This window comes from Neopelma chrysocephalum, unplaced genomic scaffold (assembly GCF_003984885.1).
Source record: "Neopelma chrysocephalum unplaced genomic scaffold, ASM398488v2 Primary Assembly neopelma1_138, whole genome shotgun sequence".
NCBI classification, from domain to species: Eukaryota; Metazoa; Chordata; class Aves; order Passeriformes; family Pipridae; genus Neopelma; species Neopelma chrysocephalum.
Genome location: NW_020897800.1, coordinates 6630269 through 6702075, shown reverse-complemented (window position 1 = coordinate 6702075; position 71807 = coordinate 6630269). Strand labels below are relative to the sequence as shown.

The following is a 71807-nucleotide window of genomic DNA, read 5'->3' as shown; positions in this document are numbered from 1 at the left end:
GTCAATAAACACCCAATGGTTGTGATAAAAGGGGAAAACAACCCAACTATTTGTTCTCTCGTGCCTATTCATGAAGCAATTCCAATTATTTAATGGACTAAATGAGCCTGAAAGCCACAAGGAGGACCTGGGAGAAAGAAAACTTGCCAGCTGGGTGCATTTGGTGGGTCACTCCCACGTTTTTGCAGGAGGGGCATCACCGGCACTCAGGGCTTGGCTGCACCATCCCTCCTCTGCTCCCCAGGGGCAGGAGACTGGAAAAGGGGGAAGTTCTGATTTTCTAATTCTGCTTTCTGCAGATTCCCCTCTTAGTGGAATTGGATGGATGGTCTCGAGGCACAGGGCAGAGCCCCTTTCCTAGAGGCCACTTCTCGTTCAGGAGATCAGTTTTTTGGGAAGCCAATGTGCACCCTCTCTGATGAGAGACGTGAGTGGGGAGGTTCCCCCTGATGTGCAGGGACAGACCCTGCCCCATCCTGTGCCAGGGGCTGCCAGGCACCAGCACAGCCCCAGCCTGCTCTCCTGCTCCCCACTGCTTGCTCTCAAATCCCTTTTTCCAAAATGATTATCGGACCTTTTTCCTCCTGCTTTGGCCTGGCTGGGTCACCTCTGTCGACTGTGTGTCCTCGTGCTCGTCTCTGCTCCCGAGCAGTTGGACACGGGCTGTGCCAGTGGGGCGGTGTGGGATGGGGGAGAAGGGTCTGGACATGCAGGATGAGGCTCCACTTGAGACCCAAGATGGTGGGGAAAATTCAGCCGAAGCACTCAGTTTCCTGTACAGTCTCTTTATTATAATGTAATTATTACTACTATTAATATTACTTTTATTATTACTGTTGTTGTCTTGGACTGAAATACCCATGTTGGGATTTTATTTTTGTGCCCCCTTGTTTTCCCAACAGAAAAAATATATCTGCATGTTTGAGGGGAATTCATGAACTAAGCAAGCCACGGGGAGAAAACACCTAAAATTTCAGAGTAAGGTGGAGCAGTTGGACGGGAAAGAGCCTGGGAAGGACCTGGGAGACAGGTGATACAAAGGTGCTCAGGCTGGAGGCTTTGAACTTGGGTGAGAGACATCAGGGAGAAACACAAATAGTGAGGGACAGAAAGTAAATGAGAAACACTTTTCCTGCTCCCTTGTTCACCCATAAAACCAGAGAAGCAAAGCAATGTACACCACGTGTGCCAAGGGAAAGGGGAGGAAAGGAAAGCCAACAGCATTGCTGGCTCAGAGAGATCTCCAAGGAAAAAACAAACGACCTTTTGTGCTGTCTAGGGAGAGACTCTTCCATCATCTTTACAAATTTCCACCTTGGGCAACAGCTAAATGGCCTTGCATATCTACCATCAAGACACTAAGAGCCCTGCTGTAAATCTAAACCTCAAACTATCATTATTTGCTGGGGAAAATGGATGGTTTGCTTTGCACATGAAAAAAGAGCAGAGCTCCTGAAAGGGGAGACCCTCTTGGGCTGAGCACCCTCCCCGGCTGCATTTCGGGCTCGCTCCTACTTGTTGGAAGGATGAGTGATTCTTGCATGTTCAGCTTGCAGAAATATCCATGGAAATGTGCTATTTTCTTGTCTCTTAAGGCTGATATTATCTGTTGCTTGCAAGAGCGAGTCAGGTTGGGAAACACTGCCAGGTGGTCAAGTCTCAGCCACTCATTTGCAAAATGGGGTTAAGGAATAAACATTGAAGATTCTTGGGGTCCCAGAAATGACAATAGTTGGGGTTAAACACACTGATACAGTCAGGAAAAGTGCCCAGAGCTTTTGTCTTCCTTGTCTTGCCCATGAAGGACACAGAGCCCAGGTAGGGGCAGAAGCCACTCCCAGTGTTGGCTCTGGGGCAGCTGCAATGAGATTTAATTCCTCCCCTCTCATCACAGTTTCCTTTGCCCGGTGCCTGTGAGCCCTCAGGGACAGCAGGGGATGAGGGGAAACATCAGTTTCTTAACAAATTCTTGTGTCATCCTCTTGACAGCACCTTTAAGCGCTGAGTGACACTCAGGAATGATGTGGCTTAACCTCAAGAGTTCAAGCAAGGGAGCATTTCCCCCTGCCAAGGAGCAGCAGTAATCCCTGGAGAAGAAATCCATCCCAGCCCTCCCCTCCCTGCCAGCAGCCACCCAGTGCTTCACCCACGTGGCAGGGACACATCCAAGGCACCCTGTTCCCTCCAGGAGCTGTGTTATCTTCAGGATACCACAGCACTTTGGAAGAGCATCAGGGTGGTTGGTCTTGATAAGCTTAAAAGTCTTTTCCAGCCTCAGTGGTTCCGTGATTTTGTATTTGAGAAGGAAGGGGTATCACATATTCCCCAAAATTACCACCTTTCCATGATTGACCATAGACACTCTCTGTGGTGGGGGGAGGTTCCACCGAGATAAAGAGATAAGAGCCATGATGCTCCTGATAACAGAAAAAGTTTCCAGACAAAACACAGACTGTACCACCGTAGAGAAAGTAGAGCTATAGTGATGTAAGTACTCAGAGTAAAGTTTGTGATAATGTTATATTAATGTGTAGTAGAGAGATTTTGATTGTATTTTAGTTTGTTGAAGATTGCATATTGATTAGAATTTTTCAAATTGTTGTGATATGTTTAGATTTCGCAGGAGTGGGGGGTGGAGTGTTGTGGTGGGGGGAAACAGGTTCCCCCTCCCCTGGAGCTAAGAAAAGTGGTGACCCCTGAGGGGGTGGTGACCCTTTGGGGTCGAGCCAATGAACGCTCCTGCAGAATATAAACATATCACTAAAAGCGGAAGAGAAGGGTTGTAGTTGGAGTTGTAGTAGTTGTTGGAGAAGAAGTAGCCATGTTGTGAGCCACGAGGAAGGGGCTCGGAGCCCCTTCGGGGGGCCACAGCCCCCCAGCCCCCGGTTGGGGGGCTACAGGGACTTGGAACAGTGTAAGACTGGGCTAAGTATCTGTAGCTGAGTTTTTTCCTCCACCATTGACAGCAGAAGCGGCAGCAAGAACAGCACTGACCGAGAGAAGCGGTGGCAGAGAGCCAGCAGTAGATAAGGAGCAGCAAACAGACATTGCAGCCAGCCAAAGAAGACACTGAGTTGTCTGAAGAGAAAGAGAGCAGCAGCAGAGAGAGAACCAAGTTCTACAGAGAGAGAATTTGGGTTAAGGACTTCAACCAATCCCCCAAACTCCTTTGAGACCCCTCCTAGGAGGAGGGAGATGGACTCTTGCTTGAGAAGAGTCTCAGGGTGCTACAGCACTGCTGAAAGAGGAGCTGAGAAGCTCAGGGCTTCCCAGAGCTGGACCGGGATGGCTGAAGGAATCCGGGGGAGGCCTTCACCCCTCGCTGCTGCTGCCAAGCAACAACCTGAGATCAGAGCACAGGAGCTCTGATAGAACTCTTGAGGCAAAGGCCTTCAACTGAAAGCTGCCCAAGACATTCTGACTCAGGGCTGAATCCCCTGAGGAAGGGACCTTCATGGGATGTCTTACACCCCATGATATGACGTGGTGAGGTGAGTCTTGTCCCTGCTACGCAGCCCACGGAAGACCCTCGTTTGGAGACAAAGGGCCGAGGGGCTTGGATATCCCCTCGTGGGTACTGGCAGAGATCCAGCTACAGCTGCTGCATGGAAGACAGAGAGAAACTGCTGCCTTAGAGGGACTGCTGCTCTGAGAGAGGAAAGGATCTTTCCCTTCTTCCCTCCTGGACTCTTATTTGGAAGGGAGAAGAGATTTGATCCATTGTAAATACTGTATGTCATGGTAGAGATAGTTAAGATTGTATATGATGTATTATACTATTTATTTGTTGTACAGTCTTGTAATATATTCCCTTCCCCCCATTTTGAGTCTCGTGTGGGGTCTGGAAAACCCATCTCACACTGGGTTGAGATGTGGGAGGGGGGCTAGAACTAGGGAATTGGATTTTGGGGCTCTCAAACCATGACACTCTCTTAACCAGCTGCAAATGGAAAAGGAGAGGGGTTAATGCAGAGCATGGGGAAGGTGAGCCCAAGTGGAGAAGACTTTGGAGCATCATCATTCCCATGGGATGCAGGCTGTGCAAACAGGGTGCCCAGCACAGCAATGGGAAGCTGGATGCCAAGGTTTTCCCCCAGCACTCCCTTTCCACACTTGTTATCTGGAGACAAATAAAAAGCCACCGTTTTAAATCCCAGGGATTAAAGGTTTAACATGATCAAGAAGAAGAAACCTGGAGAGCATTAATTAATGTTTATATGTGGTTTCTACCTTCTCTTTCCTTTTTTTTTCATGCTTTGTCTGCCTCAAAAGATAATAGGTGGAAACAGCTTCTCCTGCCAAGGCCAGGCTTCACTGGCTGAGACTCTTCTTTCTCCTCTCTGAAACATTTCAATACGTGGCCTCGTGATTCATGTGGCTTTCCCAGTGTTTATCTGCAATTACAGCTCCCATTGTTCCCCAGCACTGGACTTTCTTACAGGCTGTGTTCTCCACACGATGATCCCAGCCTGGGAAACCCTTGGCGTCGCTGCCTCCACCACTGGAGCATCACTTCTCCTTCCTCTCCAAAATGAACTTCCCATCGATGTGACATTAAGAGCTGCAAATTCCCACCCTCAGTAGGTTTTCAGGAGCTGCTCTGTGTGTGCCCCTGACCTTTTTTGCTCATATCTCTGGGTCAAAGCTGTTCTTTGTTCATGGGATGAGCCCCTGGCAGGGAGGGCAGAAGATGACACACCTAATCCCCAGCCAGATGCTCAGAGGGTAGAAATGGCTCCCCTCTGATTTATGTCAGCTGGAAATACAACTCAGCTACATCCCTAGGTTTCTGTATGGTATCTGTATAACATCTCACTATGCTGCACTTGAATCCAAGAATTGTAGCTAAGCAAAAATTTCAGACTACTACAACAGGCTGTTCCCTTCTCCTGCCCCGATGAAATACAAATCACCAAATTATTTAATTAAAAAAACCCCAACAAACAAACCACAAAACAAACAAAAAAACCCCCCAGATTTCATTCCCTTTCAGGTATTTATCTAAGTTTCTGAAGTTTTTTTAACCACATTATACCTTTTCCTAATATCCAACCTAAACCTCCCCTGACACAACTTCAGGCCATGCCCTCGGATCCTGTTCTTGGTCCCCACAAAGAAGAGATCAAGAAACTTCATAAAACCATCTGTGTTTTGGTTGTAAACTCCAGGCCTTGGATGCTGGGAATGCTGAAAAGTGGGTGCTGCAAGATAATGAAATGATAAATTAATCTCTGGGGTTTTTTTAGGAAATATCAACAGAAACAGCCGGGGGAGAGATACAAAACCCAATCTAACAAGATGCCCTGTTCTCTGCATTTTCCGTCATTCCAGTCTGTCCCACCTACAGATGTCTGTCCATTCCCTCTTTCCCTCCTGCCATCCCTCTGCCTCCCCAGAGGCTGATGCCCAGTGCCTGGGACGGGGCTGGAGCTGCAGGACCCTGCGGGTCTGTGCCATCCACACCTCAGCCACCACTGATCCATGTGCAGTGACACCATGTCACAGACCCCAAATGCTGCTCTCCTGGGATTTCCCATCGCTCCCTCTCTCTATAAAGCAAGGTGGCCGGGCCAGGCCTGTGGGAACACGGCTGCTGCCAAGGCAGGATTAAGCCTTGCTGCACTGCAGGATTCCAGGCACTGCCCAGCGAGCAATTCTGCAGGAAAGAGGAATCCTGGAGCCCCCACTGTGTGTACTGAATGACCACAGACCCAGCCCAGAGCATCCATCAGCTCTTGGGGGTTATTCCATCCTTTTCCTAAAGAGTCGTGGTGATCCAGCAGCGCCAGGCTGGGAGGTAACGTAACACCACGAGGGGTAACCAGTGTGATCCCCTCTTTTCATCCCCCTTAGAACAAAAGCATAGAATTAATTTTAACTAGAGGAAGTCTCTTAAGAAGAGAAATTTACCCTGGATATCAAGTGTTTCCAATAATGGCAAATCCCCCACAGCCCGGGCACTGTTCCGTGCTCGATTATTCGCGCTGGTAAAACGTCTCCCCCCCCCGTCTCCTCCATCCATCCTCTCCATTAGAGAAAATCCAGCAGATTTAGAAATGAGACCTGTGTCATTTCAGCCTCTATATCAGTTTTTAATGCAGAAGAGAAAAAATGTTAATTACACAAAACCTTCCCCAAGGATTTGATTCTCCAGAAGCTGAAATTGCAGCTCTTTGCTTCCGACTGGAGCCCAAGAGCTGCTGAGCTCACTGCCAATGTAGAGCCCTGCATGGAGGAACTTGGCACAGCCCAGCCCTATGAATAGAAGGTTCTGTAGTGCCCCAGCCACGTTAATGCTGTGTCCATTCAAAAGCCCTGAGCCTGACACGAGGGAATATTTCCAAGGGGGATTGTAACAGTGAGTTGTTATTAAGCATTAAGCAACTGCAGCATTTTCTCTGCTCATTCCCCAGGTTAAAAACAAAGGCTCAACACAACATCCCCACTCACAGCCTGTTCAGAGCACCTATTTTTACTGCAACATCTGTTAATACACCAAAGCACCCAGAACTCCTGAAAAAAAATCTGGATAAAAATAGATTTTTGTTAGTTATAAACACCAGCAATTACAGAGATGATGGGTTTGATTCTGCTCTTACCTAGTGACAGCACGAGGACCAAGTGAGAGAAGGAGGGCAGGACTGTGACCCAAAGGCACATGAGGGTACCCAGGGCATGTCCTTGCCCCCATCCTCCATGGGCAAGGGGTGATCAGCACAGAAGGGAGGAGGAAGGATGTGCTTGAGAGCCTGATGAGGCTGCAGGACTCCTGCCACACGATGCTCCTGACACCCAAGAGACAAAGTGTAATTTATGTGGATAATGATCCCTTGGGTCATGACAGCCAGGAGTAAGGAGTGTTGGGAAGGCAGATCCAATGTCACATCCCGGGGTTGACCCAGCTGGCAGAGGGCAGGAAAAGGAAGAAAGATTGCTCTGCATCTGTCTGAGCCCTTGGCACCCACTGCTGACATGGGTTGGACAAATTGGACTCTTCTCTTTGGACACCTATTTTTCTAATTTACTCCATATTCTCCACTTCCATGGAATCCCAGACTGGTTTGGGTTGCAAGAGACCTTAAAGCTCATCTTGTTCCAACCCCTGCCATGGGCAGGGACACCTTCCCCTAGACTGCTCTCTGTTGTGGGTGGTCTTCAGCTAAAAACAAAGTAGTCAAACCCTAAGGCATTTGATTTTGCTAAAAATATCCAGAGATCATTAATTTCCATGCAAATCAAGCCCTAGTGGCTTCAGATGTTACTGAGACTGCAGCAATCTAAATTAAGGAAAGGATCTTAACCTCTTGGTACAGTCAGAGGTGTTTCCAGAGAGTGATTCACTTCTGCAGGAGACAGGATAAATTGTGTCTTTCTCTGCACTGGCCAGGTGGAAGGAGATAGTCAGCTCAGACTGAGCAGCAAACTTCTAGATGGTCTAAGTCAGGTGAGATGAAGCCCATCCAAAGGGAGAAGTGTTTCCATCTGCTGTTGTGTAGCTTTGCCTGACAGATTCTCAAAATGAGAATGAAAATATCTTAATCTAAGAAAATATAAGTGGTAACAAAGTTGATTTCCTCACCTCTGAGTTGTCAGTCCTGAAAGGGCTCATTTTTTACATACCATAAAAGCTACAAAACTTTGACAAATTGATCCAGCTGTCAACTGAAACTGGAGGAGAATGTTAGAGAAGAAGCAGCAAAATTGTGTAAATCATAATAACTTCCACCGAGAAATCATGGCAGCATTTCCATGAAATCCAGGTGAAATCCACTGCTATTGGCTCCTTTGGCTCAGGAACATGACTCATATGGTGATGTGGTCATAAGAGTTACAGCAACACATGAGTGGAGCCCAAAATACATTGTCAGACCCAAACTAGGCAGCAAAGCTGATCGTGGCTTCCCTGGAGATGGCTGTGAAGATCCAATTTCAGACAGTCAGGGCTGGTGACTTCAACCTGACCCTCTCTAAGGCTGATGAACAGCCCCACAAGGAGCTCTTGGGGGGTTTGCACACCCAGTTTATTGATGTCCAGCTTTGGGTGCCTTCCCCAACTCACCCCCAACAGCAAGTTCCACATGACTGTGGGGTTTCGTGATCCAACTTGTATCAGTGAGAGTTCGGAAGGATGCCGAGATTGAAACCAAAACACTGTTGAAAGCTCAACAAAGACCAATATTTATTAGCAAGAGGTGGCCAACAAAACGAAAACCTGAGAGGAAGGAGTAGGAAAATAAGCCCTCAGTACGACTCCCCCTCTCAACAGGTGTTGCTTACGAATTTCTCTTACTCACCCAGAATGCCCGGAATTGCCCAGAGCAGGAGCTGCAGTGTCAGCAGGCTCATGGGACGGTGGCGGCCCCGCAAAGGGCAACGTTGGCCTTTGACATGAAGCTTGCATCCCCCCAGCATGAGCCATCTGCTTTTTATACAATTAACTGGGGACTTCTACCTGGGCAGGTGTGGCCAGCACCGCCCAGCCAGAGGCCTTCAGTCCCTCCCCCTGTCATGCCAGTGGCATCTCCTCTGCACACACCGGGGTACCTTGGAACTCCCCCCACACTTGCGCACGAAAGGTCAGGGGTCTTTTCTAAATGAGTCTGGGGACTTACTTCATCCTCCTCCTCTTCACTTTCTCCTTCAAATGCCCTTGAAAGGCAATCAGCCAATCATAAAACAGCAATTAATTTCAGTTTATACAAGTTCTGGTTTATCAGTGCTTGTTTTCTCATAACTTGGCAGGAAAAGACCAAACTTTCACAAGTGGATGGGCCAAACACAGACCAAAAGTATCAACATCTTTGTTGATAACATTAAGCCCTGATACACAACTCCAGACCTGAATTGCTCCCATTCCTACCTCTCACCTCCTCCTGCACCTGACTGGACTAGAATTACAGGTGATAAAATATTACCAGAAAGTCTGTTGTAATATTTCCCCATGCACCAAAAGCATGTAAATTTAGAAGAATTTATGAGCAACTCTGGCCAAAGCCTTTTGAAGGCATTGCAATAGACTTCTGATGAGCAGCTGAACTCATGTCCATGCTCACTGCTGTCAGACAGGACCCCTGGGCTCTGCACTCCTGCCACTCTTGTCTTTGTTATTTGGGGATTTGTGCTTCAGCTCTTTGTGCTTTTAGTTTCCACATCTGTAAAATGGGCACTTAACTTAGAAGTTCTGCATTAACTAATGTTGCTAAAGCATTAAAATCATGGCCATGGAGTTCTTGTTGTCTTGATTTCACACTGTGAGGGAAGTAAAATCAAAGCTCATTGCTACAGAAGAGAAGCCTTTGTGTCTCATCTTCCTCCATGAGATTGAGTTTCTAAGGTATGTTAAGAAACGAGACCCCAGAGGGGTTAGTGGTGTCCATTTAAATCTCTCAAATACCTACACGCAAATATACCAAGTGCACAAGGATTAAGTCTGAATCTGAGTGGATTAGTCAAAAAGATTCCACAGTAACATGGAACTGCTGGAGGAAAATATATAAAATTGTCGTTTTTGTCAACTTTACAATACAACTTGATCCCCCATGTATAATGAGCTGTAAGCCTGGCAATATCTCGGGATCAGGTGAAGAGAAAACTTTCACTTGGGAAAAAAACAGAGGAATTCAGAGGGTCAGAGCATCAGAGACATGAGAGATGGGAAACCTGAGGCCACCTTGCTCCCTCACTCAACACCCCGCAGTCCCCACCGGCTGCGCTCCTGGAGCTCGTCCAGTCCTGCTGCAAACCTACAGTCACACACACACATATAAATATATGTTTACACACTCCCGAGGTATTAAAGACAACTATGAAAGATTAGGATGTGAAGGACGTGATTAAACATATGAAATAACATGAACAAACAGACAACCTTGCTCCCTGGTTTGAAGGTTATACACGTTATGATGCTAAAAAAAGGAGGAGACAATTCCCTTGCAAGAAGAACATCGAAAATAAAGCAGGTGCAGCTTCCTGCAGCACTTCCCTGGCTTATGAGGTGGTTCAGCTGAAAGAGGGCAGACAAAACCACTTGTTATAACTGTACTGGTCTAGGCGCTGACCTGTAGAAGTCACTATCAGGCTCCATGGATGGAAGAAGTTTCTGAGGGAAAAATCATCTCTGACATAGAATCACAAAATCCCAGAATGGTTTGGGTTGGAGGAGACCTTAAAGATCATCCAATTCCACCCCCTGCCATGGGCAGGGACACCTTCCACTAGCCCAGGTTGTTCCAAGCCCCGTCCAGCCTGGCCTTGGACACTTCCAGGGATGGGGCAGCCACAGCTTCTCTGGGCAACCTGTGCCAGGGCCTCCCCACCCTCACAGGGAGGAATTCCCTTGAATCTGTCAGCAAAAGACAGGATGCACCACTCGACCCTTCTGGCAGCTGTGGGGCAGGAATATTAAAGGACAGCAAGATTTTTTCAAGGTTATCAAGGAGAAAAGGTCAGACCTGCTCCCAGGCTCTCATATCCAGGATTGCATTTGATCCCCAGAACTCTCCCTGCTTTCTTCCTAAAAATCCTCCCTGCCTGGGCCTGGTTGTCAGTGGCTGCATGACTGGTCACAGCTTATTCATAGCCTTAATTAGCAGGTGTGTGAGTGCCTGTACAGCCACATTTTCAGATCTCTGGGCTCTTGCAAGCTGTCAGAAAAAAAAAAAGGCATTATTTTAGGAAAAATGGCACTGCAAACCAGTGACATTCAGTTTGACGTGTGAGGATAAATTAAGGATGAGAATTCATTAAAGAAAACTCCTTCATCACATTCCTGTGTTCAAGGAGAAACACAGCTGAGTTTCAGTTGATCTTGGCTTCTTCATTGACCTGGAGCAGTAAATTTTCCCCCCTTTTAGTGTTTAAATAGTTTGTCAGTGAATGATCCCATTCATAAAGTGCTGGCGATGACAGTTCTGCAAAGCTAAATGGCACTTAACTGTGCACCCAATAAATCTGCAACAAAAATAAACACAGAGGGCGAGAGGGAAAAAAAGATTAACAATGGCAGGGAGCTAAAAAGGAAAATTCAAAAAAAATCGCTGGCAGGTATGAAAGGACATTGTCATTAAAAGTGTTTGGAGTGTATTGAGCAGCATTGCTCCCATTTCCCACCCCTGTTTGCCTGACCTTTGAATTCTCAGAAGAAGAAGGGCTGGGCTGATGTCTGGGAACTCTGGTTTTGGTCAGACAAATGTGCTGTGGGCACTGCCATCTGTCCCTGTCTCTGGGCAGGTTCCTCATCCACTGGCACCTCCTGAATTAGCCAAAGGACTCATGGAAAGCAAAATTTGCATTTATGAAATGGTAACCCCGATTCCATACAGGAAAAATGAAGGCAAATCCTCAAATTGATGAAAGCAAGAATCAGACTGAGGAGGGAAATTAGGGCAGAAAATCTGGAACTACTACAATCCAGTAAGAAACAAATCTCATGTCACAAACAAGATCCTTATCACAGAACCACAAACTCCAAGAGCAAAAGCTTTAATAAACTAACCCAGCACTGAAAAAATGCCACCTGTATTTAAGAACTGGGAAGAAAATTTGACATAACAGACTTGAATAGCCTCAGAAAATAAAGCAACCCCAAACATAGAGGAGATACAGGGAAATGGGATAATGTGGGAAGATGTTTGCTGTGGATAATCTCTCTCTTCAATAGGATGATGGATTTTCTGGACAAAGCAAGGGCCGTCCACCAGCAATTTGTGTAGACTCTCTAATTCTGTAAAGGGAATTAATAACTTCACTGACAAAAGCAGGGGATTGTGTGAGAGGGTCCAGAGATCTCAGGAAAACGTGTTCAGAGTGGGCTCAAGGAAGTTTATTAACAGAGTTGGTCGGGATCCTGACTGAGACTAATTTTATATAAGTATTTAATTAAAACCATGGGCAGTAAAAGCAGCGTTGAGCCATCAAAGTTTGCTGATGACAAAAAGCTAAGTCAGATTGCCATTCCCCAAAGGAATTGTACAACCTGCAGGGAAACAGGAGATGGAGGACGGGAGCACAGGAACGAGGGAGGACATGGAAGGAGCAGACCACGAGGGTGGTAATCACTGAATGATTAAATGAGGTCTCTGGCTACCAAAATCAGGTGGCCCACCTTCAAAAAAACAGCAATTTGAACTCCAAAATGAGCCAGATAAGATATCTGGGGTGGAGGCTACACTGCTGTGAGACCTTTGCTGCAGCAACGTGGGTAATTTTCATCACTTGTGTTCAAGAAAGATAAATCCAGCCTGGAACAGAAGCAGCAAGAGGATATGAGAGTGATCCTGGGAAGGAGTTTATCTCATGGGACAAGCCTCCAGGAGCCTGGCAGGATAAAGGCTGCTCTGAGATCTGATCCCCAGCTTTAAATACCCAGGGAGAGAAGCAGCAGAGAGGGAGAACTGCTTGTGCTGGTGGACAATGCCAGGGAAAAAATAAAATGCAGTGAAATGGGACATAGAGAAGAGTAGATAGAAAATGTAATGAAGGGCTGCCACAGGAATTGGGCTCTGCAACAGCTTTCCAAGAGGAGTAGAAACCTGAAAAACCCCTCAATTTGTTTTTAAACAGAGACTGAAATATTTATGAAAGAGAAAGGATGAACAAACACAACAACCTGACCGTATAATCCCAACAGACCCTGCTAATCCTGACTTTTATCTCCTGCCATGGTACAGGATCCCAGCTTGAAAGCCCCCCAGCACTAACACAGAGAACCTTGTTGCACAGGGAAAAGGGGAATATTTGTGTTATATTTCACAAGTATCCTTTTCCCAGTCTGATGATGTTGTAACTACTCTGAGTTTAATCAAAGTGAGCAGTGAGAAAGAACAAGCAGGAAATAAACCTGATAAAAATAGGATCCCCCAAAGAGGACACACAGCTCTGAGAAGCACTTGGAACACCAGTGGTTTGGCAACACTCCCCTGTTTACCTGCTCCAGGTTTATTGCCCACAACTAGAAATCAGTTTCTTTGCTAACAGCAGGTCTTGAAAAAGAGAGAAAATCTAGAAAGTTTTGTTTTTCTGGAAGGAAAAAAGCATCCTGCCTTTGATGGATGTGCAGTAAGTCTTGATTTAGGGGAACCACAGCTGGGGGAGACACGTGTGACACCCTCCAAAGGGCTCTGCACCTCCAGAGAGCTGCTTGGAAGTCAGGATTTCTCCTGGGTGTCTCAAAGTCAGAGTCTGAAGCCTCATCTTGGCCCTTGTCCCACACAAACTGCCCACAGTGCTGAGGAAATCAGGGAAAGCTCCCTCTCTGCTGCCTCGGGCTCCCCACAGATCTCTGCCTGAGCAGATGGGCTGTGTCCAAAAGGTCAACGTGCTTGGCCTAATCCAGCCCAGGGCTGGGAGCCAGGGAGCAGAGCACTCCCTGGGCAGGGGTTCAGGGAGAGAGTTCCACAGCTTTCCAACAGCGCCGAAGGGGAGGAGCAAGTTCATGGTCTGCTGCTCATCTCTGGTGGTGACATGGCAGGAGCAGAGGGGCAGGTCCTGGGGAAGGGGAACAATGAACCTCAGACTGAGCAGGGAAATGACTGGTTGATGCTTCAGAAATGACTTATTCCCTCTCTCCTCGAACTTGGAACAAATGCCAAGCCATGCTCTGCTCTCTGACATCTTCATCTCACTGCACCATGGGTGACTTTTCACTGCATGAATGGATCTAATTATTACCTCAGGGGTAAATATTCACTGAGGCACATGGAGAATAAGGGAGGTAACTCCCAGTCTGGGCTTCTAATCCCATTATCAGACACCTCCTCAGCATCATTATCCTAAATACTGCAAAATGAAACACGGGGGGAAAATACCACTGTCTTTCCAGTAATGAGAAGTATGGACAGGAGAGGAAATAATTTCTCTGAGTCATGTTCCCCACCCAAATAATAGAAATATCTCTGTGTGGAGGAGCAGATGACGTTATGGATTAGCTGCTGTTAATTTTCACCATGAAACAGCTCCTGGGTGCAAATCCCAACATGGAAAGGGAGGTGGCCCAGATCTTTGCTCTCTTTGAGGTTTGCAGAGAGCTGATGCTCTGTATCCCTTGTTTGCAAGGGATCAGGTCTCTCAGACTGAAGCTGTGCTCCTCCAGTCCTCCCACACCAATCCAGGGATGGGCACAGGCACAGGAAAAAGGGAGAGATTGTTCTGGATACAGAAATTTTCCTGGTATGGAGCTTGTGGCTTGGGAGCAGCCTCAGGCATCAGCTGTTCTGAACCCATCAGCGGGGGCGGATCACAGCTCCGGGAATCCCAGGAGGTGCAACTCCCCAGACCTGCCATGGGAACAACTCTGACCAGGAAGGGGCAGAGACAGGAAGGTTTGGAAGAGAGCTGGAATTGTGGGCAATCCAAACTTCCAGTAAGGAAAGGGAAACCCTCCCCTCCTGGCAGGACCTTGGACCCAGAGCACCAAGGCTTGTACATGCACTAAAGGTCAGGGATGGAGGATGGAGGAGAAGTTTCTCCTCACTGAGCTGGTGCCACCAGCTCCCAACAGAATCACTGTGAGCAAAAACCCCCAGCCTGTGACCTGCTTGTGTGTTTATCACTTATAATCCACCACTTCCAGATTTTTTGCTCCTCATTTAGCTACTAAATGTTTAGGAGAATCTGCGTTCTGCAGAGGCACCAGGAAAGCTCCACAGAGAACTGTGTGTTCTGGCTTTACAGATAATCTTCCCCTCTAAATGTTGGCTTGCTAAAAAGTTCTTGAAAGCCCCAAAAATCTGCAGGGTTTGTATCCAGCAGCCTCAAGGACAAAGCCCTGCTGTTTTCATGACAGTTGACACCGCTTTTTTCCCCATTACTTTTGTAAGAGTAAATAAGTAAGAGCGGGACTATAATATCAGAATTAGGAGGTGACACTGCTGGAGCAACTGCCCAAGCTGTGACAGGAAAGGATGCTGCTGAAAGCTTTATCCACTGGGTTCCTTCTTGCATAAATACCAGGACCTGACTGACTTCAGGCAGCTCTCAGACCTGCTCCAACTTAATTCCCATTCTGCAACAGCCTCTCTGACATCTCACAGGGCTGCAGGGTCTCTTCTTCGTAGGTCAAACATGCCTGAGCTCATTGGGGTCTGTAAGAATCAGCACCAGAATTGGGTTTTGCAGCTCTGATATAACTAATAAAGGTTTTGCTTCAGTTTAAGCAAGAGCTGGGCTCTGGGTGTGGTGAGAATGGTGAAGTGTCCAGGAACTCAACCTTTACCACCTGACGAGGCCTGTTTGGGAAGGACAACAATGGCCCTCGTGTGGGAATTGCAAAAGGCCTGAAATATTTCACTGTTGTTTTATCTACAAGGGTTTGGTTCCTTTGGTTTATGCAAATACCAGAAGCATTTGCCCAAGGGGTAACCAGCACTTCCTCCCCTTTTGTTAGTGCTCCAGCACGTTCAGCCGCCTCCTTCCCCAGGAAACTTTGGCTTCTGAAATTCCTCCTTGATAAATTTGTTTCTCACCGAGCTCTGGAGGGAAAGCCCCTCCTCCCAGCTGCCTGCAGGAAGGTTATCCAGGAGCAGATGATTTCAGGAAACTCTCTTAGTGAGTAACACTTTCTATTACTCTCAGTTGTTTGACAAAACAGGAGCTCGGGTGTTTCCAGCAGTGAACTGACCTGTCAGAGCAGCCGGGGGGTTCCCTGTCCATTGGCAGCCGCGCAGCCCCTCTCCCTCTGGAGCAGCCCCTCTCCCTTTGGAGCAGCCCCTCTCCCTCTGGAGCAGCCCCTCTCCCTTTGGAGCAGCTCCTCTCCCTCTGGAGCAGCCCCTCTCCCTTCGGAGCAGCCCCTCTGCCCTTGGAGCCGCCTCTTTCTCCGTTTTTAGCCACCTCCCCCTTTGGGAGAGATCCCAGCAGTGATCAGAGGTTCCCTTCCCCGCAGTGTCAGTCATCATTCCATCGCATTGGGACAGTACATTACAGGAGGTTCACAATATGGGAAGGGTCTGGAATTGGGGGGCAAAGCCTAGAAACTGGGTAACTGGTTTAAAAAAACCCCAACAACCAAAATTAATCTATTTCTGCTGGGGAAAAATATATTTAAATTTTAGGGTTCAAAGCCCTGCATTGAAAATCACCCTCATGAACTCAGATTGCAAGACTTCAAGGTCTAAAGCTTGTATCCAGTTATAGATTCCTAGACACAAGACAAGTGATAGGTTGAGTGGGGCTTTTCTATTTTGGTGGGTTTTTTTAATTGTATTTTAACCAAATATCTCTCATTTAAGAGATTTAAATGGCAACTTCAGTGTAGAAACAAAAAGCTACTGTGCTCCAAAGATTGATGCCCACAGACCACCTCTTCTTCAGTTTACAATAAAACCTGATAAATCCTCCCTGGCAGTACCAGACCCTGGGAAGAAAGAGGAGCTGGGTTCTCACAGGGTATCCATGCCCAACATGTAAGATTCTGTAGGACCTAGGTTTCACCAAATCTCTCCCTTTGTCAAGACACAAATTTGGACTCAAATCCAGTATTGTAGCCTAAGTCTAATCCAACTGTTCTTTACCCAGCTACGCTTTAACTTCTATTATATAAAAATAAACTTATGAAAAAACCTGTCAGTCATCATCCTTGCACATGTAGCTAAACCCTAGAAAAATCTCACTTTACAGAAATAGAGCTTTATCTGTCCAAAAAAATAGTTGACTTTTCACCACAATTATTTTCCCCCTAATTTTTATATTTATGTAGTTTCATCATGTAGTTTGATGCAGTTAAGCTTTTCCCTTTTACCTTTTCTTTCGCCTCTTCCTTGGCCCCTCTTTTTTCACTCATTCTTTTCTTACTGTCCTTTTCCATTTTGCTGCTGAAGAAAGATGATGGAGAGAGGGGGGAACTCTAAACCCGCCCAAACACCAAATTTCATTGTACTGGCCTGAAGCTAAATGAATCCAGACTTTTTTTTTCCCTTGTTCATCCTTGCTGGGACCTGGGGGAACCATCGTGTGGGATGAGCTCAGAGCTTTGCAGAATTATCTCGGCAGTGGGTACAATCAGAGGTGGGGCCCAGCCAGAACTCCGGATATGAGCAGTTTCCATCCCTGCAGGGGAGTTTGGATTTCGACACCGGGGCTTGTTCCTCACTGTCAGGACTGGAACTGGAAGCCAAACACCCCTGAACTTCAGGAGGTTCAGCCCCCAAGGGCTCATGTCTCTCGTCAGGCCCCTGACCAACACTCCTGGGACAGCAGCTCCTGGGAGGCACAACACTCACCAGCCTTTCATAGAGATAAAACCACCTTCAGGACCCACTAAAGGCCCTTGGACAGCCCTTGGCTGTCACTCTGAGGGTGCAGGTGAAGCCTCTTTGTGCACATTCCCTCAGTCCCCAGCCCAGGGAGCAGCAGTTTGGCCTCACATCTGAATTAAGGCCAAGAGGCAGAGCCAGCACAGGGACAGCACAGAGACCTGTGCTGTTTTTTCTGGGTCTCAGGAGCTGGGAACAAACTCAACTCACAGCCACAAGAGCTGGGCAGCACCACAGCCCTTGTTAGGGGCTAAACTCCAAAGCTAAACTTCCTCCAGCCCAGCTCAGCTCAGCCCAAGGCAAATGGAAGAGTTGCTCAATTCTTGGCATTCCACCAAAAATCAGCCCAAAGGAGGAAAAATCTTAAAACAAAAGGAAAAGCAGCACTTGCCTGCCAGCAATGGCTGGGATCAGTGTGTTCAGTTCCACCAGAATTTGTAGATGTTTTACTCCAACATGGAGCAGACAAGAAGGATGAAAAGATTTAGGCAAGAAATAATTCAGTAGTTCCCCCCTTTCTCCCCTGCTGTTTCGTCTCCATCCAAACACACGTTCTGATCGTGCTTTCCATGGACACTCTGGAGATTATCAGGAGAGTCAGTGAAAGTCATTCAGTGTGAGCAGAGCAGAGGCTGTTCTGAGGGCTCATTTTGCACTTAAACAATCACATTGAAAAATCAGATACTGAGATTGCTACTCTGACAAAGGAGGAACAAAAACATCTTCAGTGTCTTATGGACTCATTAAAAACTAGCCTAGGCAGTTGGAGTATTGCATTTTCACCCAGATTGACTCATAAGTGATTAGAATGGGATTAACAAGGAAAAAAATAATTAAAACATCACTGGAACTGTTCCCACTGCAAAGTGGGGCTGAGTCAGAAGCAATTATTTTCATCTGCAAAGTGGGAAATGTCATTTTGTAAAACTCACTTTACCCTTGGCTGGAAAATGGCCAACTTTGCGTCGCTTGGGGTTTAGACACATATCCTTAAAATTTTTGGAAAGTTTTTATTTTCACCCTTATCCATTTCATTGGATAGCACAGAAACCCCACACACCACTTCCTAGTTCTGGGCAAGAAAGTGATTTCCCCCCCCTGTTTCTTCTTACCTAAATGTATCAAAATTCTTCAGGAATTTAGACAAATCCATTGGGTACAAAAAGCAAAAAAATCACGAAACCCACACCCATTATTATTGTATGGAATATGTTTGGGTTGAATGAAAGGCTAAACACTGAAATTCCCAAATGCTGTGTTTAAAACACACCTCTGAAATTTTTCTTGAAAAATTAATAAAATCCCAGAATGGTTTGGGCTGGAAGGGACCTTAGAGCTCATCCCATTCCAGCCCCTGCCATGGGCAAGGACACCTTCCATAGACCAGGCTGCTCCAAGCCTTGTCCAGCCTTGAGAACAGATTCACTGTATTTCACTTTGAACTCAGACAAGTTAAAATATCTTTAATGCCTTCCCTGACAATCAGCTTTTTGTTTCTAGAATGTTCTGCATGTAAAATTTGATTTAATCAATTATTCAGGCTTATAAGTCAATGGAGTAGAGATTCTTGCACAGGGTTTTTTGTAATCTGATGGTGAAACTCATTATTAGACAAATTATTTCCAGTAAATTGCTCTCTTCACCCTCCCTGAGTACTGTGGCATTTCAGACTTGTGCAAACATTTTATTTTGAGATAAGAGTGCTGATGCCACTATCCAAGAACAATAGAGGATGATTATGGATCTCAGAGACCATCTAATCTAATTCCTGTATAAACAGGCTATAGGCCTTTTTTAAATTAAATGCCATTTCAAGGCCAATAGATACGGTTGAACTAAAGCACAGTTCTGGAAAGAAAAGGGGAAAAAAGACATGCACAGATAAAAATGTGCAAACAACACACTCCAGGCAAGTGCCAAAATCCTGCCCCACCACCTTTGCCTCTCACTGTGCCTGTCACGAGCCTGTCAGGGCTCCGTGGAAAGAAAAAATGTCCAAAGACAACCAAATTTTGATGCATTTTAATGGCAGAGGAAAGACTTTGCAGCTCCCAGCTGTTTTCAACACAACTGGCAAGAGGGAAATGTTTTATCCCATTTCCATCTCACATAGGAAAAAGGAGCATAAGAGCCATCAAATACCTGGGGTTTTCCAAGTTCTTTGTAAATGAGCCTTGCTGTGGTAAGTCTGGATTAGGTTTAGGTGCAAAGCTGTAAATGCTCTTCAAGCTGTAGTTGCCTTTTCCCAAGTGGATTATTGTGTGTTAAACACACGGTGAGTGGAGCATGTCCACCCTGGCTTGGTTGAAGGCAGCTGGAGTTTCACCACCTGAGTATTACTGGATTCAGGTAATCCCATCCCAGAGCTGATGCAGAGCTGTAATTAGACACTTCCAAACATCTCTGAGCAAGAAACTGGGGAGAAAAGAAACCCTTTTTCCCCACTCAGCTCTCCTTGGATAAGGCACTGGAGATCTCTGGGTGTAATCCTTGCCACCACCCCAAAAAAGGGATATTCAGAAATCATCTTCACATTGTCACAAAGAGACATTATTTGGGTGTCCAAAACTGGAGCAGGGGAGGTGACAGAAAATAGTGCCCTGGGTCTGACACATTCACCCAGTGACAAGTGGCATTTACACCCCCACCTTAGCAAGGTGCTACAAGTAGTTTACACAGAGCTTTCTGTGCAGGAAAGTCTGATGACTCCCCTTTCTCCAGGTTTTGTTAGAATAGAAAAAACAAGCCCAAAAAAGTCCCTGTCTAACACTCTGAAGTGAGAATCTCTGAAAGAGAAACAACAACCACAGTGGTTTGATTTATATATTTAATTTTTAATTAAAAAATAAAGGTTATCTTAATACATCTCTTGCAGCCTTTGGGCAAAATGCACCCTTACCAAGATTTTATGAAACGTGATGCACATCTATTCTTGGCACACATCTTAAACAAACACCAACTTTCTGCAGCAACTTCTGAAATCCATCATCCTGCCCAAACCCTGAAAACATTGAAAAGTTCATTTAAAAAAAAAAAAACAAAACTACAAAAATTAGTAGTGGGCCCAAAGCAAAAATCCCAGATCCAAGCATCCCAAAGCTTTTGGAGCAGACTGAAATCCAAACCCTCATCTCATTCCAAGTTTAATCCTGGATCACTGCAAATTCACAGACACGGCACCCAAACAACCCAGAGAGATGCAATTGGAATCCTGACCCGGGAAAGGATCTCCCTTTGGAAGCTTTGAGCTCACCCTGGGCCAAAGCAAAGCTGGGGGGCTGAGCCCCTTGCTAGAGTTGTTTGAAGTCAGGCCCATCCCTGACAGAAATCAGTGCTGGTTACAGGAGGAAATGGTGCCGTTGGAGCTCCCATTCCTTGTCTGCCCCTGATCCGAGACCAGGCCAAGCTCTTTGTTCTTTTGCACAACTCCAGGGCAAGGATAAAGGCAAGAGAACACCCCGAGCCCTCCAGCCCAGCCACACCACACACCTCTGCCTCCCACCTTCCCCTGGGCCTCTCCAGGAGCTGTCTTGGGGTTCCAGATGTGCTTTCCCTGGAATCATGTTCAGGCCCCGTCCCAAAACTCCCTCACCAGAGGGACAGGTTGGCACCACTCCCACGGGATGTCTTTGTTCCACCTGGCCCACGATGGCTGATTCCCAAAGGCACAAAGTGACCAATCTTTAGACTTATGCACAAGGTCTACATATATATATATTTATATATATATGTACACACACACCATTACATACATATTTAAATATATATATACATATATATATTTGGTTTTGGTTTTTCTCTTTTATCTCTTTTTTGCTTTTCTTTTTCCCTCCTTTCCCTTTTAACTTAGTGGCGTAGTCTCCTCTGAGGAGGGCTCTGGTATATGTTCTGGAGACTTCTCTGTCTCCAACGAGGCTTCTTCTGGCTTCTCCTCTGTCAGTTTAGGCTCCTCAGGGGCTTGAGATCCCTCTGGCTCCTGACTCTGGGCCTGGCTGTTCATTTTCTCCTCTGCTTCAATCTCCTCCGAGGTGGGAATGGAGTTTTTCTTGGGGCGGCCTTTGGGCTTCGTTGGAGCTTCCTGGCCCCCCTTCAGCACCTGGAGCAAAGAGATGAACCATCAGGATCAACTTGAACTCCATCCTGTTCCTGTGTCTAATTCCCTCTCCCTTCACACCATCACTGCAGCAGCAAGACTTCCAGCCAAAGATGTGTATCCAAGCTAATCCCAAATTGGTTTGAAGTGGCAGTAACTGTCACACACATTCCAAGGAACAGCCTAGAACTGCATGTCCTCTCCCAGATCAGAATTCACAAACACTTCCACTGGAGAATGTCACAGCATTGTGGTTCCCAACCAGGATTTATTGCATGGGTCTCCTTTCTAAAAAGGTTTTAACTGGGAAAGGGTCACAAAGCTGAGAATAAGTGAAAGAGGAGAAAAGAAGAGATGAAAGGCAGGAATTAATGATATCAGCTCTCCAGACTGCACTGTTTCCTACAGAGCAACACAACCTTTTTGTCTGTGCACAGAACCAATCCCAAAGCACTGAGATCACAGGAGTACCAAAAATGCAGAGGGAGATATTTTGGTTCTTCCCTCTGTTCTACTCTCATTTCTTTCACCCCTTTGCTTTGTATCCTTCCTCCTGCCTGTGGTCCCCCCTTGCCCACCACACATGCTGCAGTATGAACACGTTAAAAAAAGAGACCATCTCTAGGAAAAGTGATCAAGAATAAAACCAAACTTGGTATAAATAGACTCAAGCTATTGGCAGGATGCTCAGCTTTCAAATCTGTTCTTTTGCAACTAGTTTTTAAGGACCGTGGGGGCATGACAAGGAACCACTCACCATTTTCTTCCACTTCATCCTACGGTTCTGGTACCACGTCTTCACCTGGAGCTGAGTCAGCCCCAAGGACTGGGCTAAGTCGAGCCTGGGAGACAAAACAGACACTGAAATGAGTTTATAGAGGACAAGAAGAGCTCAGATGCCAGGTACAGTCAATCCAACACTGTAAGAGCATTTAACAGTGTCCCTCTGATCTGTTGTTTTGAGAACAGACCCACAAAAGCAGTAAACACCATGAATTTAGGATGTAAAGACAGAGGCTGCTATGGAAGAAACAGGAATATTTAGGTGTTTTCAGACTCTTTGTTCCCTTTTCTCCTCCTAGAAGTCACAGGGTTTGCCTGCCCTCTTGGAAACACAGACCTGCTGCACTCCAACTGCTGACACTCCACGTTTGCCCATGACTTAGGGACATCACATTCCTGAAAAACAGGCCTCTGCTGTTTGAAGCAAACATGTAGGAACAGACACCAGCATCAGTCTGCCTTTGAAAGTGCTACTCTTTGTATCACATTTCTTTTTCGCTACCTACATAAATCATAATCCTTTCCCATTTCTAATGGAGCAGGAGTACATCTTAATCTACTCATTTCATTAGCACTCTGCCATTGTAATCAATTTGGGCTTATAAGGGAATTCATAATTTGTGTGTTTTGCTTCAGGGTCTGAGTGGCAGACAACCCATAATCCTCATTCATCCTCCACAAATCTCCAACCCAGGCAAGTTCATGTGAAGCCATTCATTATTTCTATATTAAACCCCAGGATATGAGGCAAATGCAGCTCAGGGTAATTCCTGATCCTTCCCCACAGGTGACAGCACATGAATGTGGCAGTTTTGTAATGGAATTGCACAAGGGATGGGGTTGGAAATCCTCAGCAATGCCAGGAAAGTGCCCCACGGAGTCACATGAGTTGTGCAGGTGGGACAGCTCCAACTCAGAGCCACATTCCAAAGTGTTCTGGATTCTGTGGCAAATATCTCCTTGCCTTTGGATGGGGGAGCACATTTGTCAAGGCTGAGTTTTTCATAATAAAACTCTTGTTTCAGTTGGGCTCCTGGGGCAACAAGACTTGTATTTGCAAGCACCCACATCCCCCACACCACCTCCCTGGGGTCCAACTCACTCTCATGGATTCCTGCTTCTCCCCCACTTTGGAATCACTCTGGACCTGCAGGTTTGTTGTGCCACCACATAAAGTCTGTACCCCATTGATTTAAGATGCTATTGCTGATATCTAAGAGCAGAATCTGGCAGTTGTTGCCCTGTCACACCACACTCCCTCACTACCAATAAACCAGGTGCTCCAGGTGCCCTCCCAGGGGTACAACCTTCTCTCCAGGCCAAAAGCTGCAGGAGTGAACACGGATCACAATCCACTGCTTTGCCATCACGTTTCCAGCCAGGAGCTGACAGAGAGAAGCACAGCTTGGCCAACTCTTGGTGACTTAGTTCACATGTCCTGTAACTCTTTGACTACCTGCAAGCAGGGTGCCACCTCTTACCACACACCTCTGTCACCAGCACTGCCTGGAAACCCAAGGAAACAAACACAGAGGACGTGGTACATGGACAGGAATTGCTCATCAGCCCCAAACGTGTACAAAGCCAAGGAACAGTCACATGATAATGTTAATTAACAGCCTGGAGGGCTTCAGCAAGTGTCAACCACCTTGTGAAATGAAGCTGTGAGGAGTCAGTGCATTGGGAACTCTGCTGTGAGACAGGGTGGCCATGGCCAGGAAATCTGGTCTTGCTGTGACCCTTGGCTTTGGTGACAGGTAGCAGAGAATGCCATCTTCAGTTTGAATTTAAATCCAGGGCTGGGGTACCTTTCAAACCCTCTCTGGGTTTACAAACTTTGTAGGAATTGGATGGGTCTTTTTCCTGTATCTTATCTAGGTTTACAAACTTTGTAGAAATTGGATGGGTCTTTTCCCTATAATTTAAATTTGAAGAGTAGAATTGAAAGCCTTTAAAAAAGCTAAAGCCTCTCTTCATTTGGTTTGCCCATGTGGTACCAAGTAGTCCCTAAGAACTCACCTTTTCCTTCAAATGACAAGGAGCTTGCCTGTGCCTTTGCAGGCAGAAGTCAACTCCAGGCAACTCTGGCTCTGTTTTCTGAGTTGATGGACAGGGCACACCACCTTCCCACTGAATTGCTACCCAAAGGTGCTGGATGGAGCCAGATCAGCAGCCAGCTGGAGAGCCAACCCCTCAGGGGCCATGGACACACATCATCCCCCACCAGAGCCCAGGGCAAGACAGGCTCCATCTTTTTTCAAGTGTGCAGCAGGAGTGGGAAAGACAGAGAGCTCTTGCTCTGTACCTCTGAGCCTGGAGACCTGCTCCAGGCACATAACACCAGCTGGCATTTCCACTGATATGCTCTGTTCCTGTCACCTTTGATCCCAGGAGAAGTTTGCCTTGACCTTGAATCTGGCCACCCAGCAGCCAGTCTCTAACGTGCAGCTGCCCTGGGTCTGAGCTGCTCCAGGAGGCTCCTGACTGCACAGGGCTGAATTCCTGCCAGGTCCATCCCCATGAGGACACTGTGAGTGTTCCTCAGCCCTGCCCACCCAGGGCTGGCAGTGGGGAGTGGTTTGATCTGGATCTCAAGTCACAGCAGAGCTGCAAGTTAAACTGAGTGCTGTCCACCTTTGAATGATTTGGGGAAATCTCCATCATGAAAGGTGAGACAGGGAGGAATGAGGTTGTTATACTTCAATCTTCATCAAAAACTCACCAGCTCCAAAGTTTTGTTTTGATTTGGTGCCATCCCCCTGTGCTCTGAAGTGCCAGAGCTGCAGGAGTGTTTGGCCAACGCTCTGAGCACAGGGTGGGATTGTTGGGGTGTCTGGACAGGGCCAGGAGTTGACCTGATGATCCTTGAGGGTCCCCTCCAACACAGCCCATTTTGTGATTTTATGGTCTGCCCACGGCCTTGGCCAATGCAGAGACGTCTCTGTGGAGCCAGAAGGGAGCACATCCACAGGGAGTTTTCAGTGTGGGGACAGCTGAGCAGGGCTGGAGCAGCCCTTCTGTTCATCCCTGATCCTGCTGTGAGCCACTGACCTACCTGTCAGGGGTAGAGAGATACTTCTGCTTCTGGAATTTCTTCTCCAGGCCCATGAGCTGGATCTCAGTGAAGATGGTCCTACTGCGCCGCGGCTTCTTGATCCTGGGCGTGGGCTGCTCTGCCTCCGACTCGCTGCTGCCCTGGGCCTCGCTGGGCACGGGCTCTGAGCCCCCAGGGCCTGGGCAGGGCTGGGCTGGCAGCACCCGGGAGCTGGTGGCAGCGGGGAGCAGGGGGGGCACCACGGAGGGCTGCCTGGTGATGACGGAGATGAGGGGATACGCCCGCAGAGAGGGGGAACCTGGCAGGGAGGGAAGCAGAGGGGGAGAAAGGTCACTTCAGTGGCAACGTGTTCAAGTGGTGGGAGCACTTGGGGACAGGAGGGAGACGGGAATAGCTGTCCTGGCTCTGTCATTCACTTGTTAAATCACAGGATCACAGAACATGCTGAGTTGGAAGGGTCCCACCACAATCATGGAGTCCAACCCTGAGCCCTGCACGGGACCATCCCCAAATGACCACAAGTAACTCAGTTGCCCTCTCTGGCCTGTTCCTTCCCACATGGATGAATTCCTATGTCACCTGCTCTAGGTCACTCTGCCTTGGCAAGGGGGTTGGACTGGATGATCTCCAGAGGTCCCTTCCAACCTCCCCTACTGTGTGACTCTCCCAAGCTGCACAGCTTTCCTTGGGTGGGGGGTCTTGCCAGGTCAGCCCAGGGAAGGAAGGATTGCCTTTCCACTGACTAGTTTTTCTCTTTGTAGGGGCTGTTATAACACACTCCAATGAAGTCACGTCTGATACCACAAGAGATGAAACTTCAAGCAAATGTTGAAATCCGTCCCCATTCAGTTCCCAACTTTGCTTCCCTGTGGACACCAGGACAGGGTTCACTTGAGACAGTCACCTCATCTCCCCTTCCAGCCAAGAGACAACACAGTTCAAGTCACAGCTCATTCCCTGCATCACATGAATCACACTTGCAGCCTCCATTGTCCACACTGGCCCCACTGACCATATAGGAAGATGAGGATGAATAGATCCCAAAAGTTCTTCACTGATTCTTGACTCCACAGCTTACACCAACCAGTTGATACCATCCCCATAAATGAACCAGTTCTGCTCCAGTCCTTTCAGGTCAGGGCCGTTCTGGGATGACAAATCCAAACATTCCCAAGCTCTAGAGGAAGTTCTGATTCACATCAGGCCTTCTGATTTACAGCTGTAGCCGATTCCTGCTCAGCCTTAGCCCCAGGAAATCAAATGTTCCTTTAAAATCCGGGCAGGGAAATAGGGCCACGTACGGGAAACAAACACTCACTGTCAGATCCACAACTTTGCAACCAAGCTGCAGAGTCTTGGGCAAGGGACTTTTTTGCACTCATTTGCCAAATGGAAATGATCCTCCTCACCTACTTCACTGGTGGTAAAACATGGATTAAAGTTTAATGTACATAAAGTATTCGGAGATCTTTAGATAAATGGTGCTGTGGAAAGGAACGTGTTACACCAGCAGGCCTGATTGGGAAACCCTCACCATGAATCACCACTAATTAAACTAATGATCTACAGACCTCATGAGTCTGTTGTGGTAAGTAACTCCTCACTGTGAAAGAGAGGAGTTGCCAGCCTGGCCTGCTGGTGACCTGTATTCCTTACTCTCCTCCCTGAGTAAAGGGTTGTGATCCCAGAAACCATGTCCCAGGAAAGCTGTGGTGCTCAGGGGGCATCAAAGAATCCCACAGAGTGTTGGTCATTGCTTCTCTCCACAACCATGGCAAGTTGTGCAAAATCCAGGCACTTACAAAGCAAGTTTGGGAAACTATTACCAAAGCACTGTGAATCCCAACAGGCTGGGATGTGAGCACGTGGCTACAGACTGGGGTTTAGACAGACTGCAACTTAAATCATCCTTTCTCCTCCACATCTCTGCAATGCCAAAACTCAAAATATTTCCATTGAATTGAAAGTCTTCCACTTAAACTACCAAGGAAGTACTTGAGAGATGAGATCAGAATTGCCCAGGCAATATTTAGCTTATGTAAAGCTTTACCTACCTTTTCTTTCTGTGGATTTGTGCTGATCTACAGCATCACTGAGGGACCTGGCAGAAACTCTGCCTTGATTTACAACCTCTGTGGCTGTTCAAAGATCATAAATAAGGACAGAGCACGCTGTCCTTTGTTTTACACTACTAATCCAGTGCTCTCTGATATTTCTGCACCCTCTGACACCAGCCAGTTACACAAAGGTAAACCAGAGCCTGCTCCCATATCCTGTGTCCTCTTCGTCAGCACCCACTGACACCTGGGATAACAAAAATGTGCTGACCCACTAATGGAAGAGACCATTTCCTGTCTTTTAACCAAATATGTCAAGAAGAACCAGCCCCTCTTCCCTTCTTGAAGGGCTCCTCCATTGCCAGAGTGCCCTGCAGGAACCCTGAAGCCACCTCACCACGATGTTCCTGGGGGAGCCGTGAGCTGCCTTGGCGTCTTCAGCTGGGGCTCAGCCCTGCACCACTGCTCCTGTTCACAGAGGATCTAAGAGAAGAGGCTTCACAGATCTCAGTTCCACCCTGCTCTGAGTAAGGAGACTGAAAACTGATACCCTACTTTACTCCCTGAAGGAGTGGATCCAACCTTACTACACTCCCTTATCTTGCTGTTATGGGGTCCTGGTTCAAACCTGCCCATCACAGAGCTCCTGCTCCTCTACGGGTTCATCCTCCAAGCTGTATCCCATAGCCTGTCCCATTCCTCTCCTTGCTCATGGGTGGCTTTTGGCACTGGTTAATTGATACTTTTACCCTTGTAGCCCCATAAATTTCCAGCAGGGCTCTCCATAAAACACAAAATTACTGAGGAGTAATAAATCACCAGAGCTCAGAAAGCCCTGTAAGGGTCCAAGTGACTGAAACCTCTGGACATAAGGATTTTTACAAGGAACTTTCTTCAAGGGAGGTCAGCAAAAGCTATTTGATATCAGAGCAACTAGGGATATTTGCTTTCCTGTAAGCCGTGGCAGCAGCACATGGGACTGCTTGGAGTGAGGGGAGGATAGTTACAGTAGTCCCAGAGCTTATGATCTGCCTTCACCAAAGAGAAAAGTCTCTTCAGACTGTTTTTCTAATAACCAGTATGATGAGGATGAAAAGAACTGCCTTGCTCCTTCCCTGCTCACAGCAAGGACTCGGCTGTTTCTGCAGGGTCCGGCAGTGCTCGGCTGTTAGAGCAGAGATGACACTGCACTGGTTCAGGTCCGTGTTTTCAAGTGTTGAGCACCTGAATGAGGGGATTCATTTTCCCAAATGTTCAGCAGCAGCTGTGCCCTGGCCCAAGGCTCAGAAAGGCTCAGCACAGGCTTATTTTTGGTGCCCACGTCAGGACACAAATTTATTTACAGCCCTTCTGAAGCTGCTGCGCGACTCGTGCACGAGTCGTGGTTTGTAACTGCTGAGCTGCTTCGAGCTCCAGGTGGGGAACAGATCTGGGAGGCTGTTGACACCAAGTGTCATGTATTTGTTCATCATCCGTGTCCCTAAGAGAAGCCTTTGCTTATGGTTTGACACCAAGAGTTGTGACAGAGCTCTTAGAAACCATCATAAATAATGAAATCGCCTGCTGAGGTTCAGCCCAGCTTATCCAAGCTCAGTGTTCTGCCCTGAGCCTGAGGAGGACACAGCGTGGTTGGGGCATGGAGTGAGGATGACATCTAGAGAAACATGGGGCTTCAGGGCTGCAGATGTTTTCGGGGGGGGAAAGCTCCAGGTCAGAAAGGGGGCAATGCTTTAGCAGCCAACACTCCTTGCAGACAGAGCAAACCAGAGCTACCTGACCCCTGCTTTGCACTAGCCAGCTTTTAGATCCCAAAGAAAAAAGCCCAGGTTCAGTGTCCTGCTCTGGATCTAGTTATCCCACAGTTCAGAGGCTGCTGAAGTTGAGCCAGCCCATTGTCTTCATGAACATGACTCCCCTTAAACCGTCCATACAGTTCTCACCCTGATTGAGCTGTGCCTTCCAAACACTGCGAAATCTGAGCTGCATCTAAACTTCACATCCCCCAGAGTTCAAAGGTATTTCGAGACTGACATGGTATTATAAGAATGGAATAATTCCCTAATCTTCAGCAAATTAAATGCTGGCAAGGAGCTCTTGTCTGCTCAGCACTGTTGGGACATGCTCTGTCTCCCAGGGTGGGATGAATGGAAGTGAAGGGCGCTTTCCTTTCCATCCCTGCCTTTCCCAGCAGTTCCAGCTGTTGTTTCAATGTGTACTCACTGCACTGTTGCCTGAGCACCTTTTCCAGGCCTGCCCCATTGGTCTTTTGCACATGAAAACCAAAAAGCTTCCCACAAAAGCCCAAAAGTGAGGAATTTGCTACCCTAGGAACACACTTCCTGTGGGTTATTGTTTCCATCAAAAACAACCAAGAGACCCCCAGTGCAACACCAAAGCCACCAGTGGTTTAGGACTCAGGAGGTCTCAGTGCTCTTCACAGGGACAGGGGCTTCATACAGAAAAGTCCCAGTTTTATCTATTGGAATAGTCTCAATCACCCCAAAGCCTGGGGTAGTCTTGGGCTCACTTTGCTGCTAAATGCTTGGGAAGTATTAGTGTCATCCACACTTCACACTGCTCACAATTGAGGCAGTGCTGCCTCAACAACAGAATTTTTCCTGGAGTTCTTTTTTAAGGATTTGAATAACCTCAGTTCCAAGCAGCAAGAAAGCTCTTGTCCATTCCATAAAGTCAACATCTGGCCACCCTGCTGCTTGAACCAACCAAGAGCTAAAAACAAAGAGGACATTGGATCTGTGGAGTGTTTTTTACCATCTGAAAACATTTTGCTTTGCTGTTTAAATTGATCTGTGTTGGCAGCCCCTGGGCAGTGAATAATAGATCTACACTAAGCACTGACACACCACCTTGAAATGAATTGACTCACTCAAACCACACAGGTCTGGGAGAACCCTGGACTCCTCTTTCCTAATTAGATGTAAAATATTTGTCCTATAAATATATTGGGATTTAATGTATCCAAAAATTTTTTTCTCACTTGTTTTGCTTTTCAGCAGCAACATCCAGAAGGTGTTAGTCCAGATGACCTAATCACCTGCTTCCTTTAAATTCCTTCTCACCACTGGATATGGCACAGTGTGTATCACCACCACTAGACCAAATCACCTTGCAAAAGTTTTAATTAAAATAAGTACTTCAAACAAATCTTCTCCCCTTCTTTTTCCCTCCATCCTCCTCCTCCTCCTCCCTGGCTTAATTTCAACCCCAGCAGACACAGACTAAAGGGAAGGGAAAAGGGAAAGCACTAATTAGTTGCACTGTTTGACTGCTGGCGATGGCAGAACAGTTTTCCTCCCAGGCAAACTCAGCTAATGCTGTTTTGGAAAGAAAGAAAGCAAAAGGAAGGAAAGATTTATGGATCAGCTCCTCTTGGCAGGTCAGCCCTGCTCGGAGGCAGAATGAAATCTCAGTCAGAATGGGCTGCACTGAAAGGTAAATAATAAAAGAAAATGAACTTACGACTCAGGAAGGTCTATAAATCCATCATCTCCTGAGTGTCAAAACAAAAGGAAACCAAGAAGGAGTTGAGTTCATTTAGCAAAGAGCTGCTTTTTGCAGCAGGCAGCCTCCTGACAGAGAGGAACAAGCCCTGAGTGAAGCAAAGAAAGCAAAGGAAGCAAGGAAATGTTGAGAATCAGTTGAACCACACACAGTTTCTTTAGTGGGGAGGGTGTTGCATCTCCTTTTTCCACCACAGAGCCCCAAAGGCTTGGATTTGCCAGCCATGCCACTCTCATGGATCTTGGCTGGATTATACCACCGGAGCCAGGGCTGAGCAGGGAGCTGGTACAGCCCAGAAACTCAAGGTGGCCCAGGAGCCAAGTGGCTGAAGACAACAGCCAGGTGCCCACTGTGTGCCCAGGACACGGGACGTCCTCTGGGTCAGAGTGGGCTCCTTGGCCTTGGCTGAGGGTTGCCAGAGCTGCCAAAGGCTGACCAGGGACGTGACAGGACTCTTGTGCAAGGGCTGTGCTCCTCTGCTGAGTTCCTCAGCCAGCAAGCACCACATGGACCTGCAGCACCTCTCTCGTCCATCAGAAACCCCACTGAGGGCAGCAAAGCACTTGCTGTGCTCAGGTGTGACCCCAGCCCATCTGTTTGTGGTGATGTTGGATTTAAACTTCTCTGCTCCATCTGCACCAGGCTCAGGCACTGAGCAGTCCCCAGACATGGGGGTCTCTTCTCTATTAACTATTAGAATCAGCTTGCATCAGGTTCCTCCCAGGACCAGTGCTGTGCTCCACCAAGCACCCTGGTAAGGACAGAGAGGCACAAGGAACGAGAACAGCAGAGGGCTGTGCATATACCAGGTGAATTCATATCCCCTTAGGAACAAGTGCTTAGGAGGGGAATAACCAGGTCTGCCAGACTCCTTGTGAACAGCCCAAGATCCAGTCTGGAGCACTGCCATTAACACCTGAATGCCAGTTCTGAAGGGTGATGTCTGCCCTATGTGTGGTGGGAACACAGGTCCCTCAGCCGTCCCCAGAATGGGACCTGAGCCCGGGATGTCTGGGCAGGGCTGGGCCAGGGAGGCTCTGAGCACTGTGTTGGCAGCTCCACAGCTTCCACACACCACACATGGGCCTGGGTGTTTGCCCTGGGAACACAGGGACACAGAGGGGCTTCCAGGGCTGGACACTCCTCGTGTCCTCTTGGAATGGGTTGGAGGTCCAGGCACAGCCACAAAGTCTTCCTAAAGCTGTCACCACAAGGCAACTGAGCCTCCAGCCCAGGGGTGATACCTATGTATGGACTTCAATGTTTTCAGCACCCCTGTAAAAAAAACTTGGCCAGAGATGTGGTGGCAGGTAATTTGTAAGGAACACTTGTATCGACCAGTTCAGACATTGATTCTCTTCTCATTCTTTCCAGTCTTACTGTAAGACAACCCTCAGATACTCTTTTACGCTTCCTACACCTCTTTGAATATTGGAATAGCTGGAAAACCTGCAGGAGATCCTCAAAGCCAGATCCTCAGGTGCCAATTTCTCAACTCTATAATCAGATTCTTCTGTGATTATTGCACATTAAATAGGAATCTTGAAACTGGGAATGCTTGAAAATGCTCTTTGTTGAGATTCCTCTTCTCCAGCACTCAGAGTTCAGTCACTGAGAATTAACCCTGTTTTGAGAAAGGAGAATTGTCTTTGGGTTTGTTTCTTTTTCTACTTGTTCTCTTTTTCTTTGGTTACACGTGAAAACCAGTTGTAGCTAAGCTGGAGCCAAAGTCTTTACACAAGAGCAGAGGTAAAGGGCACTTCTGGGACATTTTGAAAGCTTCCAAAAATAGTCTCAAGACTCAGTCCAAACGCACAGAGACAAAATTTCCATGGGAATCATGTCACGGACGCCACAGGAAAGCAGAGCTCTCACCCTGAAATCTTAAGTGCAGAGCTGGAACACGAACAGACACTGCTGGGGCTCCAAAATAGCATCAGAGAGGTTCCTTGGAGGAAAGTTTAATTGCTCCTCAACTGCAGGTACAGTTCACACCACGTTCTATTTTCCCTGCAATGAATCCCCATTAGCCCGACAAGGACCAAGAGTCTTGCAAAAATTAAACGCAGATCTGCAACGCAGCAAAAAGTCTGCTGGGTAACAACTGGTTTCTCCCTGTTGTGGAGGAATCCAGACCCAACTGGTGGCCATGGCAAAATGCCCATGAGCTGCTGTGGAGCCAGGATTTCACCTGTGTGTGTCCACAGAAGGAACACAGAAAACAAAAAAAAAAATAAAATGAGTGCAGCTAATTTTAGCACAGCTAAAATGATCCTTTCTACAGGGATTCTGACTGAAGGCCAGTTCTTCAGGACCTGCACCTTCTGTATGAGCCAAGTGTGAGTGGCAGAAATAAGTGGCATCTGATCAAATGGTACATTTTGACATCAGCTTCTCAGGTGGGAGGAAATTGGGGCTCATCCAGGAGTCCTGTTTTGCCTTCCCTAAGAGAACAATCCCTTCTCTCTTCAATCAGTTTTTTGAGGGAGTAGGTTTTCAGCTCACTCAGTTTCAAACAAAACCACTGGTGTCTGTAAACGTTAAATTAAAAGATGCTCTTCCCCAAAGCATCTCTTCCCATGCAACTTCCAGAACAGCTCCCTGGGGATGATGGAGCTGGACACAGCTCCAGCTGCCCTTCTCCAGGCTCTGGAGCACTTTGAGCTGTGGTTGAGTTCAGCCCAATTTCAAAACCACAAAGGAAATTTCCTCAGGCCTTGGAGCTGTGAGATCCAGGTTTTCCTCTTCAAGCCTGTCCCCATTAGCAATGTATCAACTTCCATATAATAACAGTAATGAGTAAGTTTGGAAGGTGTGAGGTGTGTGTGCCACAGGCCTCCACAAAAACTAACTAGTAATGTAATTATCCTGACTTAATAATGACATTTAATATTCATACTGGGGGGGTTTATATGTTTGAGGCCCTGTACCACAGTAAGTAATTGGCCTTGAACAACTGAGGAGCCCGAGAGCCTCCCTGACTGAGACTCATCCCGTTCCCTGCTGCCAGGGCAGATGTGGAACACCCTGCCTTGCACTGGGCTGCATGGGGGGCAAGCATCTATGCTAAAACCACACTCCAAAACTCTCCTACAGCATCAGTGCCTCCAGGGCTGGCAGATCCCTGAGGGATGGCACTAGGGCTCTCCTGGCAGGGCTGGCCATCACCATTCTGACCAGCTGCCTTTGTTCAGGGCCATGGGAGGGGGAGGAGATGGGAAGGCCTGGCTGTGCTGCTGTCCTGGGACTGTCACTGTGCCGTGGTTCCCTGGTATCCCAGCAATGCTCAGCTGCCGAGTTTCTTCCCAGTTTCCGGAAGGATATAAGCCAGCACCACCTGGGTGCCATGGGTTGCTCTCCTTGCACACACAGCCTTTCTTCCAGGCTGTCTGTCAAGCAGGGGAGTGTGCCAGGACCTTGTCAGATCCTCAGTGAAGAGGAAAATGTATACGTAAAGAAGATTTATTTTGTTTTAAAGAAGCATTTAAAGAATCTATTTGACCAGCACTCCAGAAATCCTTTGCAGCAAATGTGGCTTCATCAGTGCATAATGAATCAGAACACACACCACTGCTCTATTCTGAATTATTCTGCTCCATGTACTCAAATGACAACCTGCCTTTTGGGTGGGTGCCCCCTTTGACTCAAACCCACACCCTCCAGCCAAACTAAGCTTGGCTCAGAAAGATCCTGCTCTTTGTCTGAGGCTACACAGAGGGAATCTGTCTGGGACTCCTCATCTTTAGCTGATGATTCCTTTAAATCCTACTCAGTGGGAAAGGAGGTGCACTGAACACAAGCAGATCTGCCCTAATATCTCCTACTGGGATATATGGGTCCAAGGCCATCAGAGCTGGAAACAGCTCCCAAGGGATGGTGGGTTTGGAAGTGAATCTCCATTCCAGACCCTCACTGGTGGGACTCCAAGGGAGTTCTAAGATGAGGCCACACCAGTCCCAGGGAAATAACCACCAGCACATCCCCATAAATGACAGCACTCAGGAGGGCAGGGGAGTTCCTGGGATAGGAGCCACCAGATCTGTACCAAGGGACACTTGGGCTCCATTAACCAATGTCAGCCTGAAGCTCCTTCTTCTGTTGGATTGAGTCACGTTAAAACACGTCAGCCAGGAGTTCCCTCCATTCCCAAGGGGAAGGCTCAGCTCTAGAGCTCATCACCAGTTGGACCCACACTGAACAAGCAGAGTAGCCAAAGGATGACAGAAAGGCTTTACAGGGAGTCTGGTCTGGGCTCCTGGGGGGAGGAGGAACACGGCGCTGGGATGACACAACTCTCAGGGTGTCTCAGCTTACGGCAAAGCAAAGTTCTGTCTTCCCTGATGACAGACATGAGCAGACATCAGGGGCACTGGGGAGCAACACAGGAGGCCAAATCCAACCCTCTGTCCAGACGGTGTCACTGGTCAAGGAGCAAGATTTGGACTTGGATCGAGAAACAGTTCATCAGAACTGAGAGGGTGGAGTTTAATGGAAGGGTAAGTCACGTTCTGTGCTTTCTGTGGCTCCCTGAGCATCCCTGCCTGGCCACCACCCAAGCTCTGAGTCTATATGGACTTGGGGCTCACACATTATGGCCATTCTTGCATCCTCACACATCTGAGAAATAAATCTGCCTCCTCTCAGGATTTCACAGTTTCTGTCCAAGTTCAAAGGCACAATGCCACGAGCACATAAATCAATCAGCCCCTCACTTCCTGCTCTGTTAATTATTATCACAACATCCATAAGCAAACACCAGCCCTGGCCAGCTGACTGGCTGTGCACACAAAAGCACTCTTCAGGTTTCTCAAGCCCACCCTTGTGTGGCTCCAGCAGAGAGCTGCCCATAAATATCACCACCTCTTCCTGCTCCGAGCTCTAAAACATGCTGCTGAGTGACACATGGGAAGGAAGAGAGTGCAATTGTTTCCCAACACCACACTGTGTAAATTTTGCCTGATGGATCTTTTGGAAAATGCTTTTTTCTTCTCAGGAGAATAGTAGATCAGTGTTTAAAATACACAGACATCCCCCTCTTTTCCTCCTGGCTGAAATGAAAGGGAGACTTCAGCAAGTCCCACTGTTAACCTGAAAGGGACGTGTCACATCTTGGCAAAGCCTCTGCCTCTTATAACTGTGGCTTATCATCTCAAGGGTTGCTTTATTAATAATCTTGCCCCCATCAGGACACATTTAGCAGAGAGGTTGGTCTCTCTGAGCTGCATATATGATTCTTTGATCTTGCATCTGCCCTAGTAGAGAGAAAACTCATCTCTGTTTTCTCTATGGACGAAAATAAACTCTGTGGCCGATTTGGCCGAACAGCTGCACAAACAATGCGATTTAGAAGGATGCAAATGATACACGAGCAGGTTTTGTTCACAGCCTGCCCGTCCTTTGTGGCTGCCAATTAGATCAGTGATCTTAACCCAGCTCTTGTGGCTGGGTAAGGAGGAGAGACAGGGAACAAAGCTGAGCATAACGCACATCACAGAGTTATTCCAGGAAGCTGAAGCCCCATTATCAGAATCTAGAGCACCTTGGAACAGCATTTCCTTCAAACCTGATCTCTTCGGTTGAATAAGCTGACAAAGACTATGTCACAGCTTCCACCAGCACAGGGCATGGCTATTTTTACTCCCTTCACATCAAGTAACAGCACACCCATGTCACCCCCTGTATTCAACCTTAACCCAAAAAGGACAGCTAAGCTTTCACTTTTTGGATGGAGGAAAAAATACAGCTGAATTCCCAGTTTATAGAAACTTTTCTGCCAACTATTCTGGAACATAAAAATCAGTGCTGGCAACTTCAACCCCGAAGCAGCATCCTTGACTTCAGGTCTATTTATATTATGTACAGTCAGTCATGAGCTGGAGATGTTGCAAGACCCCTCAGTCATGATTTCACCCCCCCGCACCTGCAGCCGTAGCTGCTCCATACGGGCACTGGGAGCTGGATACTCCCAAGGGTTACACCCCCATCTCCAGGCAAACTGTGTTTAATTAGCCTGCCCTGTGGCCCAGGAGTGAGTGAGTGAGGACAAGGAAAGCTGTGCTAAGTCCTACAGACATTGTGGAAAGAGCCTGTTGGGCAGCACATCACACGTGTCCTGTCACTGTTAGCAGAGCACAGGATGAAAGCTCAACAACCAGAACAGCCCATTTCTTGGTGGAGAGGGACCTAGAGGACTCCAAACAATCACTCAGCCCACTCTAAGTCAGGGTGCACTGTCTGTTCCAGCTTGATTTGTAGTAGCCAAGGCCCAGGCCATTCATGTCAGCGTTGGTGGCATTTTGGGCTTTTTCAGCTGAAACACAAGACAAGGAATTTCTTACTGAAATTCATCCAATCTCAAAAAGCAGGCTGGGAAAATGTACCAAGAATGGGCAGTCCCTAAAAGGACACACCCAAAACCAGCAGTTCTATGAGAAAAATGTCCATCTGGGAGTTGCAAAGTGCTTTGGAGGTGTGAAACCACATCCGTGTCAGCAAAGCAATGATGAGGTTCTCCCAGTCACCACAGCTTTGAGAGAAGGATGAGCCAGAAATTCCAGCTGGTGAGCTCTAGGTGTCCTGAACTCCTCTTGCCTAGAGAAGTCTGGCCCATCCCTGGAAGTGTCCAAGGCCAGGTTGGACAGAGCTTGGAGCAATCTGGGCTAGTGGAAGGTGTCCCTGCCCATGGCAGCAGGTAGGACTGGATAAGCTTTAAGGTCCCTTCCAACTGAAAACATTCTGGGATTCCAAATACAAGCTCCAAATACAAGCCCCCTCTCATGTCCAACATCAGCCTGCAGGTTTTTTCTGTTCTGATAGGAAGTCAGCCAAGGAGACACTGTTTTCACATCTCCAGACAAATAAAGATTAAACTTTGGGTGGAGACAGGCCCTAATTAATCATAAGGGATGGAATTAGGTTTCAACAGTGCCCAAATTCTGCCAGCTTTAACTGTGAATTAATGCCATTGTGGGCAGAAATGTTAGAAGCACAACTGTTCCTGACAGATCCAATCTAGAACTGCAAACATGCCATAGAAATACTCTAATTTAGGGATCCAGGTGGGAACCCCTCCCTCAGTCTATGATTTGGAGGGTTTGGAGTCCAAGCTTTGGTTCTCACCCATCAGCACATCTATTTCCCTGCAGATCTCCACGGCCCTGTCACTGTGGAATGCAGAGTCACCGTGTTCCACAGGTATGTTGGGCCTCCATAATCTCATTTAAATACCAATCAGAGAAGTCAACAGGCAAAAAAACAATACAGCCCTTTCTTCCATCCCCCAGTGGGTGGGTGTGCAGCTCCCACTGGCACTAGAAACAGCTCCAGGCTGATGGGAATATTGTCACATTCCCACCGACTTTACCCTGTCCCTTAAAGCACCAAAAGAACAAAGATTTGCTCACTTGGTGTAGATTTTGGGGAAACCGGACATTGGCACAGTGTTTCCAACCCTGCCACTGCCTTAATGTTCCATCTCAGCCAAATCCCTGAATCCCACTGGATTTCTGTTCTCCCCACATGCAAAATGAGGGAGATAACACCCAGTAAAGCACTTTGTCTGGGCTGGAAAGGACTCCAAGAACGGCCACGAGGGGGGCAGAGGTGTTATTGTCTTGCTGCAGACGTTGCCCATTAATAGATTGCGTGAGGCCTGTGCTGAGAACTCTCCTTTGTGTCACAGGATTACGAAATCCCTTAATGTGCCATTAATATATATGCTAATTTGGAAGCCATGCCTGTGTCCTATTCTTGTGCAACCCTCGATGTTTCCACGGGAACCCCTCCCATACCAGGCACAGATGCAGCGCGTGGTTTTTCAAACCAAAATAGCTCTTTTTCAACTCAATTTTCGAAAGTTCTCCCGACCCAAGAAAAATATTCTGCCCAAGATCAGCTGTGGCTGCCAATTTTAACATGATGCTGCTACTCTAAATGAGTCTGCAGGGAATATTTTTTTATGTTTCCCAAATATCGCCATTCCCAGACTCTTATGGGGCACTGCTGGGGTGAAACTCTAGCAGACAGAATCTGTACATTCCCAGTATTTTTATTAAGCTTTGAAAGAGGGGCTGTACCCCACCTGTCCAGAGAATTTAGGCAATTATTGGCATTTACTGCTCTATGATGCAAAACAACCAACACTTCTGACCCATCTCCCTGAACTGGTTTGCTTTGCTCAACAATGGTGTGATAATTTGGAGGGATCTTTCAAATTCTGAGAGCCTTTAATTCAGGTTTGGTGAAGCACATATGAAAAAAACAGTTTCAATTTGAACATTTTTGTAAACATCCTCCTCATGTTTTGCTCTCTGTTGAAGTATTGATGCCATGCCCACAGCTGGCTCTGATTCCATCCCAGGAGCTCTGCTGGGAAAGATTTTCAGTTTATGTAGAACTTAAGAAAGATTTTCTTGGACACTGCAACTCGTTTCACTGTCTTGAACTAGATTTCCTCAAATTAATTAAAAAGTGCTTTTTAAATCCTTTTCCTCCTTCCTTTAAGCCATTTTACAGAAATTACAATCTTGACATTAGATGGATGCAATGTTGAATCCATACAGATATAAATGTATAGTTTGTTAATAAAATGATGAGTTCTGTGTCTGGTCTGTGCATTCCAACCACTGCAAACACTCCACCACCACCTCCTTTACATGTACACAATGACATAGTGCAGGGAAAGGTGCAGCTGAAACTAAAGCAAGATCAGAAACTTATAATCCAATACAAGAATTGGCTCAAAATACCCAAAGATTTCAAATTATTTTAGTCCTTTATTAAAAATACAAGAAGAAAACAAAGACCAATGGAATTTAAGGCACTTGAGTATTTTGCCCTTTGAAATTTATAGTTTCAGAATGTCAACACATTCCTACTTGTTCCCAGTTTGGAGGGAACAAAACAAGAATCTCAAAAGGAAAAGAAAAATCCCATGTAAAAAAAAATTATGTGAGTTGTCTTTGCACACATTAAAAAGAGGCAAGAAAAAGGAATCGTATTAATTATTTTCTCCTCTCTGTGGGTCACCTTTCATGCAATTGTTGAGAACAAAACACACTCCCACCAAGACATTAACATCTCATTTCCAGCACTGCTTGGGTGAGGAACCTGAATAAAAATAAATGGCTCCTCCAATGAGACACATCATCCATCGTCAGCGTGTAAAACACAGTCATTAATCACTGCACAACCCACTTATTACGGGCATTCAAGCACTGGCAACACAAATGCTTATAAAACAGGGGCTCCTTTCATAATTCCCTGCCCTGGTTCTCAATAGTTTAGAGGCTTAACCCTTTTACAGCGAGGGATGGGCAAACTGGTTCTGCTTAATTCCAAACCAACTTGACGTCACGGGTTCGAAAGTTCGACCTGAACTCAAACGTTCTCAGGTGCAGTTTGTGCTGAGGGAGAAGAAGCTCAAGGGGAGGAAGGCAGTGAAAGAGCAAACCTGAAAACCCACAGGGCATGGACAAAGTGTAAAAATCCAGTAAAGAGTCAAAGGATGCATAAAAATTGGTGATGAATGAGTTGAAACCCCTACAAAGTAATCAAAACAACTTTGTCTTAACACTTATGTGATTTGTGGGGAAGTCTCTTCCCTCCTACAGACTTCACTGTGTTGGGAATAAGCTGCAGAATTTTATTTGTGCTTAATTAATCCTCATGTTAAACATGCACAGTCCCCACTGCCCACGTTACTTTAGGCTTCTCTTGCATTTCTTAGTGAAGGATTTTCACACAAGTGTGTAATGAAACACTTCTTTTCTTTAAAAAATGGGAAGGATGAGGAATTCAGTGAGCATGTAACAGCTCCATGGCATACATTAAGTCAAGAACAAAACCAAGTAGGGATGGCCAAAACACCTGCAAAGCTCCCAGCTCTTCCATGGGCTCTGCAGAATCCCGGCTCCAGTCAGGGATCCACGGCGTGGCCCAGGCTGCCAGTAAATGAATGCTCAGCAGAAAATGCTGATATATTTGCAGTCTGATGCAATTCCTTTTCTTTTTCTACACACCCAAAACTTCTGTTGACTTCAAGGAGTAAATAAGTGGGGACAGGAGGGGAATCAAGAGGTGCTGAGAAAAGCAGTGTTTTGCCATCATGTGCAGCATGAAAATACCAAAGCCTCACTGTTTACTGAGAGTTGGAACAAGTGAGACACCTGAATGAAGACGATTCTTATGGAAAGAAACTAAATAAGGTGTGTACTTGAATTTTCTCCCAGTGTGAAAATTGGCCCCAGTTTAACCAGACACAGTAATGTGTCAAACACTTCAATTAAGTTTCTTGACAACTGGACAAATATTTCCAATGTTGGTATCAATTACTGGAGGCAAATGAACCATTATTGGCTTTGGGGAAAACAAACATTTTGAGAAGACAGATTAAGAGTCCACTGCATTTTAAGATACACTAAAACCATGCACCAGGTACTGGAAATGAACATTTAAGTTCTGGGGGGATTTTTCAGTTAATTAACAAAGCAGCACTGGGTGGCAGCAGCAATTCCATGATAACTTACTTGGTGAATATCTCATAGGCAAGTGGGATGTGCCCCAGCAAATGCTCAGCAAGGAGTCAAAATCACACAATATCCTGAGTTAAAAAGGACCCACAAGGGTCATAGAGTCCAACTGCACAGGACACCCCGAAAACCATACCAGAGGTACTCAGAAATTCATCACCAGCTCTGCTTCCTAGGAAATACTGGGAGTTTTCCCAAGGTAATTCCCCTGAAGGAAATGCTTTTCTTCCAGCGAAGTCGCCGTCAAGGCACTGTGATGAATGAAAGTGTTCTGGGCAACCTTCGCTGCCAAAAGGATTTTCTATCCCATAATTTACTCCAGGAAAGTACCATTTTCACTTTGCAGGTGTACACTCAGATAAATACAGCAGGAAAGCACATTATGACTGGGTTTGGTTTGTGAAAGGCAACACCAAATTGGAGCTCACTGGGGAGTTAATGAGTCAAAGCCCTCATGCCAGAGCTGTGCTGGGCAGTATCTGGAAGCAGGGAACAGCAAAGCTTGGGTTTTAAATAGCTGTCAACCCACTTTAATGCATTTTTGCAAGTTGTAACATGGCTAATCTTAATATTAAGAAGAGAGGCATAAGGCATGGATCACAGAAATCAGCTTTTTCAAACATATTAAAGCCACAGTCACCTATTGCTATCAAAGTGTCTCATTGGTGGTGGTTTTGTTCACTGATAGGGAAGAAAACGGGCAGTACTTTTTCTGAGTTGAGAATGTGCCATGGAAATCCTGTACCAACGTTTATCATGGTTCTGTCCCTTTCTCCTGATTCAAGCTGCTGAGTGGGTATCACTTTTCCTCTTCTCCAAAGGACAAATTGCTATTTCATAGTTGCAAGCTCTTTAGAATGTGTCAGTGGAAGCTATTAATTGATCCTGCTATTAATAGAAAGGCATGGAAAAGAGAAAAGGATAAAAAAAAAAAAAGCCAAATGCCTACAAAAACAGCAAAAAAAGGAAATAATTTACCAAACTGAGTTTTGAGACTAAAACCCAGTCCACTGAGCCAGGTACAGCTCTAAGACACTCCAGCACTCCTGAGCCAGCTGGGCGAGCAGCCAAACTGAGCTTTTTAATTCCCACCCGTGTCCCATTTTCTGTCCTCTCACTGCTCTGCAAACGTCCAGCACTTCCATCCCCCACAAAGACCTCTCACAGAGTCAGAGAGATGTCCTGTCATTAAAACCAGGATCAGGCCTATCTGTCATTTTAACACATGTAGGCGGTGTATAAATTCTTCTCTGAATTACCACAGCAAGCACTATTGGACTGTCATGTGGGAGATACTTCAATTAGGGTTTTTGAAGACTTTAATTGTAAAGTTCAGAAATTTCTCTTAAGGATACAAATATAACTATCCAGACATGGAGTGGCTTCTTTCCTGTTGGAGAACCAGTTCCTGGGCAAGCCAGTAAAGCCACAGGGTTTGTGGCACCTACATTTCCATCCTCTGCCTTGCATTATGGTCTTTACCCATTTTGTGTGTAGTTCCCCCTGATGAGGCCATTCAAAATTAAGCAGTAGCCTGATTTCAAATTTATTCAGAAAAAAGCAATCATTTTAACACAACTGCTACAAAGGCAGAAGCTAAACCAGACTGATCCCAACCCTCCAGAAGAGCTTGGCGTGGACTGGGAGCTCATCTGTCTGTGGGATGAATTTAGCTCACTTGGAGATGGGAATGACCCCAGTGAACAGCTATTCCCTGCTGTCCACAAGCCTCCCACATCCCAAGGTTTTGATGGGATGGCACTCGGGATGTGGAGTTAAACCCCAGCAGACAAATCCTAAACCTGCAACTTGGAGCCTTGGCCCTGCTGGAAAAGGAATGGGGAGAGAAATCCTGAGGACAGAACAAAAAGGATCAATCCTGAATTTATTAAAAAATACAGAAATTGTCTTTAATGAGGCTTGTGAATCACAGTTTAAAAGATAATCTGCCCAGTTTTGTGAAAAAGCCACCATATGTGGTTGAACTTGATGAGTTGAATTATTTATAATTCCATCTTTCTATCATGTAGGTTCTTTCTTTGTAACTAATATTTTGGATGCTGTACTTTGCTCAGCTGAGACACAGATGAACACCCATGAGCAATAGAGCTTTGAGATTAGCTCGTGTGAGAGTTCCATTAATTTATGAGCTGATACTTACACAAGTAAGCTCTCTAAATCCTGACAATTAGATGAAACAGCACCAGGATTTCTACAAGCTCCTCTCAGTCATCTTTGCTGCCTCTTGTGATGCAATCGCTCCCCCAGCGAGTCAGTGAGGGACAGAAATCCATCCCCAGCATCAGTGTCTGAGCCATCTCTCCACCACAGGCAGGTGCTGTGGGGATCAGGCACCACTGGAAAAGGTCCCTGTGTCCCAGCCCCCAGAAAAAGTGTTTCACCAGAGCTGTACAAATACAACAAAATCAGCTGGGGTTTCAGAAATGCTTTTGGTTTAATGTAATTTAAGTGCTGAACTACCTTACAGTAACGTGCTTTCAAATGTTTACAGTTAAGGCATAATTGAATTTGACTCATTTTGGCCCTGATCCAGCTGTGATTTAATTGACTTCAGTGGGAGTTGGACTGGGCTCTAAGTAATTTTAACTAAAATAATCCATCAATTGTTCCTCACCCACTTCATCAAGCTCCTTCCTATCATTTATGATTGCCCTGTAATTTATTGCAACAACGTGAAACGAACCCTTTTAACTCCTGGCACAGCCTCCTGTCCCTCAGTGGAGAACCTGCCTGTGAGCAGCCACCTAAAGCAGCTCTGCTTGAGGGAAGCAAAGAACACAGAGAGCCCCAAAGTGGTACCATCCTCTGCTGTCACAGCAACCTCCAAATATCAGCTCCTCCAGCCTTTAGTCACCACAGGAACAAAATGAACTGTTAGCAAAGCTGTCAGGAGGAGGTTTGGAACAAAACAGGCAGAAGGATGAAGTGAAATGTATTCAAAACTCACACAAATGTTTTGTGGCCAAAAAAAATCCCATTTTACTGTCTCAATGATTACATTACTGGTTTCTATTTCAGGGGGACTTTTCATCTTTTTGCTCTTTGAGCCCCAGGAATAAACCCCACCCAGAGCACTGGGCTGTCCATAAGATGGATCATGTTAAGCACGACATGGAAGGAGATGTTTTCCACAATAAAGTACACCACTGCTAATTTTGCTGTAAAGATGACAAGCTAATCAGTCATAGAATACCCTACTTAAGCATCACACACACTTCTCTGTCTTCTAAAAGAAAAGGAGATGCTTTTATTAAGGCTTCAACCCTCTGTGCTTACACAAGAGTGTTCTGGCTTTTAATGGATCAACGTAGGCAGCTCTACACAAGATATGGCAAGAGGTACCTGTACACTCCAAGCTACTTGTTGCTTCAACATTAGTTTTCAAGATGTCTATTAAAATTGAATTGAGATGAAATTCAACCCCTGTAAGGTGAAATCTCAGCTGAAAAAAAATAATAATAGTTTGCACTGGCAAAAAAAGTAGCATTAACTACCCAGGGACTTGCAAAATTATCATTAGAATATCCCAACAGTAGAATGTCCAAAGCCAAATGGTGACCAAGTGTTTAAAGACGAGTTGGTGACTACTTGGAAAACTCTCTGATTTTGGAGAAAATCCACAAAATGAGTAGCAAGATGATCCAAGATACAGGGCAAATATAAATCCAGTTCAAGCCCTTCCCTGCATTAGCAGTCCTGTTGGAGTCAGAAAATCAACTACATGAATAAAAACCACTGGCTTGTCAAAGGATTTACAGGATAAGACCTGAACACGCACATCCAAGCACATTTTAAGATCATTGAAAGTTGTTGCTCTGACAAAAAGACCCCATATTCACAAATTTTCTGTCATCACGTCTCCAAACAGAGTTGTAATTTTGTTACATAGAAAATTGTGGAAAAATGGTTTTCCTCCTTCCGTCAGAAAACAGAAAAAAAATGTGATGTTTTTAAACAGAAAAAAGAACAGCAAAGCAGAGGTTTTGTCTGTCAAGGGCAGGGTTCTTTCAGGTTTTGGTTTTAGAGCTTAAATATTCGGGATGTGTTCACTGCAGTCCAGTGAGGTTTGACTATCAGTGCAGGAGTCCACGTTGGGGCAGATGGAGGATATTTTGTGGAAAGGGTATTTTTTGCCCTTCCCTTCAGCCACTCAAATGGGTCTCAGTTGTTCCCAAACACCTGTTCAAAGTACCTGCAACTGGTGACTTGGTGTTCTGAGCTGACTTCTGGCCAAGAATCAGTCAAAACATAAAGGTGGGAAAATATTGGAAAATGGAAAATGTTAAGTATTTACTGTATTAGCCAGGCCCTAACACCACTGGGCCCTATGTTTTAAGGTGTGATTAAAATGCAGTTTGGGGAATTTCATATCACTCACTGGGCATTTCAGATGGATTCTCCTACAGTCCTGGGAACTCAAGAAATAATGGATAACATTGGAATTCTACTGCCCAGCTCTCTTGAGCTTGTCCTTGTGATCCCATCCTGTTACAGGCCTTGTCTTGACTTGACTTACACAAATACAGCTGAGATCACAAAATAGGTCCCAGATTTTCCAAGGAACTGTTACTTCCTAGCAGATGAAGCTTGTGTTAACATGTCCTGGGTCCTGCAATCCAGAATGCTTACACAGAACTGACTGAAAATGATTTTCTTTCCTCAAAAAAGAAAAATAAAAAGAAAAAGAACGAAAATTTAGCAATACCAAATACTTCATTGCTTTGCCAAATGTCTCATAAAAAGGCAAGAGCTATAAAGTTTTGTTTCAGCCTATAGAAGATAATTTTTCAATATTTTATTACAGATCAAGTATTTTCTCTGATCTGATTTTCCACACACACGCTTTTTAAACCTTTACCTTGCCAAGCAAAATCTGTAATGTTTTCCTTCACTCTGAACCAAAATGGACAAGCGATGACTATTTTTTCAATCTACCAACAAACCAAAACCTCCGTTTTTCTGACTTCTCCTATTTTCACCTGGATGGGATGAGATTTTTGTGCAGGGTCTGCAGATGCAAATCCCAAGTTTCCAGTTCCTCCAAGCAGGGCTGCACAGTCACCTCTGACCAGACAAGGGACCAAGGGAGTGAGCAGGAGAAATGATCATCAGAATGGAGAAATGAGGATTATGGGAGCAGCAGAGCCTCTCTAGCCCAGGAACTGCCAGCAGTGGGTTTAGAAACAAGCCTCATGAGAGCACTGAGCAAGTGCCTCCAGAGATCAGCTGTGATGGGAAGATCAGTTCCCGGGGATCAGCTCTGCCATCCACTGGTGCAGTTCCGTGCAAAACTTCCTTCCCCACTAACCCGAGCCAAGAGTGTGGAAGTGTGAGTTGGGAAGGCAGAGATTCCCCTCCATCTCCCAAACCTGCTCCCAACAGCCCTGTCAGCAGCAAATCCTCTCTGAGGGTGGATCAATGCTGACCCCACACTGCCAGGGCTGGGATCCAGGGAGCTGTCCTTCCCTGTGGAAAACCAATGTACTGCTCAGCACAAGTAAACAGAAGGAAAAACAACAAGTCTCCTTAGCTACTGCTCTGACTGATCTGTTCCCTGAGCCTGGGGAGGACTGGGAGCTCCACACAACACCTCTGCTTTGAACTCTCAATTCCTTCCCCACCTTCTCCAGGGACGATTTTTGCCCTTGTTCATACCCAGCTTGTCCTGAGGGCAGCAATGCTGGAGATCACTGGTTCTACCAGATGAGACTGTCTTTTCCTTCATTTTACAGCAGCAAGTTGAATTAAATTCATCAAAATAATAATAAAGGCATTAATCTGCATTGCACAGTCTCCACGAGCAGTGGCCAAACTGAGGACACCTTCTAGAAAACCTCCCTCGCTGAGCAGATGGATTCAAACTGTGCTCCAGAGGCTTTAGAAAATGAGGTGTAGGTGTCAATTTTCCCAGTGGAATCCCACGTTCATTAATACCCCCTATTAGAACATTCCTCCACAATGCTGTTCGTGCCCAACCACAACCACAACGCTGATTATTTGCCACAGTAGGTTTTATTGCAATCACTGGGGTGTGATCTTTGTTTTGTTCTCTTTAGCTTTGCCTTTCACTGATTTCTTTTAATCACTATGATATTCTCTATTAAGAGTGCTGAGATAAAGACAGCAAAAGTCAGTCTTGATTCCAATTTTCTTAATATTTAGCATTGAAACCTCTTTAGAGCCAGATTTCCCTGCTCAGTTTTCAGACTCTGATCTGGCTTTGCTTCTGAAATACCACCTTTAATATTGGATATAAACCAACAGAGAAAATTAGCAGACACTTCTCCAAGTACCTATTTAGCATCACCAAGCCCATTATTCTCCCCCATATGCCACTTTTGGGCATTTCTGAACTATGTTTTCTGCTAAAGACAGCAAAACATGCAAAAACCACGGTGGCCACCCTGAAAAACACTGAGCTCTTTAAAATTCCATTCTGTGCCCAATCTGCAGCAGCTACAGAGGAATCCCCCTTCACTCCATACGCTTGTTCCATTTGCTCCTCACATGGGCTTTTTCCTGACAGCAAATCCTGACTTTTCTGAGTTTTCCAGGAGCACTCCAAGACACCAGCATGAATGTGATGGCATCTTCTGCAATCTCTCTGCAGTAATATCATCTCTGAACTCTCTTACATTTATTAAAAATACTCAATAGCTTCACTAATACGGAATCCCAGACATCTACATAAGCAGCACTTTGTATTTCCCAGGATTAACAGATTTCCTTTCTCATTTTGCCATTATTTTTTGCTATCAACTGCAGATTTATACAGATCTTTGCAAGCTAAACTAAATAAATGCAGGCAATTTTCAAAATATCTTGTTTTTCCTCATATGTCTGCACAAATAATCAGCAAAAACCCCAGGCAGCCCTGCAGCAGAGCAGATTTCCACAGGGAGTCACTTCCAGCTTTGGAATTTAAGTCTGCCCCTACCAATCCTGTATAAAAACACACATTCATTTTGACCCGCTTCCCTCAACATTTTAGGATACAGATTTTCCATGGATTTATGAGGCATCACAGGCACACATTTAGGTCTCCTGAGCACCCACTTCACACCGGGCAAGAGCAAAACTCTTTCCAACACCTTGTAATATTGACTGGGATGCCACTGTGTATTGGGGAACAACAATCCAGCCCCAGCTCAAGATTCCAGGCTGAGGGAATGTAAAATAAATCTACTTTCTCACTGTGGTTCCCTAAAAAGGCTGAGTGAGGAACCAGAAACATCAAAGGTCACACTTTGTCTCCCGAGCAATGAAGCCCTGCAGGCCCTGGCGGGTATCGTTCAGTTTAATCCAGAAAATACCACGGACACAAGGAAAATGACAGTTCAAAAAAAAAAAAAAGCAGTTCCTAATATCGTGCTAATATAAACCAGCATAAGACAGACACAGAACTGGAAGTGAAGAATTCAAATTTTGAACAATTTTAGACACCTGCCTACATTGAAACCCCAATCACATGAACACCGAGCAATGTCTTGGCCTCAAAAAAAGCCCCAAACAAAAAAATCCACCAAGTCAAAATCCCAATAATAATTTCAAGGAAAGCAAATGATAATAATTATTAGTGTTCTTTAAAGGCAACTTGTTGCACATCAAGAAGAGTAGTAAATTTTCAAAACTACATAAACAAGAGGAGAAGATGAAAGTTCCACTTCCAGAGTTGTGGTGCTTTTAAATGTACGTGGAGCAGTAAAATCCCCTTGGACACAACTCCCCTTTCACAGGGGTAAATATCTTTATGTTCAGTAGCTAATTCTCTCAGAATATACTGATATATTTGTGCCTTCCAAGGTGGTGTTCAGGCATAGCAATTAAAGAGAAACACTGAGACAGGCATCAGGAAAAACCTTGGCTTAGGACAGACATAAATTACGCTGATGCTCATTAGGATTTAAATTATAAACCACTAAGATACATTCAAATTTGGAGGTTTTTTATGAGCTCTGGAATAGGGCCTGGTAAAAATGAACACCCAGCAGACAATGAGCAATTTGTACGACCAACTTTGCTGAAATAACTGCAGAGTCTGTGACTGAGAGCAAGGCAAGGCTTTGTAATCCAAACATCTCAGTTTGTTTGGAGAGCTTAAAAAACACCATCCAAGAGCAATATTGTTGATTATTAATACACAATGTCACAAATTCCACCCTGACCAGGGATCTCACACAATTCCCCTCCACACCACAGCCACGACCACCTTGGATTTCATTTGTAAACTATTTTAGTTCCTTTTATAAATAAGAAGCATTTCCAATTTTACCTTGTAACATCACATGCTGACAATGTCCTTGAATTCTTTATCATGCACAAAACTACAAATATGGCAACTGGATTTTAAATGTATGGCTTACCCAAGATTATGAAAAATACAGGAGACAAACCAGAATTGAAACAGACTCTACAGCGGATCTTTTAAAATGCAAAATTGAAAAATTATATAAAAACAATTTGAAAAGTGATTCTTATAAGAGTCTGCTAAACCTTCAGCAATCAGTGTAACGAACCAAGAATATTAACACTTATACAAATTAATTAGCTATGACAGAATATGAAAAGCCAATAAAAATACAAATACCATGAAACAAAATTGTATTTTCCTTCAGTTCTCACAACCTAAAAAGTCACAAGTTAAAGCAGTATTACCCACCATCCAAAAATATTTCTAATATTTATTTTAAATTTTTTTAGTGGCTCTGAACCCAGACCAGCATTTTGTTACAGGTTTGGTGTGTGCCTTGTTTATTTGCTCAATAAACGCCACAATTTCAAACACCAAATTTTAAGCTGATGATGGAACCCTTTCACAGGCAAAAAGTTTTTTTTCCAAAGAAAAATTTGGGTTGGGGGTTATTCCGGGCTCTCTGCAATAGGAATCTCCCCAGTGACATCGATGGCTTTGCATTAGACCTCCCGAATGCTCCTTCCAACTAAACTGTCAATCTGCAACCTCACCATGCCCAGGAAAAGTCCCAAACGCTCCTTCCACCCCCCTTCTCCCTCTCCTTGGCCGATCTGTTTTGTCCCAATTCAGCTGCGCTTGCTCAAATATCCAACATTCCATCAGAGCCAAAGGAGCCCCGTTTTCCGCCGGGTCACCGAAGTTTTCCGATCTCTCGTCACTTCCCGAGGGCTGTAGTTGAACACACAGACTGCACACGTACAACAGCTTCTATCTTTCACCTCCAAATAAATTATAAAGGCAGATCAGCCTTCTCTGACTTCACCCAAGATGAAAGAAATATTAACTCTTTAGCCCATGAAAACAGCTACAAAACCTGACTCCTGACTCGACAAAAAGCCATTGAAAAGGGGTTCAGCTGGAGAAACTTGTTACTCATCTCTGCTTCAAACCCTCCCAGGTCCCAGCTTACCTTACAGTAAGGCAAATTTCTGTGGTTTCGGTTTGGGTTAAGACTGGGTTTTTTAGATCTTGAAGAGACTAAGTGCTCACTCCGTCCTGATTAACTCCAGAGGCAAAGCAAAGGCGGGCAGTAAGTTAAATACCATAGTGCTGTATTTCTGCAGCCTTTAGTCCCCAGGTGGTTTGGGGTTGTTCTGTTTATTTTCTCTGTGTGTGTGTCTTTGGGTTATTTTTTGTGTTTGTTTGGTTTTTTAATTTTATTTACAGATTTGTATTGGGTATTGTTCAAGGTCTTTCACATCTAGTTCTCCTTTGTGGTACTGTCCATTTCTTAGTCAATAATTTCCTGTCTTCTACAATAAAAAAAAATTCCCATTACCTAATACACATAATCCTTTAATTGTGCCTATAAACCTTAGGATCTGACCATTTGGAACCATGGACTTTTGTAGCAGTTTATTCTTTAGTTTTAATCCCACAAGCCAATCTCTCTCTGTATTTCACTTCCCGAGCACTGCGAGTCCATGAAGCTTATTCCATTAAAAGCAAGATATTCACAACCAGGCTGACACGGGGACAGGCCAGAGCTTGGGCCAGAAACACAACCTTGAGGCAAATTCATTAAAGATCCCAGGCACAAAGAGAAATAAGGCTTTAATTGAAGAGTAAGCACAGGAGGCACAGCAGCCTCACTCCGAATCCACTGCTGAATCATCCAAGGATATTAATGATTATTTCATTAATATATATTCCTCTTGCACAGACAACGCTTGCTATACTTGATCCAGAACGATGTATTTAAAATTTTTCTCTTTTTTTCCCATGGGGCTGGTGAGAGTCAAACCAGCTGCTGGGAAGCTCCTCACCCATCCCAAATCCCGAGGAGCCCTTAGGTGACACCCAGGTCGAGTTATTCATACAGCTTCTGGACATTGATAATATTCCTTTTGGGTGCTAAAGAGACTTTCTTGTCTAATTCTCTCTCTTTCTGTAGAGAAGGAGAGGAAAACCTCTTTCCTTTTCCTGGTGGATTGAGGTCTGTGGGCGGCATCGGGGCCTCTGCGTGTTACACACTGAACCCCGTGGGATGTTCGTGCCTATTTTGGCCAAGCACTGAATTTCCCTGTCTGTGCAGTAGCAAGGGATCAGCTCTGAAAAATTCCCTTGTCAGCAATATCTTGATTAACAACCAGTTCCTATATAAAAACATGTCAGCAATTCGTTCGGGAAGGGAAGGGACGTCACGGGCAAACCCATCGGGAGAAGGAAATGTTGAGTGAGGATCACACTCTTCAGGCAACTTCTTCTTCCCCAAAGCTGGTCATAATGAGCCTTAATTCTGATCCAACCTCCTAATCCCTTCTGGATCTTTAATAACTTGTATTTACAAAATAAATATTGAGGTTGGAGGAAGATTTGTGCTTGGACCAAGGATTTACTCTACTCATCAAACTCTTAATACACCCCAACAGCAAGTTTTCTATTAGCACAGCTCTGCTAAGAGCTGAAAAGATCCTTCTTATTTATATTCAGCCAAGCAATAAAAACTCACAAACCAAACCAACAAACCTAAGGCAAAGTGCAGGCATGGAGTTTTTGAACACAGCTTAATACAAATACAAAATGAGCTTTCCCAGGAAAGAGAAAAAGGAAAACTAGAATTCTATGACCTTGAAATAGATATTATTTTTACTGGCAATTAGTCCTTTACAAATATTTGTCAATAGATACAAGATTTTTTGAAGACTGTATTTTTTAAGTTGCAGTTTCATCGTCTCATTTCTCTGAACACATCAGGTGTCACCACTGGAAGAATGACCTTATGAGAAGGACAGAAACCTGCAAAACTTCCTGCTTCACCAGAAAGAGGGATTTTATTATTATTATTATTATTATTGTTGTTATTGTTATTTATTTATTACCATCTGAAATACATTCTAAGACTGCTATTTTTACTTTTAATGTGGATTTTTAAAGGTTCACATTAGACCAATCTGTTTGGGAAATTTTATAACGCCCATGGTCAAGACCCAGTCACTCCTTGTGTTGCCTGTACAGGGCAGAGCCACTTGGTGTATTTACTTGTGGTGTCTCTGTCTGCAAAATCATCAGAATTATTTTCCTATCTTTGCTGTTAAAAACAGCCTAAGCTCTTTCAAAGACATGAGAATTTAGGGTAGAAAAGCTGTACCTCTATAGCATTTTTTTTCCTCCTTTTCCCAGTATTTCTATTAATTTCTTTGCACTCCCACAGACGCAATGAAATTATCACCGGAGGTTTCCGTGAGCACGAGGTGAAGGGCGATTTCTGCTCCTGTGGAGCTCTTTAACTCCTCGTCATTAGCTGATTGTGGATTTGTGACCACCCCGAGGGCGATTCGGCTGAACCCAGCGCTGCACACGGAGAGCAACTAACGGGTGACCGGTTGTACGAGATGGTAACTAACAACCGATAGTAACCAACGGTAGGAGATGGTAACTAAGAACTATCCCTGCTCTGGCAAACAGCGGCAGTGGGAGCAATCCCTTCTGCGGGGTTGGGATGGGAAAGCCGGGGTTCATCCAGGGCAGCGCTGGGATGCGGTGGGAGATTCAGGAGCCGCTCGCTCGAGCCCCCCCGACCTCTCCGAGCCCCGGGCATCGCTCGGGGACCCCCCGGGCCCCCCGGGGTCGGGCTTACCGGCGCAGGAGTGCAGCGGCTTGGGCCGGACCAGCAGCGACGGGCACACGGAGTAGAGCGAAAGTTTCTCGAAGTAGTCGCAGGTCTCCTTGGAGAGGATCTCGTCGATCATGAAGGTCTTGTAGCGCCTCCTGCCTGCCTTGGGCCGGCCGGGCGCGGGGAGCCGCGGCTGGGGATGCGGCTGGGATTCGGGATGGGGCTGGGAATGGGGCTGGGGGTGGCCGTGCATGGCGGGACCCCTGCGCGGGGCTGCCGGGGCCGCGCCCGGCTCGCATGGGCGGCCGGCGCCCCGAGCGGACCCCGCGGTGTCCCTTTGTGTCCCCTCTGGCTCCCCGCGGTGTCCCCGCTGAGTCCCCACTCTGTCCGCTCTGTCTCCCTCTGTGTCCCCGCTGTGCCCCCGCTCTGTCCCGCTGTGTCCCCGCTGTGTCCCCTCTGTCTCCCTCTGTGTCCCTGCTGTGTCCCCTCTGTCTCCCTCTGTGTCCCCGCTGTGTCCCCGCTCTGTTCCCTCGGTGTGTCCCGCGGTGTCACCGCTCTGTCCCCGCTCTGTCCCCGCTGTGTCCCCTGTCTCCTCGCTGTGTCCCGCGGTGTCACCGCTCTGTCCCCTCGGTGTCCCCGCTCTGTCCCCGCTCTGTCCCCTGTCTCCCCGCGGTGTGTCCCCGCGGTGTCCCCGCCGGTCCCTCCGCGGCCGCTCCGCGCTCTCCGCGCTATATAAAGGCTCCGAGAAGCATCTCTGCCATGGCCGCGCGGCCTTTTTAGGAGGCTCGGGCTGTCAATCAGGGCTCCCGCTGCTCCCCGCCGAGCCCCATTGTCACCCCGCGCCGGGCTGGGAGGATCCGCCGCTCCTCTCCCCTCCCTGCTCGCTATTTTAAGATACCGGGGTGTGTGGCTTGGCTTGGCTTTTTTTTTTTTTTTTTCTTCTTGGTGCAAAAACTGGAAAGGTTCCAGATTGGGGCTGGATTTTTTTTTCCTCCTTTCTTCTCCCTCCGCTCCCCGTCCTCTAGACTGTAATTACTTAAAAAACCTAAAATGCCGCATCCCTGGCCCCGACAACTTCCCCCGACCGGCATCAAACCCATTCCCCGGCCGCGAAGTGCTGGAGAGCGGCAGAGAGAGAGAAAAAAATCCTGTTTATAGGTGCCTTGCACCCATAGGTATATATAGAATATATATCTAATACATAGAAGATATTTTTCTCCGAAGTGGCGTTACTCTGTCCCCGAGCCCGAGAGGATTTTCTGGCGGATCCCTGCTTAGTTCAGCTGGATTTTTCGCCAAGCTGAGCTTTGAGCCCCTTCCTCTGAGGGCAGAGTTTTCCCCACTGAAAATTTCCCTCCCAGGCTGAGCTCTGAGTTTTATTTCTCAGCTCCGTGGCCTCGGACACCTGGTTGAGCCCAGGAATCACCAGGACACCCTGTACCGGGGAATCGGTGGAATCCTCCCGATGAACTGCAGGTTTTCCAGAAGCCACAGCCGGCTCGCAGACTTTACATGGGAAAAGAGAGGCTCATTACGGAGATCTGCCACCCCCCAAAAATTATTATTTGTAGACTTCATACAAGGATTTAAATATAATCTGCAAAAAGTCATCAGCCACCCTCAGCTCTCATGCTCCGGTGATCCAAATGGCAGCAAACTCCTTTTTTACTCATAGAAAACTCAACCTGTCTTTGCAGAAGGCAACAACCATCTCAAACTCTCCTCAACGATTTGGGCAACTTTCGTTTTGTCAACTGTATTTTTTAAAAGCCCTCAAAAAACTACAAAACTATCTTTGACCTCTTTTGTGAAAGCGATATTTCTTTTTCAATTGAAAGTACCATTTGCCTTTCATTTCAGAGATACATTTGCTGAGTTGGAGAGCCCCAAAATCAAAATAACACAATTTGTGTTGTCCACGCGCTGTCAAAACTGGAAGGCAAATGCAAGGAAATATCAGACTTTTGATATGTCTATTGAACTTATTTTCTTAAAACTTTATTACTTAAAAAAAAAAAACAACACAGCACAGCAAATTATAATAAAACAAAGCTAAAGAAAAATATTTCACTCATTAAATCACTGGGAGGACATTCCAATTTAAAATAAATTGGCTGGAAATGGTTTTGTTTCTTTTTATTTTGAGAAACTAAAGCCATCTTGGTACCAGGAGTTTCACTAGTATGATAACAACTAAGGGGTTCAAGAACTTCTCCCCTCCCTGATGGTATAACTCTTTTTAAATTACTTAAACAGTTGCTTTAATTCCTAAACCAACTATGGATATTTAAGGAGATGAACTGACTTTGTTATGAATGTACTCTATGAAAACTCACCTCTTCGTTCACATGTAAACCATTTTAAGAGCTACTTTCTTTGCCTTTTCCACTTTATTTTTTTTTTTTTAGGAGACAAAATAATTACCAGCAACATTACCTTCAGCGATTAGTGCTTCCTGCGCATTATTGCAAAGAATATTTGGGAAGCAACATTCTGAGCAAGCCACTGATTTAACCCCCGGAGCCGCAGCAAAGCGTTCCCTCGATGTCCGGGCAGGGGCTGCAGCCCCTCCACCCCCTCCCAAATCCATCCTGCATTCACTGCCTGTGCAAAACCCGACAGCACAGCAATGTTTCCTAAACTGAGAGCACAACACTGGGAATCCGAGAGTATTCCAAGATCCTGACTAGATCAGAAATCAAGAGGGGAAGCAAAGCGAGGGCTCGATGAACTCACAAACTGATCCCAGGACAAGAGTCTCTGCTTGTCTTTAAACTTTTCCTTCTCCCATCTGAAGAGCTGAACATCCAGAGACGAGGGACTGGCACCTCTGCAGTGCCCTGGGCACGCAGTGCCCTCACCTGAGCCCAGGGAGGTGAACTGGCAGGTGGGATCAGCGCGAAACTTGATTTCTTTTATGATTTTTTAAAAAGCAAGTGGCCAGAGCAATACGTGGGTTATGTTGTCTGAAACACACGCTGGCTGTCAATCAAAAAGGGGGTGCTTTGGTCGTGAATAATCAGGGGTTTTGTTTCCAAAATTAATGAAGTGGCTGGAATAGCGAACATCTGCCAAGGGGACTCAAACCCCGAGCAGCTGTTGGAGCCCCAGGACTCTTCCCATGCAGGACAGCCCTGCTGGGAAGTGCTTCTCCCGGAGGTGTCTCTGGGGTCGGGGAATGGGGCCGGGAGGCTGGGAAGGGAAAGGCGCGTTCGGGGAGGTTTGGGGGCAGAGCCCTGACGCGGTTCGGGTGCGTGAGCCCCGCACCTGCACGGCGCCAATGCGGGGGGACAGCAGGGACCGGGATCGCTGCCTTTTCCACCAGGGAATTACCCCAGGGGACAAGATCCCGCAATTCACTGACTGAAGCGTTTTTCAACCAGAATTGAGGAGGAAAATAGAACTCTGAGCTTGCAGTCAGCAAGGGCTGTTCCTGAGGAGGAGCGGGGAGGGCAGCCCGGCACCAGGGCTGGAAGCAGATCCTCCAGGAGGGCGGTCGTGTTCAGTCAAGAAAGACACGGCAGGAGACGCTCTGAACTTGGGCTTCTGGAGACGATTTAATTCTGTGACAATTGCTGCTCCAGGCCCTTTGTGAGCAGCGCTGGAGCCCCAGTGCAGGGCACCCCGGCAGAAGGATGAGGCACTTTAGAGCTGTCTTGTTTAGTCCCAGCACAAACAGTATCGTAAGACAGTGATTAAGGCAACGGGAATGAAGCTGCTGCTGTATTACTGAAGTTGTTATTTAGGTAGTACCCAGTACCTGGCTCTGCTCGGGGCAGAGTTAGCTGGTTGTGATTTCTTGCTTCTGTGTTTATACATTGCCAAGTACCCTGGGATCGCTTCCCTAAGGAAAGGAATTCTGTGGTAGGTTTTCAGCTCACTGGTTTCCACATTCAAACACGAATTTAAAATGCAAACCCTTTTTGACAGAATGGGCAGGACAAACTAAAGTGCCAAAGCCTTAAAGTGCATTGGCTCTTGTTCTGAATTCCTTTTTCCATATCAAAAGGGCAAAGATACCTTTCCAAGCCCCTGACATTACCAGGTTTAATCACTAGAAAAGTCCCTTTTCCAGTGAAATCCAACCACCTTTGAAAACAGATATGTACAGACATAACCAATCCTGCTAAACACCAGCATTCTGATCTCCAGTGAATGCCTTTTTCGGCGTGATGTTGGGCTGGATACTTGATCCAGAATAGAAAAATTCAATGTGTGGTTGGAAAGAGGGAGGCACAATTTGGGCCAGTGTTTCGCTCCAAGGGATCCAGAGGCTTTGTCCTCTCAGTGTGAAAGGTCTCAGTGCATAAAAATGCCTTTGAGTAAAAGATCTCAGCATCTGCCTCACATAAATAAAGTGAATTTGTAGTATCTGCCCCATGCCAGGAAGACTGTTTTGAAGCCTGTAAGAGTGTAAAACATCCCACATAGAAGGTAAAGCCACTTTATGTGTGGCTAATGAGCCCTTGGTCCTCTCTGTTCCCCTGACAGGAATGCTTTTTCCAAGACACCTCTGAGCAGGGTCTCCTCCCCATCTCCTGGAAAGCCTCTGAAAAAGCAGGATCCCACCAAAGGATGGAGGGGAAAATTTAGTGTTTCTTGACCCTGAACTTTACCTTGGCCCCTTTGCAGATGGCAGGATGGTACCTCGGGGCACCCCAGTGTGTGAGGAAACAGAAACCCCAGAGCAGAGCAGTGACTGCACATCCTCCCACCCCACCCCAGCCCTGCAGGGAGGCTGCTGCTCCCAGCTCACCTTGACAAGCACATTCACTCCTGGCCTAAGTGACTCTGGAATACAACTCTTCCAGTTCCAGCAGTTTCATTGGAATTTCGTTCCAGCCCCCAAAGCTATGGAGCCTGTCTCAACTCCTCAATGCCATTACTCCCCCTGTCACCTTCAAACCTGTGTGCAGCCTCCTGGGGTCTCACCACACCTCACTCTGAGCCCAACTGATTGTCCCCCTGTTCCTTCTCACCCCACTGAGGTGCTGCAGTGTTTGTGTGGCCCAAACCAGCCCTGGCTCCACTGGCAGGTTTTGTCCCTAAGGGACAGCCCTGGGCTTAGGGCAGCAACACTACAAATTAGCCCTTGACATGGTCAGAATAAACCAAGGTGCCAAATTATACTGAAAGCTGAACTAACAGTTGGGACACCTTTGTTTTATTTCCTGTTCAGCCCCAAGCCTTAAAGCTAATCTGCTTTGCTTAGAGCCAACTTTGAATCATCTAGAAATAGAGCATAATGGTATTTATCATGTGAGTGATCCATTGGCCAGTCCCCAAATTAATTAAGATGTTCTGCTTTAAAGTAATAGTACAGCTAATAACCATTTTTATCGGTGCTGATAGTGGGCTGAGAACACACAAGCCACAAAGTTCATCCCACAGATTGTAAAGTCCCTTAGAAGGAGATCTTGATGCGGCTTCAGATTGACATGGAGAGAAACTGAGGCAAAGGCCTCACTCACCATCGTGCCTGTCTGGGCAGAGCATGGTCTGAATCCCAGCATTTTCCCCTGTGACTTTATTTTTCCCCCACAGCAGCACTGGGGGCTGTGACACAGTGTCTTGATCTTTTCCCAGTAACCCCTTTGCAGGGACACACACACACACCTGAGCAGCTTCTCCTTTCCTGGGCTCTAGTGCTGCCAAAATCCAACCAGCCCCACCCCTGGCACTGGGGTTGGAGTGGTTTCCATGAGCTCCTCGAGGACTTTGCTGTGCTGGGGCACCAAAGAACAACCAAACTGGACAGAATAAATGCTAATGAATGCTGAGACAGCCCCACTGGCAGAACAGGGGTGTTTAGAGAGATATTTATGGGGTGCTCTGGTTCTCTGGGTGTTGCACAGACACCACACACACCTGAGGTTTTGCCGTCTTTCGCAAGTGGAATTTGTTTTTCCAGGCTATGGCTGGTAGGATCTGGGCTCATAAACTAGGGCTAAGGAGTTTGGAAGCGGCAACCAGGAATGCAAAGAGCATTTTGTGTCACCCTGAGCAGTAAAACACAACGGGGGCATTGGCTGTGGAGCAGAGGTGGCAGATGGTACCAGTCATGGCCAGGCCACTGCTGAGGAGGAAAGAAAAAATCCTGGAGAACATCCCAGAAGGCAACTGTTTCTGCTCCTGTCCTAATCACACCACCTGAGGGGCCAGTTTGGGCAAGACAGAAGCACCTGGTCCCCTACTATTCCTCCCAAATATCCGTGGGACAATAAATAGTATTTTCTCCATGCATCCATTTCTCCAGTGAATTCCACACTGTTGTGACAACCCACCCCTAAGGGCAAGGAAGCACCAAACCATCCTCATCCTCACCCTCCCCACAGTGCTGTCCTCAGGATGCCAATGAAAACAGAGACAACTATTTTAATATGGCCAAGGTAACAAAAATCTCATTTAACCCACTTTCCTAGAGGGACTGGAGCCAATGGTGAGGGGAAGTTTCTGATCTCATGAGAAAAAGTGTTTGGAATTGGAACATCTTTCAAAAAGCACCCCCAATTATTGGCAGGGAAGGCTTCCCAAATCTAACACTGCTTCACTCTTTAATCCCTGCTCCAGCCTCATTTGGGTGAGGATCCACATGTGAATGCTCACTGCTTCATCCAGCTTTGCCTAAGGCCAATTATTTTTTGCACAAGTCTTGCTAAATCTCTGCCAAGCTGGATGGTAGCGTGTTAAAAAGGAAAAATCAAAATATTTCCAACTCCTTCTATAAAACAGCCAGGATGTTTTGGTGTTCCGTGACTGATGCTTTATTCATTATTCAGGGGATTATCTCTACTTTCGTTTTTGCTACAAGACAATTTACCTGCAAGCAGCAAAGATCCCAAACCAACAGACCAGAAGAATGTCTCCAGTCTCCATAGAGACACCAGAAAAACACCAGGATCATGTGAGTTGTACACAAGAAGCCTATTCATCCTGGAATGGGTGGTGTTCCAGGACCTGAAGTAATTTTGACAATCTGCCACTATCTCAGCCTGCAAGAAGCCCAGAGGGGGTTATTGATGCCATCAAGGACTGAGCTTTATTAATGGTTTCTAGACAGCCTTCATCACTCTGGGCTCTGCAGGACCCAAATCCAAACCTGCAGATGGATCTTTGCACAGCCATTCAAGAGAAACCAAGACCACCAATCTCAGAGAGAGCCCAGGGACTGTGTGTCCTACAGGATCCCCTCCCAAAAGGCTGCAGAGAGTCAGGATCTGCCAGCCAGAGGCCCAGTTACCCCAGTATGCTGGAACAGGACTTGCTCTTCATTTACCCAGGGGCTGTGCTGTGCAGTTCCCTGCTACAGACAGACTTGTACTTGATTAATACAAGGACAAACAAGGAGAGACAGGGGTTCTGGGAGTCAATAAATAACAAAACATATCAGAATTAGCTGTAGCATTCCTGGGTCCCTGGGGTTCACAGGTAAGGCCAGAACTTTCATTACTTAATGCTGAGGGAAGGACAGAGAGGCAGAGCCTGATCATGCCTATAAATAGATTAATTCCTTCTAAACAAGGAAAGAGCAAAACCTCAGCTACAGTGAAAAGTCCTTCTCAGAGGTCCTGGGCAAATTTACTGTCCTGAGGAGGCTGCTCACACAAAGGGCTGCTGTGTGCATGGAGCCAGCCAAGAGAGGGGCTGGGGCTTGAGACACAGGAGAGTCTCCTTCCTATCAAAAGTGCCTAATTTGGCTGCCTGTAATGCTCAGTGTCCTTCCTCGACCTGCACAATTTCACATGAAGTTCCTACCTGTGGAACAGCTCTGGAATCCATTCCATGGCCAGAGCTGAAGAGCAGTGCCATTCTCAGAAGGATTTGTTGCCTGGATTGCAGCAGTTGGGTATTTCAACATCAGCTGGGAGCCAGCCCAGAGCTCCAGGGGTTCAGGAGCTCTGCATGGGAGACTCTGGGATGCTTGGGGAGCACTCAGGTTCATCACCCAAAACTACTTGTGACACTGAAACCCTCAGAGCAGCCTTGGACTAAAAGATTTGGTCCTGCAGAACGACCTGACTGCACCACACGTTCCAGGAGCAAATCTGTCAAACTCTGATTGCTCAACACCAGCCAAGGCGCCTCAGGAACCTGCAATCCTTCAGGCTGTGCCACTGCTCACCCCACAGCTCTGCCTCCCTTCCCCTCTCTGGGCTGCAGTGTGTTCTCAGACAGAGCTTTTTGGGTGCTCCCAGCGCCAGGCAGGGACAGGCCCTGAGCCCAGCCCAGGGATCAGACAGACCAGCTGGTTCCTGTGAGGAACAGGGGGAATCAGCTCTAATTCCACTGCCATCCAGTGTAATTAGGACATTCAAACACACAGAGCTGTTAAGACCCTGGTGCCAACAGTTAAGCCCCAGAGCTTTCACTGTTTTATCAGTGCAAGGGGAGGCAGGACATCAAACAACTGATGCATGTGTCCAGTGAGTCCAGTCTCCTTGCATTGAAGGAGCACCTCCAAATTCCTTAACTCAGTTGTCCCATTTTTCTGCCCACAGTCTCAGCTTTATGCTTGACCCTGGGCTGTTTGTCTTCTCACCATTACCTATTTCCTTGCCTGCTCTCTCCAGCCCTTTTCCACTGGCATTTCTGGAAGGCTTTAATCCCTGCTGCCAGGGAGCTCAGGAGCCTCAAGGCTGGTCTCAGCTGCTCCCTGGTCAGAGGTGCAGTGTCCTTCATTCAGGGCTTAACTCACTGCACAGATCCTGATCATGTCTGTTTGCAAGAAGGAACTGTTCTCATTTGCCTTCCACCTATTTCAAAGTTTTCTTGTGGCAGATAAAGTTCCACTCTCCATCTTGCTGGACAGAACAGCAGCAATTGCAGAGCATCTTTGACACAGACTCAGCCTGAGAGTCTGTCCCTGCTCCCTGTCTGTCTCCAACTTCCATCAATGTTTCTTCATACTCCAGACATACTCCTACTTACTACACTAGTATTTTACATTTTAATTCTTCATAGTTCTGCTCTATTTTACGCTCTCATTTCCTATTGTTTTCTTCTTATTACTTTACCAGAGTTGAGGCAACATTTTCCTTACCTAGTCAGCTCTTCATGCTTCACTGTGAAAGTCTCTCTGCTCCAAGGAGAAGAAGAAAACGAGATCTCTGCTAAATAAACAGAAGGGGAACTCATCTTCCCCCTTTTCTAAGAAAGGAAGAGTGCCCAAGCTCCTGCATTTCCACCTGCAAGCACTGTGTTAGTGCCCTCTCCCCCCTAAAAAGGGGACAGGACAGACTTAGAGACCTGTAATAGTTATGGTTGCTGGTTGTATTGTGTTAATAAATCAATACTAATGTCAGCAATTGAAAACAAAGTGTTTTAACTATTAAAATAAGCCAGGTTAATATAATTTGAGCTTCTATAGACTATAATTGCACAACATTTGCATAGAAGGATACCATGAAGAAAAAAAAGTCCAAGCTCTTACGGTAAAGGTGTGCTCTTGCAGATCATTCTTTATTATATAGAATTATCTTTTCTCAATTCTAAACTTCAAATGAATGTATCTTTTAGCACAGAAAGAAGAATGTTCTAAGACTTAGTTTCTGAAGTCTTACTAGCTCACATGAGATTTTATTTTCATCAGCCATGGATCCTTGTTGTAGGTAGGAAAGCTCCTTATGAGCTCTGAAGGGTCAGGTCTTTTTAGTCTTAATTCTTCTCTGTATCCTACCCTGTGCTTTGTGTATTAAAAAAAATATTGTTTACCACAGTTGCAGATCTAAAGTCTAAGAGAATACTAATATTAAACCAGGTATATACAGTAAGACATGGAAGAAGAGTCAAGGCTTATAGAAAGTCTCCTGTTAAGAAACCAGAAAGAAATGATTCAGAAGCAGCTAGAGAATAAATAAAAAAAATTTTAATAGTAAAATTTTTCATAATAAAACACATTTCTTTTCCATTTATTACGACTCCTTCATAGCCTGTTAGTGATTAATAGTAATAAAGTAATTGCAGTGAGATGTTTGCTCCTGGATTAACAGAAATAGGATTTATTCCCTTATGTTTTAGAGTAGAATAATGAATAATGTATAAAGGAGATATAGAACATCTCTGCTGCAATTCTTTCAGGAAAAACTTCTGGGCAGCCATGGATGGGCAGCTGGGGTGAGGAGGATGGGGCTGACAATCCCTGGCAGGAGCAGCACTGGCTGAGGGCCTGGCAGGGAGGTGGCAGGGCTTGGTCTGGGTAAGGTCTGATCGTGGCACGTTGGATGTGAAGCCAAGCCCAACGCCAAGGGCACAGGTTAGCAGCAAGCAGAGCTGGCCTTGCTGATCTGGGCAGAGGAAAGCAAGGGACCAACTTCATGGACATCAACCAGCTGAGAGCAGCTGCTGGCCCATTCCAGAGGGATGGTCTCCAGCCTGGGCTTTGCCCATCACCAGAGCAGCTGTGGGAGCTGTGGGACAGTGAGGGGGAGTGAGGGCACTTGGCCATGGGGGGAGAAAAAAGAAGCAAAGGGAGCTCTTAGCAGGAAGGAGAGGAGGAATGACTGTCCCTGCATGGAGGGGTCTGACTCCAGTCCCTGGTCTGGAGTCTCCAGTCCCACTCTTTTTTGTGCTGCTGCTTTGACCTGCAATTCCCAGCTGTCTGTGGCACTGCCTGCACTTCAGTCTTCCACTCAGCCCTTGCCTTTAGCTGCTATGTTTCTGCAGGCCTGAGTGGGAAAACTCCCAGGGTCTTCCAGAATACTGGGATTGTGAACAGGATCCAGTTTAACAGATGAACCCTCTTCCATTGCCTGCAATGGGGCTCCACTGATACAGGATAAGGATCTGTCTTGTGATCCAGATGAGGCAAAGCTTGAGAATAATTACCAGCTAATTAGGTCTCCATGGTCCAACTGTTTTCTTGGTTGAATAAGTAACTGGTTAACAATAAAGACCTGCTCTGAGTTAGAGAAGCATCCGTGAGAAAAGTTGATCCTTTAAACTTACAGTGAGTTTTACATTTTTATCTCATATATATACTAAAGGCATGACAATGACATCCTGAGTCAGGCAAAGGACAGTGACTGGAGATGTACTGGCAAGACAGAAATGATTGTTGGGAAAGGCAAAGAACAGGTTAAAGGGTTTTCTCTGTCCCTAATTGTTTTAAGCAGAACTGGTATGGCCACATTTCTTCAAGATGCTCCTGTGTACAGGAGAACAAACAACTCTGTCATGTTCCAAAGGGCTCTCTGGATCTGAGGCCCCACTTCAGGCAATGAGCAGGTTTGTTCATCTCATGCCCAGCCATCACTTTGCACACATCAGTACCAGAGGATGCGTTCCTGGATCATGGGCTGGGATAAACTGGGCTGGTTCTGTTTGCTTCCACAGGGCTCAGCCAACTTTACATGGGAGATCCAGGTCTCTTGGGTGCAGGTGCATGGCAGCTGCTGCTTTCTTTCTCCTCTGAGGGGGGGTTTGAGGTCTGGATGACTTGTACCCAAGCAATCTGCAGAGTGGGCAAAGGGCTGGGCTGGGGGTGTTTGGGAATGTTACCCCATTGTGTGTTACAAACAAACACTTTCAGCTCTAGAATAAGAATTTATAACTGTTCTAAATACATGCAAACAGAAGAGAATGACAATCACGGAACCCCAAGATGGTTTGGGTTGGAAGGAAACCTAAAGCTCATCTCGTTTCATGCCCTGCCATGGGCAGGGACACCTTCCAGTGTCAAAACCCAGACTGATCAGAAGTCCTGATCCTTCTGACCTTTTCACACCACACTGCAAACTTGGAGAGCAGCTTCCAGGTCAGAGTGACAGCAATCTGTCTTCCATGACAGACTGCAGGGGGATCTCCAGAGCCTCGTCTCCCTCTGGATCTGGAGTCCCTGTATTAGCAGAGGAAGGTCAGCAGAGCTTCCCTAGTTTTTCACAGTTATCCATACCCAGCAGGTCCCTGGTTTGCACACCCTGCATGGGGCCTGCCCACGCTGGGGGGGTGGGTGCTCACAGCCTGTCTGAGGCACTCATGACCCCAAAATGCTGAGTTTGAACAGCCTGGGAGTCCAACACAGGGGGTGGGTGCGTTGGGACACACGGCACCATAGAAACCCAGATGCTGGCTGGAGGGGCAGGAAAACAAGTGTGCCTTTGGTCTGCCTCGGCCTCAGATGCCATCCCAGCCATGCCCAAACCCCCTGACAGGGCTGCTGTGTTCTCAGAACCAGGGCCTGTCCCCTGGGCAAGTGCTGGGTCACAGACATGCGGGTGATTCGTGTTAAAAGACAGGCAACACAACTCTTCCATAAAAGTCCACCAGACAGACACTTTAACCCCTGTAATCCCTTCCTGTGGTGTGTGTGACGCCACATAGATTTATTAATTAAACCCTGTTATCCGGTGGCCACTGTCAATTAAGTGTTTCCTTGTAACGTGCATAACGAGGGCTCATTCATTAGCAAATGTTTCCATTACATTTAAGGCTGGGAGTCTCTGAGCACTTCTCTGCCCCAAAAAAGAGGTGCAGAATTGGTTGTGGTTCGAGATTGTGGGTGAAGGGAGGGGATGGAGAAGCGAAAACCAGGAGGGACAGATAATGGAGCTGTTGCTATGTGAACAATTAATAACTGATAATTGCTGGGCCCTGGGAAGGCACAGTGCTGTCTGCAAACAACTCTGTTTCAGGGGACAGATGCAATTCCTGCTCTGCTACTTGCCGGCACTGTGATCCCAGAAAAATTGCAACACACCTTTTTTTGTTGCTGTTGTCTGCTTTGACAGCTCTCTGGAGAAGTGTGAGTACACTGGAGAGGAATAACTTTCATGCAGGCCCTGCATCTTGATCCATGCCTCTGGAATGGGCCCTCACTTCAGGTGCCAGTGACTGTTTGACTCAATAATTCATTGCAAAATGCGCTGACACTTCTAAAAGTACCAGCTTCCTGAGTTATGGTACTAGAAATAGGATCACATCTCTGTCAGATAGACTCTGATGGCTGAGAAACTAAATGACCAAAAGATTAAACTAAAAAAAGCACCAGATGCTTCTTTCAAGCAGTGTCTGTAATAATAAAAACTTCATGATTCTAAAAGAGTGCTTAAAGTCCCTTCAGACCTGATGGGATTTTTATATCATTGGCTTTCGGTAAAACTGATCTAATAGAATAATTAATCCACTTGGAATGTTAGCAAGAGCTCTTTCCAGCAGCTGCCTCGAGAGAAAGAGGGAAAGGATAACTGAATCCAAAGCTTTTAAGTGCATTCCTGCCAGTTGTGCCGGAGCAGCTGCTGGGAGATGGAGCTTCAGTTCCACCTTCTGGCAGAATTCGCAGTTGCAAGTGCCTTTTAAGAACGGGATTTAAATTAAATATATATATATATATTCAATTAATCCAAGGCTGAGATAGGGCTCCTTGTGAGCTCAAAGCTAAGTATGTCAGACAAATCACAAAGTCTGCGTGTCAAGGAAAAAACTAATCAAAGCCTATTTGGAGATAATGACAAATAGGCAAAGAAATAATACTCAGCCGGTAACTTTTGGCTGACTTAGCCCCAGGAATGACATTACTAGTGCTGCAGTGGTGTTAGGTTTTTGTACAATGATCTCAAAGCTTTACATTTCTTGCACTGGCAAGAGAAGGGGAAACCTCTTGTAGAGACTCAGTAGTTGCCAGAAGCCAGTTAGGGAGCCTGGCAATAGCTGGGAGTGGAAATTTGGCTGTGAGGCTGAAAGGTTGCTGGGTGGTGTCCCTGTGTCATTCCCTGCCTGCTGGAGCACTGCAGGAGGCTGGAATGCCAGGGCTGGGGAATGGGGTCGGCAGCAAATCCTGAAAGGATCCCCAGCAAAGATCCGAGTCAGATGTTCCCCCTCTCCCAGGTCTGCAGCCAGACTGAGGGAGCTGTTACCCCTGAGCACATGGAAAAGGAGACCTTATCGAATCAGAATCACTGGGAAAAAGAGACAGTGCCATCTGGCTCCTCTGGGGAGAGCTGGAGACCACGCTGGCACTGTCTGTGCACTCCTCCTTCCCCACACATTCCTGGGACATTTCTAATCATAACTGTGAATGGCATCCCGCAGGGCCTTTCTGGGATCAGGTTCCCCTCTCCAAGTGCCCAATCCTGGGTTTGGAGGCAGTAGAGCTCCAGCTAAAATCCACTGAAATGCAGCCGTTCGGAGCTGGTATTTCATGGAGGGCCCATTAATAGAGATTTGAATAGAACATCACTCAGACTTCCAGGGTGTCGTTGGATCTATTCAGAGCTGCAGGTTTTTAGGGAAGCCAGCAAAAGACAGATAAAATGACTTTGTCCTTTCTTCTGGATCATTCTACAGTAACACATTTATATAATCAATTATGGGGAGCAAAAAGTAGGATTATTTTCAAGAAGCTCACTTTGCTTTTCTCCCTCTTTAGTCTGGCATGTTCACACAATTCAGAGTGGATTGAAGAGATAACGAGTAACTCAGCACATGGCCTTGTCTGCTCAGTTTATTATCCTGCATTCCTATCTGACTATCTAATCTAAGATGCTCTTAAAGGACCCATCATCAAAATATTTAAGTGCTGCCACAGGATCTAATTACTAATCTCCAGGGAGAAACACCAGCTTTGCTGCAGAGGTGGAACAAACCCCCCTTAAATCTTTCCAAAGGCTGCAAAGTATACATGTATAAAACACAAAACTGCCTCTCTTGTGCACGTCTGTGAGCACTGAGTGCATGATGCAACATCAAACTATTGTTCTGTCAGAAACTGGGGTGTTGTTTTACTCTGCACGAGACCATGAGTCACTCAAACTGAGCTGGACTGCGGCCAAGGTATGGTTTAGCTTGGCCTGTGTTATTCATCATTTTCATTATTGGTTGTTTTTTCCCTGAGCTTGTTACCACAGAATTTGAGTGCCCTGCAAGTACTGCTGGATTCATTCTCCCAACAACCACAGACCAGGCAACATTATCCTTTTCTTCACACGTGGGGAATTGGAGGCAAAGATGAAGGATGAGATTTGTCCAGGGAAATAAGAGTGATTTTCAGGGCAGCACTCCAAATGCAACCAGATGTCTTGTGTCATAGTTCTTCCCTGCAGGATCTCTGCTCATCCAAATAGAGCACTTTCCTCGTCTCCTGGCAAGCCAAGGACAGGTTCACCAGCTGGACCAGTAAAATCACAGCCAAAGTCTGCATCCTTCTGCTCACAGAAGTTATGGAAACTCTTAAGGTGCAACAGGCCACAGTAACAGTGTTGGATACAGACCTGCCACAGAAAATAGGGGAACAGAAGATTAGGGAACGAGCCTGGGATGAGTCTTTTATGCTTGTTATAGAAACCATCTTGCCTAAATCTAGGTGTCTCTCTTATTCTGTTCCTAAGTCACTACCAGCCTTATACTCAGTTCCTGCCTATCAGGAATATCAGAACTATCCTGCATATCCATATTTCTGGATAATTCTTCCCCACAGACAGGAACAGACTCATGAACCACATCCACATATCCCAGAAAGAAGGGAAGACACTAGAAGTGTTCACTCCAACTCAGTCCACACAGTGTCCCTCAGCTCTGTTTGATTTCCTGCAATTTAAGTAGGATTCTCCCCAAAGCACTGTCAAGCCTTGGGTGGGCACAGGCTGATTTAGGGTTTGGGTGGATGGGGCAGTTTCCAGCCAAAAATGAAGCTATCAGAGCCAACTTCACTGGAACTGAACTGGCACCCTCATGTTACACCAGTATAACTGTGTTCCTGGACAAATGTCTGCAGACAGGGCTGCCCAGTCTCCTCTTAACCACCACCACCCACTTCCTCCCATGGACAGAAGGATAACCCACAGAACCTGAACCCCAGCCCAGCCTTCTCATCCCACTATTCCAGTCACCCTCCTACCAAGCAACAGCAGCACATTCCTACAGTCAAAGCACGTCACAAAGTTATCCAATGGCTCAGTGCAGGTGTCCTTGGACAGCCCTGGTCAGTGATTTTGGGGTGAAACAGCATCTTCAGAAAAGCAACCCCAGAGCCTTCATTTGATGGCACCTGAAACAGAGAATTTAGTGGTGTGCTGAGATGTGCCACTGTAAATTTGCATCTCATTTGAATGCAAATTCAAATGCTTTAGCATCTCACTGCAGATTTAATAAGACTGGCATTTGATTTCTAATGGTCCAACTTTTACTAATTATTTTGCTTTATAGTGCATTTATAAAAGTGATTTTTTTTAAAAAAGTAATTTTTTTAAAAAAAGTAATTAGTTTGCAAATGTTTATGGAGAGCAGGATTAATTATCTGTAAAAACATACATTACTCATTGGAGAGGTCTTTTAAAATGTTCCATCTCATTCCACCCCCTGCCGTGGGCAGGGACACCTTCCACCAGACCAGGTTGCTCCAAGCCCTGTCCAGCCTGGTCTTGGACACTTCCAGGGATGGGGCATCTTCCTCCTTGTATTCTCCCATAATCATATCATTACATTTGTTACTTTAAGAACACTAAAATATAAACCAGTCCAGCCTAGAAGTGTTCAAGCTGGGAAGGACAAAAGAAGGACTTTAATGAAACTGGGACTAAGTGCTGAAACTATCATTAAAAAAAAACCCAAACATGCCAAGCTTAGCAAATCAGTTCAGCTCCAGCCCTGGGAGGGAGGTGGGAGGTGAGGTTGTCATGAAGGAGGGCAAACGGAGAGAAGTGCCTGCAGGCAGCACCAGCACGGCCTTCAGCTCCTGAGCCTGGCATTCCCAGACCCGAACCCTCTGCCTTCCACAGAGAGCTCATCCAGGATGCCAAGCCCACGATCCCCGTTTAAATCCACCCTCCTGTTCCATGGAGTGTCACCCACTGTGCCCCCTCTGCTCTCCTGCCACCTGCGAGGGCGTGAGCTCAGCTCTGGAGGTCCCAGAATATCCCGCGGTGAGGGAGAGCCGGGATACCTGGAGAGCCGGGACACCGCTGGAGTGCCGGGACACCGCTGGAGTGCCGGGACACCGCTGGAGTGCCGAACAGCCAGGGAACAGCAGGGGGAGGTGTCAGGCCGGGATAACCAAGGAGAGGAGGCAAAGCAAGGGAGGTTCCCTGCCCTGGGCTGTCGGACGGGGCGATCCCCAGGGTCCCTTTGGGGCTGACACCTGTCACTGCGGGGACAGCGGGCCCCAAAGGTCACTGTGCATGAGGGATGAAAAGGGTTTACAGGGCATAGACACACAGTCCTTGGGCACAGCTGGGAGCTCTTCAAGAGCCACTGTGGGGACAGGGGCTTTGGGGGTGTTTCTGAGTGTTGCTGATGTCCCCTCTCAGGGCTAAAGGACACGGACAGCGCTGCCACCTGCCCCCGGGAAGAGGACACAGCTCTCCCCCTCCCAAGGCAGAGACGCTCTCAACAACCAAAGGTTCTGAAGAACACATCTGGAATCACTTGCAGCAGCAGCTGGAAGCTGTCAGGAGCTGCAATGATACGCAGTTGTTTAATTCTCCTGGGCCCATATCCTTTGGCACTGGGGAGCTGTCAGTGGCCCTCCAGCTCCTCGGCTCAGATCCCAGCACACAGCCCTGGATGCTGCTTGTCACATGTAACACTTGGGCTGGCACAGGAAGCATCAGCTTCATCTTCAGCCCTGCCCTGATGTGTCCAGCACGAGGAAACAACTATGGGAAGTTCACTGTAACAGCAAGAGGCATGAAAAGGAAAAGCTTTGAATACTCAAAGAGCCTAAAACAACAACCAACCTTCTAATAGAGTCATAGAATATTCTGAGTTGGAAGGGACCCACAAGGATCACCAAGTCCAACTCTTAGCCCTGCACAGAACACCCCAAGAGTCACACCATGTGCCTGAGAGAACAAATCTGCAAGAGGAGAGAAAGGTTCAGCCATAGTTTATCTCACCACCAGGCACAAGGGAAGATTTCATTCAAACAGATCCAGAAGATTTCTTTCCAATAGATTCTTGCTGATTATGTCTGTGCCGAACTTTAAAATCAATCCATTTTTTCATGAGAAATCCATTCAGAAATCTCTTTGCAGCAGCTGTATATTTAACATTCTTTTGTGATATATCCTGGAAGAAGAAAGGAGTATGAAAGTACCCAGGACAGACTTCTATTTCACCTTTATATTCTTGGTACCTTGTGCTCTCTTACCAACACAGAATAGCTGGATTTGTCATGGAAGATGCTCCTTTTTGTTTCCCTGTCTCTCTGCCAACATCGTTGCTTGGCACTGAAGGAGTTAAGCAGACTGGACTGTGCATTTTACTCAGAGCACAGAGGGTGAGGATTCTTGCTGATTATCCCAGTGCTGAACTCTAAAAGCTTTTAAAGCTGAACTTCCTCTGGAATCATGTTTGCATCTTCCCTTTCCGCCTCCAGCAATGCCTCCCAGGTCAGAGTCTTGACCCAGGATGGATAGGATTAGAGCAGGAGGGAGGCTGATGCCTGCAGCCAGTCACTGTTTCAGAGTGGGATGGTGCTCCCCGGACTAACAGGAAGCAGTGAAACGTGAGAAAAAATGGAATAAAAATAATAGAAACCAAA

General features: G+C 46.4%; 1 protein-coding gene across 1 annotated transcript; it reads right to left on the bottom strand.

The window, feature by feature from the left end:
* Positions 1-20059: 20059 nt before the first annotated feature.
* BARX2 (BARX homeobox 2) lies at positions 20060-53588 on the bottom strand. Its single transcript, XM_027699245.1, has 4 exons — positions 53360-53588; positions 25178-25475; positions 22097-22181; positions 20060-21342 (listed from the first exon to the last, which is right to left on the bottom strand). Exons 1-4 carry the CDS (start codon positions 53586-53588, stop codon positions 21088-21090), a joined length of 867 nt encoding a protein of 288 aa, XP_027555046.1. The 3' UTR covers positions 20060-21087.
* Positions 53589-71807: the final 18219 nt, after the last annotated feature.

What these genes read in the sequence shown, in the direction of transcription:
- BARX2 (XM_027699245.1), bottom strand. Translation starts at nt 53,588, where the DNA reads ATGCACGGCCACCCCCAGCCCCATTCCCAGCCCCATCCCGAATCCCAG. An exon ending in GCCGCTGCACTCCTGCGCCG is followed by an intron (nt 25,476 to 53,359) that starts GTAAGCCCGACC and finishes CCTCCCTGCCAG; the next exon opens with GTTCCCCCTCTCTGCGGGCG. An exon ending in GGATGAAGTGGAAGAAAATG is followed by an intron (nt 21,343 to 22,096) that starts GTGAGTGGTTCC and finishes TCTTTGCTCCAG; the next exon opens with GTGCTGAAGGGGGGCCAGGA.